General features: G+C 48.1%; 3 protein-coding genes and 1 long non-coding RNA gene across 4 annotated transcripts in view; 3 read left to right on the plus strand and 1 right to left on the minus strand.

The window, feature by feature from the left end:
- The first annotated feature begins 23,529 nt into the window (after positions 1–23,529).
- LOC146428708 (uncharacterized) lies at positions 23,530–24,644 on the plus strand. The gene is made up of 3 exons (XR_014856025.1): positions 23,530–23,686; positions 23,816–23,899; positions 23,976–24,644. It is a non-coding gene; the product is annotated as an uncharacterized LOC146428708 (long non-coding RNA).
- A 4,621-nt stretch (positions 24,645–29,265) lies between these two features.
- Positions 29,266–40,321, plus strand: LOC146428709 (BPI fold-containing family B member 4-like). Its single transcript, XM_085079141.1, has 16 exons — positions 29,266–29,283; positions 29,850–29,979; positions 30,729–30,843; positions 31,299–31,403; positions 31,648–31,803; positions 33,381–33,444; positions 33,841–33,904; positions 34,321–34,412; positions 35,431–35,604; positions 36,209–36,262; positions 36,860–37,027; positions 37,138–37,205; positions 38,293–38,335; positions 38,829–38,892; positions 39,225–39,301; positions 39,831–40,321. Exons 2-16 carry the CDS (start codon positions 29,871–29,873, stop codon positions 39,852–39,854), a joined length of 1,377 nt encoding a protein of 458 aa, XP_084935267.1. The 5' UTR covers positions 29,266–29,283; positions 29,850–29,870; the 3' UTR covers positions 39,855–40,321.
- Positions 40,322–43,325: 3,004 nt separating this feature from the next.
- On the minus strand, positions 43,326–48,908 carry BPIFB2 (BPI fold containing family B member 2). The gene is made up of 16 exons (XM_085079696.1): positions 48,887–48,908; positions 48,158–48,274; positions 47,832–47,925; positions 47,438–47,542; positions 47,147–47,284; positions 46,657–46,702; positions 46,351–46,411; positions 46,005–46,096; positions 45,713–45,889; positions 45,310–45,351; positions 45,032–45,196; positions 44,675–44,742; positions 44,340–44,385; positions 44,009–44,072; positions 43,843–43,919; positions 43,326–43,560 (listed from the first exon to the last, which is right to left on the minus strand). The coding sequence occupies exons 1-16, from the start codon at positions 48,906–48,908 to the stop codon at positions 43,489–43,491; spliced, it is 1,386 nt and encodes a 461-aa protein (XP_084935822.1). The 3' UTR covers positions 43,326–43,488.
- A 10,921-nt stretch (positions 48,909–59,829) lies between these two features.
- Positions 59,830–60,942, plus strand: part of LOC146428711 (BPI fold-containing family B member 3-like) — a 7,352-nt gene continuing 6,239 nt past the window's right edge. The window contains exons 1-2 of the mRNA XM_085079098.1: positions 59,830–59,925; positions 60,634–60,745. Of these exons, the coding sequence (XP_084935224.1) occupies positions 60,649–60,745 (97 nt within the window). The 5' untranslated portion in view covers positions 59,830–59,925; positions 60,634–60,648. The remainder of the gene's footprint in view (positions 59,926–60,633; positions 60,746–60,942) is intronic.

Below are 60,942 nucleotides of genomic sequence, written 5' to 3' on the forward strand. Positions count from 1 at the left end.
GACTCTTCCCTTTTTCAACACAGCTGGCTGGCTTTGTGAGCTGTGGCCTTTAAATAATATATTTAACTTTGATATATATTATTATATGTATAAATAATTATTTTAAACATATATAAATATTGAAACAGTATGACAACATACAATATTAAATATTATACATAGCTATGTTATATACATTTGTGTTATTTATATAGAGTCTTATATATACATTTATATATAAAAAATGGTTTTGTCTGACCTGTCAGAACTGTAGGACACAGGAACTGGAGTAATTTTTGTTTTCAAGTCCAACAGATGTTTTGCAGACATTTTCCCCTTGAAAATATTTCATAAAATGGTTGCCTGTCAATCTTCTCTGACTCTGATTTTGTCCCCAGGGGATGCATAAGGATGAATGGACATTCAGGAGGAATTAAATCTCAGAGGACAGGATGGATATAAATCTCAACATGTCCAAAGCTCTGCAGGTTGATATTTATGGAGTGATGAGCAGATGAGGTTAAAATGAGGGATGGTGGAGGTGGGTCCGTTTTCAAGACCTGAATATAAACCTGTGTTTAATCTTGGCTCTTCTCTCAAGGAAGGGCTTTCTGGGAGAGAGGGGAGGGAAACAGCCAGAGAGGCTTGTGACAGTGGCTGTCAGGGTGAGGGAGAAGCCCCCCAGCACAGGTGGGAGGTGGAGCAGCCACCCTGGAACTGTGTCCCTGTGTGCTGTGGGTGCACAGGGAGCTGGGAACAGATGGAATGTGCTGCTGCCAGGGTGAGTGGCACCACAGCAAGTGACAGCCATCTCCCTCTGACACAGTGCTGCAAGGTGGGACATGAAGAGCTGGTGGTAACTGGTTTCCTTCTGATTCAGGTAAGGCTGATATGTGTAAAGCATCTTCACTGATGTTTCACAGCTGGCAGGAGCTGTGAGGGGCTGCCTGGGGTAGGAAAGCTTTGCAAGAAGAGGCTGTTCCTTAAAGAGAGTGTCAGAAAGAAAGACCTTGTAAAAACCACTGAATTGTTTGAATTTGAAAAGCCCTCAGACACCATTGAGTCCAATCCTCCCCCCAGCACTGCCAAGGCCACCACTAAACCATGTCCCCAAGTGCCACATCTGCATGCCATTTAAGTCCTTCCAGGGATGGGGACTCCACCACTGCCCTGGGCTGCCTGTGCCAGTGTCTGACCACCCCATCAGGGAAGAAATTTCCCCTAATATCCAACCTAAATCTCCCCTGGCACAACTAGAAACTGTTTCTAGCACATTTACTATACTGCCTCTGTTCCTGCCTTTCTGCAGGATACACTGATGAGATTCCCTGTGCTGTCAGAGCTCCCTGTGATCCATTCAGGAATCAGCATGTTTTTCAGCCAAGGAAACTCTCAGAGAGAGGTCAGTAACTGCTTTTCACAGATACCTCTCGTGTTCAACGAGAGGAAGGTACTATTTCTGATCACTTACAGTAAACAATAAACTGGCTGGGAAACATCTCTGGAAATACTTGATGAAATGAATATCCTCTCCTCCTAATTTATGATATACTTCTTCTGAAAAATGTTCTTTCACTTCCTCCTTCAAACATTCAATATTTAAAAGCAATAGCATTAATGCTCGAGGCTGCCAGTACTAAGGCAAGAGAACAGCTGCAACCTGTGATTTCCTTTTGACCAATTTAGGAAAGTTTTGATTAGTGAGTGGTAGTCAAAATGCAATTTTAATACTTCGGAGTTTCACAGTCGTTTGTTCTATGTGCAAAATCACTGCAGATATGTCTGCAAACTGGAAAGCAGCATGTCTGAATAGCCAATTTAAAAATAACTGTTTGTCATACCTGTCTAGATGTGTAATGGCCATGAACTGCTCCATTCAGGCTTCTAATAAATGGTTTGGAAACTCTGGAAGTGTGCTGCAGGGTTCTTTGGGGGTTCCCTTTTGCAACATCTATTACAGTCTGCCATGTTTATGATCTTTTTTTCTCAGTTATGAATTACCTGGTTAAGTCTAGGTCTGAATTTGCAATGCTTGTTTTCACAGGTTTGAACGAGTTCTGCAGGCAATGAAAGAAATTATAGATAATATTAACAATAGAGATGTCGATGACACTTTCTGAAGGCTGACATTGACTGTGATGCTTCACAGCCTGGCTAATGACACTGTCCTCTGGGATAAAAGATGAAGCTGAAGGAGTAGCAGTTGCAAAAGTAATTTCCTGATGTATTAAAAAAAAGAAAAAAAGAAGAAAGTAAGAAAAGGAGCACCATTTGTTAGCAGTGGTAGGCAGTGTTTATTTTCATAGCCATCTTCCATAGTTCCTCCTGTCAGCACCACAGAACCTCAGTAATGAATTCTGCTCGCTTTGGTACTGAGCACATGACATCACTGTCTGTCCTGCAGGAAAGGTCTGGACTATGCATAACCCAAACTGGGAAGCAGGGATCCCATGCTGGAAAGCCAATCTGACTCCAGGGTATTTCTGAGGCTCAACTCTGTGTCCAGAGCTGCTTGGATTTGTCTTCCACTTTAACTGGTTCTCTTGTGCTGCCAAGAAACATGTCTGCTCTTTGAGCACTCATTTTTCCATCAAATGGAAAACATCAAATGGGAGCATCCTCCCTGATGAAATTGTCTTAATAAACCAGTTCCTCATTTAAGAATGTCTCTTATAAAGTAATAGATTTGGTGATAAATGACTCCTTAAAATGAGTTCTCTTGTGGGTTTAACCAGTCTGGTTTGGCTATTGTATGTTAGACCATGAATGTAGAAGATTGTGCCTGTTACAAAGGCAAATCAGGATATAAGTTATGACAGCTATTCTCCTTCATGGGGTCTGGATTTAGAGGTAAAATGGCCTATTCAGGAAGATTGAAAGAACGGAGGTTAATCCAGCCTGGAGAGAGACTGCACTGAGGCTGGAGGAGGAGACTGAAGTTGTCATAAGAGCCTCTTGCAAAAAAAGTCTGGCTTTGTCCATGGTGAAACGAACTCAGGGAATTAAATTCCACATTAAACAATTTTTTCCCCTTTCTAATCCTAAATGCAGGGCAGGAGTTGAGTACGAATTTCTAAGGAAAGTGCAAAAGTTTGGAGTTTTCCTTGAAGTTTTAGTTTGTCTCTAAAGGTTATTGTGGCTGAAAAACGTTTGACTTGTAGCTCTTTTGGGACAGAGCTCATCCAAGAGCAGAGGCATGAGGAAGCCTGTTTGTCACTTCAGGTGACAGTGAAGTCTAGAGAGGCAGATGGTGGCAGCTTCTGCCTGAATTCTGAAAACAACTTGTTTGTTCTCTGCAGCCTAGGGACATTAGTCAAAAGCTACATCAAAAAATGTGGGTCTGAGCAATGTCAGTTTGCTGGGTGGAACTATTGCCCAGAGAAGCTGTGGCTGCCCCATTCCTGGAAGTGCTCAAGGCCAGGTTGGATGGGGCTTGGAGCAACCTGGGATAGTGGAAGGTGTCTCTGCCCATGGCAGGGGGGTTGAAACTAGGTGAGGTTTAAGATCCCTTCCAACCCAAACCAGTCTGTGATTCTGTGATATTTACAAAAATTTCTGCCTGTTCTGGGGCTCTGCACAGCATCCTTTTCTTGGAAGTCAAAGGAATTTTGCCTTTGTCAGTTGTTTTGTGATTTGGGGATGTTACCAGAATATCTAATATGCTTCATGCTTGGTGAAATGGCTGTGGGTGCCTGAGGTTAAAAGCGTGCAAAGCCACTGTGGCATTACTCCTGTGTCACAGGATCTCCTGCTGCAGACCTGGCACCAAATTCTTTGATATCAGTGACAACAAATGTCTCAGGATCTCTTCCCTCCCTGCAGGGACAGCTGTGCCATGGCCTTGGATTAGGGGTGGGATGTTGCTCCAGAGGGATAAATGCCTCCTTTACACCAGGACTTGGGGAGACTGTGCCTCCCTCCTGGGAAAGGGATCTCTCAGGGGGGTAAACCAGTGCTCTGAGCATTCCCTGGTGTTAAGTGATGCTGGCAGCTCCTGGGAGCTCTGCTCCCAGCACTCAGAGAAGATTCTGCTCTGTGCTGTGGGTGGGTTCTGCTTGTGGGACTGAGCTCTCCACTGAGCATGTCGCCATGTCCGTGTGCAGCTTGGCCACAATGGCAAATTCCAGGTAATCACTCTTTTCTTACTCATGGATTATTTTAGGTCCCCTAAATTATTTTAATTTTTTTGCAGGTTATAAGTTTATTTAATTTTTTACTGTTTGCTGCTAAATGATATGTGGAGACAATGAAATATGTCTAAAATGGCAGAAATTATGTTTATCAACCATTTGTAGCTTTCCCCCAGGCTTCCAGCTATGCATTTGTGCCAGGAGGTAATCGCTCCAAGATTCTCTCCAAGAGCTCTGGACTTTGAAGGCCTCATGTAAGACAGTGTAGCAAACTGTAATTTTGGCTGTGTCTCGGGGTGTGAATCTAGTCTGTAAAATCGTCCTTGGATATTTTTATTGCTCATAAGCTACTGGCATAATATAAATGTGGGTAACAGTGGATCAATGGCACTCCTACAGCTCTCTTTGCCCTGTACCTTCCCATATCAAATAGTAATTGTACTTTACTGCTGATGCTCCTTCACCTTCCATATCCCTGGGAGATGGTGGCTACACCCCAGGCTAGTTCTCCAGAGAGCAGGGACTTGGCTGTGATCCTTCTGTAGCTCTGGTCTCTACCCAGTCCTGGCACTGCCCTGGGAGGCTCCTGGATCCTCACACCATCTTTGCTCTCTGGGGTGAGGACTCCTGGCAGAATGTTGCTGCTCTCATGGCCTTTCCTTGGTATCAGGGATGAACCTTCAGCCTCCTGTCTGCCCCAAACCTCTGCATGCACAGAAAGGCTGTAGCTCCTCTGTTACCATTTGTCTCTTTATTCTGCTTTTCCTTACTCCACCTTCAGTGGTCAGTCCCCTCCATTGCCTGCTGTTTTCCACTTCCCCTCAGACTCACCCTGCACTGTCCATGTCCCACTGAGGAAGCAGAAGCCATGGACTAAACCAAATGCCCTCCCCTCCCATATTCTCCCCCCAAAGTGAGGCATTCACAGTGACACACATTGAGTCTCTCCATTCAATATCATTCAGTGAGATACTTCCTCTTTTGCGGGCATTCCTTGGGAACTGGTGCCACCAGATAAAGTTCATTCCTCAGCTCTGCCTTGTTGCCTCCTGCTCAGCCACTGATAAGATCCATGGTGCTTCCTTTGCTCCCATTAAAATCACACAGGCAGGCTCTGGCAGGACAGGTCTCTGCCTCAGATCTGGGATTTCTCCATTGCTCAGTGGAATCAGGCCATGCTGATGGGATTTTAACATTATCTTCCTTTCAAGTAGAATGTTCTTGTACCAAACATTCCCACCCATTTGAATTTCCCTTTTCCTTTCCTTCCCACCTTTTTTTTTTTTTTTTTTTTTTTTTTTTTTAGTTCACACTCCTTGATTGTGTCTCTCTTTATTTGCATCTCATTCCTGTTTCTCACTTTTCCCCTCCCTGGCTGTGCATTCACCCATCCCCCTTCTGTGCTGTTTTCAGCCATCCACCAGCTCCCAAATGCTGATGAGATCCAGCAAAGAGTCCCGTGGTTGCTGTTCAGGATGCTGGGAACTGCCCAAACAGGGTTCTGTATCTGGGCTGCCATAAAGCTTGGAGATATCTGCCCTTTTTTAATCTACAGCTGTATTGTTTGTGCTGTTTTCCTCACTGTTTCCTCCCTGTTTTCTCTCTTTGGGCTGGGTTTTTCACAGGCTGAACCATGTGTGCCTGGGAATTGGGGGTCTCTGCAACAAGGGGTTCACCTGTCCAAACAATTTGGCAAGAACAGAAGATGTGAATGACAAATCACTGCTTCCAAGAGTGCAAAATCCTGACTGCTGGAGCCTGGGCTCCTAAATGGCTGGGTTTGATGCTGGTGGATAGGGTAATGTTGAGTCTTCTGTGGCTGTCGTGGTTTATCTATCTGCAAATTTTGTCTTTGACTAAAAAATTCCTTCTTGTGCATCTTCTCTGGCATCTGTATAGATGGACTCAAGGGAAATGATGTGGGCTTACAGAGCTCTGCACGTGGGCTCCTTGCCTTTCTCTCTGAAAAAGTAATGTTTTTGTGCTGCCAAACGTGTGGTTTTCAAACGCACAGCCCCTGGTGGTCCCTTGGTGTGCAGGACTGAGCTCGATGTTTGTCTAACACTCTGTCACTGCCTAAACTCGGTTTCTTTTACTCTGCTGAGTGAATTTAATGATTTTTCTGCTTCTGGCTGTAGCAGAAGAGGATTTCCACCAGGTGGTAATGTTGGGCTTTGGTTTGTGCTGTGACCAGCCTAGGGTTTGTGTAAGGCTTTCAGGGAAGGAGCTGGGAAATGGGATTATATGGTGGGATTAACCTGGGTCATCTCTGCGGAATTTTTGGGGATCGTTTCGTTATTTGCGCATAAGCTTTGCATATGGAGGAATTTCAGCCCATGAGCAGCTTGCAAATTCTTGACTACTCACAAATCTTCAGAATTTGGTTGTTTAAATTGTTTCTTTGGGGGCCCCATTGCTGCTGTTAATCTGCACTCCTGGATCCTTTCAAATCACGGTTGGTTTGGGGTTTTTTTTAAAGGAACTAAGCAAACCTGGGAGGGTGCTGCAGGGCCAGAGCTGCTCCTCAGCCATCCCTCCTTTGTGGTCTATGGCAAGGGAATGGAGAAAAGGTCAAAAGAGGTTCTTTTTAGAAATGCCTTTTCTGTTTGCAAAGTAGTTTTCTCTAGTACAGGGAGATAGTAATTTCCAGGCATTTTGGTACACAGCCAAGGTGTGAGTTTCTTGTCTGAGCCCCTTTTCAAGCAAAAATTTGGTCTTGGTTTTTAATCAGTTGGCCCCATGCTTCCTTCTCCACCTGTGCTTTCAGCATTCACCTCATTTTTCACTGATATTATAATTTTTAGCAGAAACTGTGTTTCTTCCATTAGAGTACCAGGTGCTGCTGATCTCAAGAGCACTGCTGGGTGTCCGAGCCTCCTGCTCAGGGTGTTGTCCAGCACCTGTAAACCAGAGAAATCCCCCATCCCTCCTGGCAGAACAGCCTGTTTTCCCCTGGTCATTCCCATTCCTTGGCAGGTCGTGGTGAGCAGCTGCTCCAGGAGGCTGGCAGGTTTCTGCAAGCACAATCACTTATACTGACAGGCTGTTATTTTTCTATTAGGACTCTCTGATTTTAGGTTGTAAATCACTGACTTGCCAGAGCCCAGTCCTGCCTGCTGTGCTGTCCAAGGGATTGTATGAGAGCAGTTGCATTTGATTCTGCTTCCCAGTTTTTCCTGCTTGCAGCAAGAGCACATGGAACATCCTTCTCCTGAGCTGCCCTTTCCAAATCTTGTTTCTCTGCTGCCTTTTCTGTATGTATGATGATATCATGCATCTTTATTTTTCCTTCTCCTTGCAGTTTTTAACAGCTCCCAAAATTCTGCTGCCTCCCACTGCAAAAGGAGATTTCCTCTCCCTCCCTTATTCCTCAGAAAGGAGCAAAGGGACCAGCTCTGTGCCAGCTTTCTCTGGTTTTCCTTCTGGAAGCACAGAGAAGGATTTGCACAGGACTTGCATGGAAAGAAGGCCAGGAATGGCCCTTACTCTTCTGAAATCTTGTTTTACCTGGATGTGGATCTAATCAATTGAGCTTCACTGTCTAAATCTCTTTAGGTCAGGAATTTGTCTGTGGCGACTTTAGAGGATCAAAGTTTGGATATTTTTATAAATTCCTCTCCTCCTTTCCTTCATTGTCACGCCTTCTTTTTTTATCCAATCTCTCCCCTTTAATATTCTCTGATTTTCTATAACTTTCCCTTCTGTGCCCTCTCTAGTTGCCCTGGAATTCCTCTCCTCCATGCAGCCTGTCCCATAGGCTTGGCTGAGGATCTGCTCCATGGCTCATGCCCTGCAGTCATTGTCATGCAGAGCTGGATATTTTCTCTGCTCATAGGCCATCAGTGATTGCTTTACAAAAAGGCATCCTCTGTTTTGATGGCTCCCCAGAGATGAATTTATTGGCAAGACACCATAAAAGTTCTTTTTTCTCCATTCTGCAGCTGATACTGTACATGCTCATAGTGCCTATTATTTCTGGCACTTGCTGTTTATTAGTAATATTGAGATTTGTGTCTTAATCAGCCAGTTGATGCTGGTCAGCATTCAAAGCTGTACTGCTCTAGTAGGAGGGCAGAATTGTGATAAGATTGATAGAAATTTCTGCAACATCTGCTATATTGAGCCTATATTCTATCAGGCTTCTCTTGTAACCTTAAAAATAATTAAGCAGCCTTCATGCAATTAGAGGTTCTCTGCCTCCTGATTCCTTGTCTTTTTGGCCTCATGATGTTTGTTGCATGTTAATGAGCTTTCTCCTGGGCTGTACTTGATGGATCACTTTTGTCTGGTCATCATAATTCCTGGCAGGAATATGTTGGTGGATCACTGTCCTGTTGTTGATGCTGTTTCCAGTACAGTGACCAACTTCACATGCCCCACCTTCCTGGTGGGAGAGGGACATGGGTGAGAGGAGGAATGCTTCTCAGTGTTCCTGCAAGCAGATAATGATTCAGACTCTGCCTGCCCAGTGTTTCAGTATGTGCTGAGCCTTGATAGCCTCTCCCTCCTCGCAGAGACCACAGATGGCCTTGAGGCATTGTTTCCTTTCTCCTTTAAAATGGTTATAGGGCTCCAATCCCAACAAGCTGCATTTATGGAGCTCCTAATCCAGTTATCATGCCCCTGCACCTGTCTGATGGCTATCACAGCCTGTCTCCAGCAAGAGCCTGTAATAGCTTTGCTCTTTTTGCACATTTGTGGATTTGTCTAATGAATAGTTCTGAAGCTGTGCAATTTAAAGAGTTGGTGTGTAGCTGATGGGATCTGGATTCCCCTGGGGACAGCTCACCTGAGCCCTAGCCACATGATCAGTCAGGGATGCCAAAGACATCCTTTGTTAACACTGGATGAGCTGTGCAAGGTGCAGTTTTCCAGCACTGGAAGCATGAGCTGATCTCCTGATGGGATCAGGTCTGTGGTGACACCACACCAGTGGCACAGCTACCTGCTCCCTCCCTCACTGGCCTGTGATAGCACCAGTTCTGATGGAAGCTTTGGTTGGTTCAGACACTCCAGCTGCACATTGTCCAGCTCATCAAATTACACTTACAGTCAAGGGATTTGAAAAAAGTTAAACTTGTTTTTCATTAATGCTAATTAACACATGGAAATGATCTTTGCTATGTTATGCTTTATCTCTGTTTCGCAGTCCAGGATGTCTCTGGGCTGGGACCACAGAGAATATTTGTAGAGGTATTACAGAATCAGAGAATCACAGAATATTTGGACCCACAAGGATCATAGAGCCCAACTCTTAAAAGAATTGCCCGTATGGGGGATTATGGTTTTGGAGAAGTTCCCACTAGAAATGAGTTAAAGAGTGATAGGAAGGTATCCAAATAAAAGCAGCATGCATAGTAATAGTGTTCCAGCAGCAAAGTAGAAGCAGAATTAAATGGGCCGTGTTTCTAAGAAATATTTTGACTTCTAGAAGGCTGAAACATGAGCTAAATCTACTCACTTGCACATCGAAACGTAAACAGCTTGGTGTGGAACAAATCTCCTGCCACATCAATGGAACAAATTTAGATTAAAGCTCTGATCATGACTCAATGCTCTGATGTACATGTTCAGAATCTCTTCCAGCTTCCAGAGGCACTGCCAGCACCTGAGTGGGGCTGTTGTTTGCAAATGCATCGTGCTGTTTGCCATACATTTCCCCAAACAGTTGATTTTGAGGGAAGTAGGGGGGGATTTAATCTTCTTGGTATTTTAATGAATATTGCTTGGATGTGGAGCTTATCCTGTGCTGAGCTGATGGCTCTGTTCTGTTCCCTGTGGAGCCATTAGAAGTTGACTCCAAAGGAAATGCTGCAGCCATCCTAAACAAGTGATTTGACTTTTCCAAGTGCTTCTAGTAGTGGATGCTGTTTCTCTTAGTGCTCTTGGAGCCAATGGGTGGTATTAAATGCAGCATGCTGAAAGAGAGTAGAAAAAAAACAATAGAGGCTTTCATGATGAAACATGACTTATTTCCAGCAGTCAGACAGTTACTGAGAATCCAGAGGAATCCATGAGAAGTATGCAAAAGAAACAGAAAGTTTTTGTGTGAGTTGCAAGTGTTCAGGGAGGAACAGTGCAGGGTGGGCTCTCACAGCCAGACTCCCATTTCCTGTTTTCCTTCTGCAGAGACTTGGCATCCTTGCCATGAAACAGCCCAGAGGAGAAGACACTGCCCAGGCCAAAAGACATTGCCCAGTGTGGTTCTGGGCTTTGGGTAAGAGCTGGAGCAAAGTCAGGCTCAATCCAAACTCTGCTCACTGTCCCAGCACTATTACTGCTTCTCCATGAATCCTGCTCCAAAGCAAGATTCTTTCAGAAGTGAGGAAGCATCACCTCCTGATGTCCTTGCTTCTCTCTCTGCCTTGTCTTGGACAGCAGTTTAAGTTTCTAATTCTGGTTATTCTATATCTCAGTAAAGTTGCTGCAGAATCTGTCTTTGCATGACATTCTCTTATGCTTAATCTTGAAAAGAAGTAATGCCCCTCAAGAAGTGCTGTCAGACTTCAAACATGTTGAATGCACTTCAGATAAAAGCAGGACTGTGATGGTCCGTGGGGTGTGATTTGAAGTGTAGGAGCTTTAGGAATGTGATGATGCTTCTGACATTTGCAGACAACCTCACCAGCAGAAGGTGAAAATGTCAAGATAAGAACTGATTCTCTCAAGACCCAGAGAGCTGCTCCAAAAATTTGAAGTTGTAACAAAAACAAAACGAGCCAAACTGGCAGAAAAGGCCGAGGAGTGAAGCAGCAGCTGTACAAAAGGTGGGAAGTGTTGGTCCTGTGCTTCAGCCCACCTGCTGGGCACAGAGGAAGGAGAGCAGACAGTACATGAGTCACTGTGTCCTCCCTTCCAGGTGATTTTACAAAGGACATGTGAGCAAAATCCTGGCATGACCATCCTCATCATCAGCACTGAGGAAGGCTGTGGTCATGCTCCATCAGTGGAGGAGGAAGGAGGAGATCTAACATTTTTGGTCTAATACTTGCTGTGAACTAAAATAATTTGATGTTGCTGTCCACTGGTGAAGTGATCGAAGTCCCCTTTTTCATATTTTTAAATTTTTTTCCCCCTCAGATCACTTTGTTCCTATTTCTTAAATTCACAATGGGTGAACTGACAAGAACCCCCATAAATTATTGAGCTTGTCCTTAGAGAAAAACTTAATGAATTAATTTTATTTTATCTGTTTAGCAGATTGCCAGCGGTTGGATTTCAGAACTCTTGGAGGGTCATTTGAAGAACATATTTCGCATTTTATATATAAAAACTCTCAGGCTTATCATTACTTCAGCAGCAGCTGTGATGTCAGGGGGTGGAAGCTCCTGGGAAGAGAGGCAGGTACAACCCCATGGAATACTCAGCTGTTAATATGAGCTGACTTCATGTGGAGTAGGGCATTAGTCCTGTGGCAGAATTATCTCACCTGAGCAGATATTTACCTTCCAGTGTTTTCTTAGCTGCTATGACCAGGTTTATAATTAACTTGTGACTTGTTTGTACTCTGTATATTCTTATTTGAAAGGGTGGGAGGATGCCTGGCTCCTACCAAAATGGTTTAAATCTTAAATTAAGTAGTCTTTGGGCAGTTGTGGGAGTTGATGAGCAGGACTGGAATCCAGCTGAGGCTTCCCCAAGCACAGGACTGGTGCAGACACTGAAAGGGCTGAAGCAAGGCAGGGGTAGGAGATGCCCATGACTCTTCAGGGTCCCTGACAGACCTTAGAGTAGGTTTTAAAAATAAAAGAAACACATAAATATTTACCACATTTATTTTTAATTGCCTTGTCCCCAAAGAGTTAGTTATTTTGGCCTCTAGCTTTTGATCTCCTCAGATGTTGCAAGATCTGTGCTCACAAGCAAACAAATCTGGATTCAGCATCCATTTAGGGGCAGACACATTCTGGAGTTACAGCAAATAAAAATTAACTTCAGCCTGGCCAAAACACAATTAAAATCAGTGTGAAAATGCTGCAATTCTTGTCATCTCACAGTATAATTTTTGACCAGGAATATTTACAGCTAATTTCATGTTTACAATAATTGCAGCTGTTGCTGAATGTACCCTGGCCTGGCTCCTGAGCCCCCATCACACCATTCCCAGATGTACCTCCTGCAGGATGCCAGCACCATTGTGCAGAGCCACTGCAGCCTTGCCCTCTCTTGGCACGGTTTTCAGGTGCCTGGTGTGGGTGTTCCATCCTCCCAGTGAAAGCAGAGACATTTCTCAAAATAGATGATTTAAAAACAGAACTCACGGAGAGCTGGCTGAGCAGGTTGCTCAGAGCTGACAAACTGTGCAGACATGGCACTGCCTCTTGTCCAAGAAGGAAATCTGTTGAGCACAGCTCCAGGATTGCTGGAAGGAGCAGGGATGTGAGAGCAATAAAAGGATGCATGAGCTTTGTTATTTTTATCAGTGGCTAAAATATCTCCTGTGCAGTCCTCTCTGGCTTTGTGCCCTTCTTCATTTTGGTTCTGTGGCACTGTGGGTGTTGAAGGTGGTTGTCTGCCACAGCTCCATCTCGTGTCACTGGCTCTGGAGCAGGATGGGGCCACAGGATCTGAGGCATGAGACCCACAGGTGAAACTCAGGGCAGTGGGGAACAGACCTGGCCAGCTGCATTTGTACAGGGGAGCAGCTGGTGTGAAGTGCAAGTAAGCCATTTGTACAGGCTCATCATCCTTCCTCTGAGCACTTGATCCTTAGAATGCTGGCAGTTTGTTATTTTTATTGCCTAAAATCCTGAGGATCTGCTCTGGATAGAGGAAGGTGGAGTGTTGGGTGCTGTTCTGCTAATGCCTGTGGGATGCTGAGGCTTTGGGGTGAGGTGGCTGGCCAGGCACCTGCAGCAGGAGATGCTGGGAGGGCTGGTGGCCCTTCTGTGCCATCACCCTAATTGCCAAGGATGCAGTCATGTTCACAGGCATTATTTGGTAATTATACTTAGTAGACCGTAGGGGACAATTAGGAAAGCTTAAACATGTGTCAGCTTCCACTTCATCATTTCTGTGAGCACCAGCAAGGCTTGGATTGCAGCTTAAAAAGGGCAGTGCAAGGGAAGGGGGAGCATCTCCCTCAGCAAGGCACAGAGGGGCAGTTTTTGGGGGGCAGGTGTCATGCTGGGAGCCCAAGTTATCTGCATGGTTGTAAGGAAATAAAGGGATGCCTGCAAATGCTTTTAACAAGAAATTCATGTTGCTTTTTCTAATCTAAGCCTGAGCTTTACAGATCTTTACTTGTGTTGAACACAAAGGTAAACACCAGTGGTGGAACAATAGTGTGTACTGTGCCTTGGTGTTTTATTAATTTGTGTTTATTGGCTCATTCTAGTGGGAGAAGGCAGGACTTTGGCTAGGTGGTGCAGCTGGAGAGGTCTGCAGGTGACCTTGGCCTTTTCCTGGAGGAAGAGAGGCCCAAGAGAAGGTGCATTAATTCATGGGCTTTGCAGTCTACTTTTCCTATCATTTTAAGGCATTTTTATGTTCCTCAGGTTTTGTGCAGTGGGGCTGTTTCTATCTAGATCTCATCACTCATCTTCCCAGCACTTAACACATTTTCCTCATCATTAATGGCAAGAGAAAAGCAACAGGGTGAGGTCTGCAATATCCTATAATGGTAACTATATGATTTTGATTGTTTTGTACATCTTGATCTTTCTTTCCCGACTTGGGGAGTTGGGAATCACAACAGCACATGATGGGACACCTGCACAGAGGCACATGGTGGGTTGGGTTTTACGAGGCACACCCAGAAAGTCTCTTGGGTGGCTGCTCTGTGAGCAGCTCCTGCCAGGGCTGGATTTTGGAGTAGGAGTCTCAGGGAAGGACCTCTGGCTTCCACCCTCCATCAGGGAGTGTTCCCTGTACAGATTGGAGTGTGCTAAGTAAAAATACAGACTCGTGTTACTTAAACGTGTACTTCAAACCTTGTAAACTATTTCAGTCCCTGAAATCATGGATGTTGGGTGGGTTATTCAGAGGAAAGCTGGGGTTCAGCTGTGGTGCAGGGCCTTAGGGAACACACACTGGGTGCTGGTGGTGAGGCTGGCAGCAGGCTCTGGGCAAGGATTGGGACCAGCCTTTTGGCTGTGACCTTGGCTGGCCAGGAGGACCCTAAAACTGAGCCTGGTGAGCTTTGTGTGCTCCCTGCTCAGGGGAGAGGAGCAGGGTCCATCTGCCTGCTGAGGCTGCCCTCTCCCGAGGCAGCACTTAAAAACACTGAGTTGGGTTCCAATTGTCTCCTGATGATCAGCTCTCTCATTTCTCTAATTGCTCTTGTCTGCTAATGGTTTGTTTTGTTCCACGGAAGTTTCGTTTTGTCTGCAGCAGTGTTGATGCCAGTGTGGCAGCATGTTAAGCATCAACATCCTGTTCGAGCTACAAACCAAGGCACAGCTCGTTTCTGATGACATTCCCCGGAGCCATGAGGAGGAGAAGAGGGATTTTTCTCACTCAGCTCCGTGATGCAGACATGGAATGTGTGCTCCTGAGACACCTTGTACAAAGCCTCCACTGAAAGAGGGCAGGACCCTGGTTTGTCACCCTGGCTGTGAGAATGTCACCTGCCCGGGGCTGCATCGGGAGGCTCCCTGTGGGAGCTGCAGGTGTGTCACACCCTGAACCCTGCCTGTGTTTGAGCAGCGTGTTATCCTCTGTGCCCCAGCTCTGCAGCAGGAGGAGATCTCTGCTCTGTCTGCACTGCTAATGAATAACAGCCTCTCTGAAACCATGTGTGACAGCACGGGTGAGACCCTGCCACCTCTAAAAGGAAAACAATTAGGCCTGGGTTTTTCTCTGACTCAAGCTTAAATCTCTGAGCCTGGAATGCAAAAACATCCTCATGTTTCCAGCTGCTTCTCCACTGGACATAGGAGCTGCTGTACCACAGAAATTGTAAATTGTGCTTCTTTTCAGGGTCCTTTTGCCCCTGATGATGCTGGTGGGGAGTTGCCCTGATTCTTTCCTGCTCTGTCAGGGTGTTTGTTGCAGGCTGTAACTGTGGGCACCTCGTTTGCAATGTGCCTGTTCCAGCTGCAGGCACATCTGTCACCAGCTGCAGGACAGAGCATACCTGCTGGGAGTGTTCACTAGGAGCTCAGAGAAGTTACTGTGTTTTGAAATGCTGCCCTAAACCTATGGGAAGTGAAACACTTATGGAAAAGGGAAAGGAGGAAGGAGGGAATGGACTAAGTTCTTTATATACACATAAATAGATATAAATATATTAATATATAAATAAAATATCTTTTTCAGTGGCTGTCACCCTCCAGATTTATGAACAGCTAATTGTGACAGTACTGAAACTTAGCCATGTAAAGGTCATCTTTCATCCTAAACTACATCCTTTTCTCTTGAATCAGTTGTTGGCTGATATTTCTGATTTGATTTTGTCTGTAAATTGCTGAATCCGTTATCTAAATATAACTTTGAGATGAGCTATAAAACGTCTGTGTCTCATGGTACATGCAGTCTTTAAAAGCTGATCAGAGGGGCTATGTTGATTGAGAGCCAAGCCTGCTTTTTTAAACCGGACTGAGAGGTTTTTTTTAAACAAATATCTCTTATATATCAAGTAAACTTGTTTTGACACCTAATTAAGTTAATTTAGATGGTTTAGTGTGGTTCAGCAGCAGCTCAAAATCATGGTCTTCCACCTGGGCTGATATATTGATTCTTCTGGTGTTCCCTCCATAAATCTCCTTCAGTTTCTCTGCAGCTGTAATTGCATTTCAGAAAGGGGAAAGCATGTGTGTGCCCAAGCCACCCGTAATTACTGCTCTGAGATGCCTGGGGAGGTAAGTGTGAGCTCAGTGTCTGTCGTGAGGTTGAAGTTTCACAACAGTTTCCTGACATTTTCTGCGAGCAGCTGTGCGAGAGACACTCCCAGCGGCTGGGGGACAAAGCTGTGACAATGCCAGAACAGCTTTCACACCAGCTCCTGCTAACGTGGCAATGATGTGCAAAGCCTTTCTCGCACAAGTCCCCTTCCTGCTGGATGACTTCCTGCTGGATGACTTCCTGCTGGATGACTGGGGTAGGATTGCAGCGATGTGTTCTTGTGACTGGCCTAGAAGGTCATCTTTTGTTTTTCAGATGAACCTCCTTCAAGATCCCTTGGGAGCTTTTGTTCTGGAAATCAATTGCAAGTCCACAGGGATGTTTTCTTCCCCGCTTGCTCCTTATACAAAATTGAAATTATACAAGCCAAGAGGGGTTTCTTTCTTTGTTTGCTTTTGTTTGGGTTTTTTTTTTCCTCCTTCTTCTTTTTTTCCCCCTCCCCTTTTGGAGCAGTCCCAGTGCCTGTTCTTTGCTATAGCAATTGCATATTGTATTTGTCTCAATTCCTAAAAGTCAAGCTGGGCATTGGGAACCTTGCATATACACAACCATCAGTTTGGCTCTTAGGCTGTGCTGTTCATGTGCCAAAGCAATGTTTATGTATATTGTATGAAAATGTGGTTGTCTGGGGGAGTGAGCAGTAAAATTCCAAAGCTCTGATGTGTGTTTCTGCCTACACCTGACCCGGGTCTGTTTATCTCCAGATGATGCACCAAATCCATCTGCTTCTTCACATTGGAATAAGATAATTTTACTAAGAACTGACTAAAGGCATTATGTTGTCACTGGGGTAACAGTTCTGTGTTGTAACTGTGCATCTGCTTTAGCAAATACAAAAGAGTTTTGTGAAATATCTTCAGTTAACCTTTCTGGCTTTCCCCTTCACCCTGTGCACTTGTTCTCGTGAAACCTTAATGTGAGACTGGGGAGGCCAAATGTCTGAGGTCTTTGTGTTTGTTAATTCACAGAATCCCAAAGGTGGAAAGATCCCAGCACTCAGCATCTAAGGATATTTGCTGTCCCCAAGTACAGGTAATCCTCTGGGATAGAAGGTGAGTCTTGTCTCATTCTCCATCCCAGAGGAAATGGTGTTCTGGGAAAGCTCATTTCCTACAGACTTTGAATCAAGTGGTGGGTGTTGGAGCTCCAGGATTCAAGTGCTCTCCACCTCTGGAGTGTCTGGCAAGCCCAGCTGATGTGCTTCCAACATCTGTGTGCCCTGCCACTGCAGGACCAGCCAGACTTGGGAGAGTTTACTTGCATTTATGTGGGCCTTGAAAGGCTCCTTAAATTGTGTGAAGTTAACACAATGCGAAATGGATTTTTCCTGCCCACCTAAGCAAGCCTTTAGTGATTAATGCTGTAAAATAAAAACAACAGCAACAAATTCAGTTTTATAATGCGCTGTGGATTTCAGGTCTGTGAAAAACGCGTTTCATAAAAGAAATTTTTCCTCCTCATAGTACTGTTTCAAAAACACCTTATCTCCAGAAAAACCCCTTGCCTCCACAGCTGCATTTGGATGCTAATGGGATACATGGCTTCATAATTCTTTGTCTCCTTTCTTGCGTTGGTACAAAGCTAAACTCTACTGCAGCGTAGAAATATTCTACCAGAGAAAAGCTGAGCAGAGAAGAGGCTGTGCTCTGTGGTTGTGAAACGAGCTGAGTTTTCTCATTTGTTTTTCTCAGAGAGATGCACTGTGTGCCACAATTACAGCCAGAAAAAGGGAATCCTGAGGTGCAAGGTGAGTTGCCACAACCTGCAAGATGGAGCTCTGTGTCATTTGCTGTAGGCACAGCAAGATGGAGGAGCTCTCCAACCCCAGGAGCCATCAATGACCTCAGTGCTACTGAAGTGACAAATGTCTAGCCCAGCCAGGTGGGGCCCTGCCCTTCCCTGCCCTGCTCAATCCTGTCTGAGATGGGGGCTTGGCCCGGCCTTCCAGGGGTTTATCCCTAATCCACTGGGCTGGATGTTAGCCAGGGCTTTGTCTGAGAGGTTTCAGAAGCTCTGTTCTGAGCTGTAGCCAAGCACACCCCTGCTTGGAAATAATGGCACACTGCGAGTCAGGATATTCTTCCTGCTTATGGAGCGATCCAGGAACGGCAGGCACGGATTATATGACATGAATGCTGCACTATTTATGATGTGTGTTCAGCCACCTAAATCACGTTGGCAGTGTTCGAGCTTCGCCTGGATAATTGATTCAAATGTAAATTGAATGAATAAATCCTGTACAGCTAAAATATGCCCTCTCTTTATCTTGATTCTTTTTTTCTTCTTTGTGCTGAATGGCATAGAAAATAGGGAGTTAGAATCTCATAAATAGATATTTGACTTCCTTTGTTGGAGGCAGGTAGAGTGAGGTTTGTATGGTCTGTTTGGAAATGCTTTACAGTTCTGTTTATTGAATTACGAACCTGTTTATAACTTGGCTTCTGCATTTCTGGTCAATAATCTGCTTGTGGCAATGTTTGTGCTGCTCTTCAATGGCAAGACCAGGTGGTTATTTATTTCAGTAAGTGCACATTAGTCAAGGGCAAAGTATCAGAGAAATTCTTTTTGTTGTTGTTTTTATAGCCTTGGAGTGAAATATTGTGGGGAATGTGTGCCCAGCTGGCATCAAAGGCTGCTTTGGTTTGGGAATCTGCTGACAGGGACTTGAACTGGCACCAGGACAAGCCTTTGTGAGCTTTTTGTGAAGGTTTTAAGCTGTTTTCCCTTAAGGCTTCCCTGTTTCATCAGACAGGGCTGACGTGCTGACTAACACCAACAAAGCAGCGCTCTGGAGCTTTCCCCCAGCCTGGGTGTGTTTAATCAGCAGTTCCACAGATGGGAACTCCTGGGACTGGTGTCTTCCCAATATGGTCTGGAGGCCCTTCACTCCCTCATCCCCGGAGACCCCTGCTCCTGGTTCTGCTCCCAGAGCAAACATTCAGCCAGTGTGTGGAATGAAGTGCCTGGCATTCCTCGGGCTATAAATATTGGGGCATTTTTCCTGTCTCAGGGCAGGAATCCCAGTGCTGCCCACACGGGGCACTTGCTGCCTGGTCAGGACTTTGCTCTGCCCTCACCAGCTTTTTCCTTTGCTTTGGTATTAAAAGAATTAAAACACCCCAAATGGATCATCTCCATCCATCGGGACTGTCACTCCTTGCTGGCAGCTCTTGCTGTCAGACCCTTCAGAGGCACCAGCCCTTCACAGCCCTTAAAGCATCCACCTGCCTCCCCTCGTTGCTCTGGTGTGGGAGTCTCTGGGAGTCAGAGCCCACTGAAGTGTGATATCTGTGGTGTGATATCCATGAAATGTGTTGCTGCTCCTGTGAGGCTTCCCTGTGTCCTTAATGTCCATGTGAATGTCCAGACCTGTTTTGCATCTCATCAGCTTCTTGGCTTAGGAGATGTCCTTTGGCAGAATGTCCCACATTTTAATCGCTGATGTGAACATCCATTTCCTCCTGCCAGTTTTCCAGAAGCCCCAAATTGCCCTTTAGCTGTGTTTGCTGCAGTTCTGCCTGCTGGAGAGCTGGTGCCTCTGTGATTTCTTTATTTCCTTCTCTCCCTGGTCATCCCACCATGGTGCTGGAGCTGCTGCTCTGGGGTGATGGGTGCAGGGACTGTACCCTGGGGTGTCTGCAGTGCTGGGATGTGCTGCCTGTACCACTCCCAAAGACATTCCAAGTTCCATCTTTCCTTCTGCAGCTGTACAAGAAGGGGTTTGTCTGTACCCTGTGTCTGCTGACAGTTGTTGAGCATCAATATTTATAGATTTTTTTAAAAATAAAACTTCTTGTTTGTGCATTTTGCTTATAGGGGGAAAGATTGCAAATGAAATAGTTCATGTCCAAACTTGCCACTATCCAGAACCTGAATGTCACTCTCCTATCTCTGCTGGGCTATTAGGAATGGGAGATTTTGTGGCTGGCTTCAGAGACCAGCTTTGGCTATTTAGAAAACATCCATTCAATAAATCATAAGGGGAGCAGCTGCCATTCTCTGCTGAGCCAAGGCACATCAGATAAAATATTGCTCATTTATTTGGTTTGGTAGAAATAAAGTTGCTGTAGTGGAACATCATTACTGCCTGTTCTTAATTCACCTCAGGGCTATTTCTAATAGCAGCACACAACTCTCCTGTGACAGCCTGAGTGAATGAGATGGGTGTTTTGATGTCAAGCTGAATGTAAGAAAGGTTTTAGGAATCAAAGCTTTGAGAGAGAAATAACTACTGTTTGTGCTGTGATACTGGAAGAGGTCCCTGTTTTATTATTAGCACTATAGCTATTGAAAGCCCTGACACTTGTTCCTGGGGGATTTGAAGCAATTCAAGCCGTGAAATACTGTTTCAGCTCAGCCTTTTACAAGTCACTGCGTGCCGGTGAAGCCGAAGGTGGCTTTGATCGCTGGTGGAGGCACCCAGGGCTGGCATTAACTTAATAATATTAGTTTGATTTCCTCAGCTGTGTGGCAGCCAGGAGCCTTGAGACTGCCCAGCCACAGTGCACAGCAGATATCTGCTGCTGGCCAAGCAGGAGGGGTGGGGAGAGGCTGTCCAAAGCCTCTGAATTCAGACCTGCTGCTTTGCACAAATGCAATCAGTGCCATGCTCAATAATGGGGCCATGACATAGGTAGGGACAGTGCCTGCTGGTCTGGAAAGATGCTGGAGACTGTTACTTTAAAATTTAAAAAAATTAAGTCTCAGGATATCTTATCTCCTCCTTGCATGAGGGCTTGATGAAAATGAGTGAGAATCCTGTGGCTCTGACATTGTCACAGTATTGCAGCAGGACAGACAGCCACTGCCATGGTGTTTGCAGTGTTGTGTCCTTAATGCCCACTCACCTGGGTGAGGCAGCAGGTGTTTCACCTTTGTTTGGTGTGGAATGTTCCAGAGGGGAGCCTTGGATCCTGCTCTGCCACAGGGCATTGCTTTGCCCTTGCTTGTCTTACTCATTTCTCTAAAAAATAGAGGTAACTGGTGGAAAATGTGTATTTGCTAAAGCTCCCAGGGAAACAGCTTGTGTTTCTGAGAGTGTTCCAGCTCGCAGTGCAGGAGCAGGGCTGGATTCCTGTGTGTGAGCTGTGTTTGGCTGCCAAGGCCGTGCTCTTCACCGGGGCAGAGGTGCAGTGCTGCCCTCGCTGTCACTCGGTCAAGGCAGCACTGTCACCCCTCAGCCTCGGTGTTTCCTCATGAGCCTCTTCACCACCAGTTCTGGGATCCTGTGTCAGAGGCAAGTGAGGAATTCTGTGTGAGTGACAGGATGCTCGTGGTTCCTGGGAAGACATGAGCAGCAGGAGGGAAGGATTTGCAGGATGCTGGTGTTAGCAGAGTTTCACAGGCAGTGTATTTCACATGCAGCAGCACTCCTGCTGCCCATGGCCATGTTGAACACGTCCCTCCCCTGACAGCCCAGCTAGCCCCTGCTTACAATAACTTCTGCTGGAAGAGAAAAACCAATTGCATCCTGAAATAGCAAAGCTGGAGGAGCAGAGCTCTCCTGCCAACTGCTGCCGATGACCTTGATTCTGTGTGTGAGGCCTGCGAAGTGTCATAATTCAATAAGAATATTTATACTGAACTGCACGGCACCAGCTCAAAGATTCTCAGCTCCTCATTTCCATCTGACTAATTTCACATGGCAAATTGGGGGGTCAGGCTTTTTTTATTCAGACTCTCTGCTCCGAGTAAACCTCCGGAGTGCTCATCTCCTGCACATAAAAGTTGCTCAAAATAGTGGTGATAAAGCTGTTTAGTTCAGCCGTATTTCTGTGCTATCGGTGACTTTGTTAACAGCAGGCCCCTGCAGACGCTGTCCCTTTGATGCTGGGTGCTGCATGGCACATTAAAAATCCTTAACTTGCTTCTAAAGACTCACTAAAAACCCTACTGGGACTTTGATGTTGAGAAGATTCCACTCAAAGCACCCACACCCTGTGAAGCTCCCCAGCCTTATCTGGGAGGCAGGCCGGCGAGCGGCTGCCTCGGGCGAGAAAATATCAGTGGCAGCAAAAACGTGTAGTGATTATTTACGGTCTGAGCATCTGCAGTCAGGAGAGGCTGCTGGAAATTACCAGATCCTGGTGATGCTGTGAAAAATCCTGTGCTTCATTTTGAAGACAGTTTGGAGGGCTGCACGCTGTGGTTCGGCGTTTGGGTATCAAGGTGATCCAGCTGAAACACCCTGGTGGAACATGTGGTGATTTCACCCAAAAATTCCAGTTGTAAGCACCCAAATGTGTCCCCAAATGTTTATAAAGGGTCTTTCTTGCTCAGTGATGGGATGCTAAAAGCAACTGTGGAAGCTTATTTAGGTTTTAATTAGTATTGCAGTGAGTTTTTAACCATGACAGTTTCCTTGTTGCTGTGCAGGTTGAGGGACACACAGTCCTTTCCCACAGAATGTGGGGTGGCCAGGACCTTTGGCATGGCTGTGCCATTGAGTGTGTCCCTTCGTGTGTATGAGGCACTCTGCTGTGGAGCTTGTTAGTGGGTGCTGTTAATGGACCAGTCTGTGCTATCCAAGATTTGCTTTTATGGTTTGAGCAAGTGAAATCGGCCTTGAACCACATTGTTTTTGTGGCTTGAAATCATAGAACAGTTTGGGTTGAAAGGGAGCTTTCAAAGCCATCTAGTCCAACCCCCCTGCCATGAGCAGGGACACCTTCCATTATCCCAGGTTGCTCCAAGCCCACTATGACCTGACCTTGAGCACTTCCAGGCATGGGGCAGCCACAGCTTCTCTGGGCAACCTGTGCCAGGGTCTTACCAACCTCATTTTAAAAGCCTTCATCCTTATCTCTAGTCTAAATATTCCCTCTTTTAGGGAACAGGCCCTACTAGAAAGTCTGTCCCCATCACTCTGAGTGTCTGTGACGATGCAGTGTGTGGTACCCAGCCCTGGCATATACTCCGAGCCACTGGGCTGGCATCTCACTCCTTGCCTGTAGTCAGGTCGGTGTCAAATTGATCTTCTTAGTGAAAGAGGAATTAAATAGTCTCTCTGTTTAGTCTTTATTGCGTTTGTTGCACAGGAATCGATCTGCCCGTACCGGGAGTCGCTTTACCCCTTTATCCCCTCCATGAACCTTTGTCTGTGGAAGCTTCCCAACCTGTGCATTTGCCGTTCCAGCTCCAAAATCCCAGCGTCTCATCGACGCCCTCCTGCCGCCCTGCCCTGCCCCGTGCGCCCCTTTCCCAGGTCACAGGGGGTCGGCTGTCCCTGTCCTGTCCTTGCCCGGGGCGGTGTCCAGGTCACCCCGGTCGCTGCCCCGCGGGGCCTCTCGCCGCCAGCAGGGGGCGGTGCAGCCCCAGGGAGCCGCCCTGAGCTCCCGGGATCCCGGGTTCGAGTCCCGCCGGGTCCAGCCCCGCGCTGGGCGTCCGCCGGCTCGCTGTCCCTGCGCCCCGCGTGTTCCCCGCGGCCCCTCCCGGGTGCTCCTCTGCGCTGTGCGGATGTATATCACCATCCCGTGGGCAGAAGCCTCCAGGCCTGTCCCCAGGCTAGCTCTGGGCCCGTGCATCCCCTGCCCTGCGCTGGGACACGCGGCTGCTCCTCACTCCTGTCTCTGCTTTCCCTCTCCAGGAGCTGAGCTCCTCGCCCGTTTATTTTCACTCGAATAGCTCTTCAGTGTGGAAGCGTGGGGACTCAGGGAGGATGTGTGAGATGTGTGGCATCTCCCCGGTGCACAGGACATGGGATGGAAGCTCACAATCCCCAGCATCAGTTGTAGGTGTGAACTGGGATGCTAAGCCCCGCGGGGTCAGAGACAGGAGAGTGTGACCCTGTTCTTTGCTCTCTAGCCTGGTCCGGATTTTAATGCCTCTTTGTCCTTTAATGCCTCTTTGTCTCCTCCTTTCAGAACCACTCCGGTGTTTTGATGCCTTTGCCCCGAGACAGGATCCACCCACCATCAGCGAGCCGATGGAAGGGAAATGGCTCGTGGGTGAGTTAGACCATGCTCGTCAGGCTAATTAACTCATCAGCAAGGTTTGTTTAACCTAAACTCACTCTGGTTTCAGCTGCAATTTCTTCAGAGCAGTTGGTGTCTTCCTGGGTATAAGCATTTATTTCCATAATGCTGACTCCAAACCCTGCCTGCCTGCCTGCAGGGCTGTAATTTATCCCCCGAGGAGCATCTGGACAAAGCAGGGCACTAATTCTGCCACCTGTGCTGATGATGTGTCCAAAGAGACCGTGTCAAGTCTCTATTAAAAGCTGTGAATAAGACAGAAAGCCTGAAATCTTTACTTCCATAAGATGTATGAATGTAATATAAAGCTGCTGCTAATTCTTCCCAGGGATTAATGGAGACTATCAAGGACAATTTCACTCAATACTGCTTCTCTTTTTGTAAAGTAAAGCTTCCCCAAACCTCAGGCAAGGCAGAAACATGACTTTGAGTCTGTGTCGCTATCCTTCAGTCAAATAGAATTAGCTGTCTTTATTTAAAAAGTCTTTGCTGGCACCACAGTGCCAACACTTTCTGAGACAACGGAATGGACAGAAATCCATTTTCCAGCCTGGGAGGAAGGCAAAAAATAAATTGGAAGAATGAAGAGTGAGGAGGAATTGAGGCGTTCACAGTACTCGCAGCGCGAGTGATTGGAAGTGATGGGAAGAAAGCAGGAGAGGGATTCATTTGCTTAAAATATAGAACTGGAACTGACTTTGAGGTGCACGTTGCATCACTGAGGAACCCAGGCTGCTGTGGCTTGGCTCAGGGGGGTGCTGGGCAGCAGCAAGGAGGGAGGGAGGGAGGGATGGAGGGATGGATGGAGAGATGCTGGTTTAGGTGAGCCGCTGCAGTTCCCAGGCATTCCTCTGGCCATGCATCCCAAACACGGGACAAACAACTGGTGTGTGCCCCATGGGCCATCACTGGAGGCTCCTGGCAGTCTTTCAGGAAGGTCACAACCTCTTCTGCTTACTTGACACTAAGTTTGAACACCAAGTGTGCCTTGTGTGGGGCCAGGTGAGAAAGGATGCCCTAGGGAAACCTGGAATGGGCCAGACCTTGCAGCACTTCGGCTGCACCTCAGTCTCTACAGTGACAGACTCAACACAATATTGCAAAACTTGTTGAAGCCAGTGTCTGGCCAAAGCAGCTGGGAAGCGATTTAGAAGGCTGCCCAGGCTTCCCTGGGTGTCCCTGTGAGCCCTCTGGCCTGTGCTGCTGTCAGTGTTGTGTTGGGGAGCTCTGAGCAAGATCTGACAGCACATCATCAGAAGTGCCTCCATTTTTGCACTGCAAAGTGCCCAGCGAGTGACACTTTTCCATGCATTTCTTTTCCATCTCACTGCACTGCATCTGACTAATGAAGTTTGTCCCTTCTTGGGGGCTGATAACATTATGCTCCTCCTGCTTCCGTTTGCGTCTCAGAAGAAGAAAATTTCCTGTCTATAAAATTCCTGGAGACATCGATTTGTGCTTATCTCATGACAGTGATGTTACTTGGCTTTGCTGTTTATGCTCGGCATTGCGGATGCCTCCAGAAATCAATGCTGCTGCTCGCCCTGCTCCTGACAGGCAGCTCCTGGGAGCTGCTGCCCGTGTGTCTGTGTCCCTCTCCCTGTTTTCCCTGCCTGGGCTCTCTGTGTGGCACTTGCCCGAGATTATGTTCCTGTTTCTCAAGTTCCCTGTGTAGGAAACTGCATGGCTGAGGGATCAGACACGGGTGCAGCTGGAAAGGAGGGTTCTGACGTCTGCCCACGCACACCCTGCCATGGGTCTGGGGTTTGTGCGTGGAGCAGCAGCCCTGGGTCAGCGTGAGCTTGGCAAGGCTGGCTGTGCTGCAGGAGTTATGGGTATTAATTAAGCTGCTCTGCCCTCCTGGGCTGCTGACAATGGGAGCTGCTAAATCAGCTGTAAATCTGGCCCTGGGGACTGTGGGTTTCTGTCAATCCTGGCTCAAGTTTAGTCCCAAAACTTGAGGAGGGTTTGAGTCCTTCAGTTCTTACTAAAACCTTCCAGGTCCTTTCTAGGAGACTCTAGTTAATGTTTTGGCAAACACTGTTGCTAGAAATTAGTTTTGGAGCCTGGCTCTGGGAGGATTAATCCATCCCAAACCAAGCAGAACACAGGTGACTCAACAGAGACAGCGTTGCGCTAACGCCGTGTTTCTGGTGCTGAATTCAGCATGTTACACTGCACTGGGGAGCTCAGAGATAGCTCCTTCCTTCCACTTCTCTGAGCAATTTCATTAACAGGAGTGGGAAAAATTCTCCCCTGAGCAAGCCAGCTCGCAGTGAGGCAGAGGGAGCAGAGCAGCCAGTGGCATTTTTCCATGTGCCTGTTTTCCAGGCTCTGGCCTGAGCTGCCACTGGCCAATGTGCCCAACCTCATCCCAGGGCAGATCTGGTGTGTTGCCATATTCCCCAGCAAAATGCCAGGTGGGGAAATAAATCATCACCTGAACTTCAGCATTTCGGGACCAGGTTGGGAGATCACAGCCCAGCTGCAGTCAGTGCTTAAAACTTACTTTGTTTCCCCCCTTCCCTTCCCAGTTTCTGTTCCAGTACAGCAGTTTGCTGTGTCATTTTCTTCTCTGAGTGCTATTTCCTTCCCCTTGAGCTGCTGCCTTCTTGTTGGCATCAGGGAGTTATTTTCTATCGATGTTTGAGCTGAGCAGTTCATTAATGTTCACAGCATCCGTTTGGAAGCAGTCGCTGACTCCTAGGAGGTGTCTCTGTGAGGGAAAAGGCTGAACATCTGTACAAAGCAACTCCATCACAGGCTGCAAGTCCTGCCACCAGACTTAAGCTTTTCACCTTGGGAGAGAGGATTCAGTTTATGTATATTCTTAATAAGATGTTACTATTTGCCCATTAAAGAATTTTAACCGTCTGAGGTTACTCTATTTATTTTTTAATTTTTATGTTTTATTTGCCACATAACAGCAAAGAGAAGTTGTGCTCCTGTAGCCTGCAAACCTCTGGAATGTCTCAAAACCACCGTTTGTCATTAAAATGTGATGCAAAAATTCTGATTTTATTTCACCTTCAGTGTTCCTCAGCATTTTAATTTGACCTGTATGGTGCAATCCTCCTAAGTTTTCCCTAGGCTTCCCTAGGTTCTGAATATTAGAGAGAAAAAAAAACAGTTAATGTAATAATATCTAATAAGTTATTATATTTATTTACTTTAATATTACGATTCTAAAGATCCTCTTGCTGTTTAACCTGCCATCTTGCAGAACTCCAAGCCTGAGGCAGTGCAGGATACCTGAGGCTGCTCTGGAGTATTTCTTCTCTGCGGGTGTTGATCTTTCCTTGAGCCCTTCTGCTTTCCAGCAGTTGGCGTTGAGACAATCTCTTCTGCAATTTCTTGCAATGCTTTATTTTAATATATCTTCCCTTGTCACTGCAGGACTGAATCCAGCCTCCTGGTAAGTGATATCTAAATCACTGCTGCAAGGAGAGGATGAAATATGGGCTTGGGAGAGGGGAGGCAAGGGATATGACTGAGGAGGAAGAAGTCACAGAGCAGGAAGAAATATGGACAGGGTGTGTAAAATGGGCTATGTTCCTCACAGCTGCTGTCACTGCTGTGGTTCAGGTGTGGCTCAGGATATGTGTGCATGGACATGGATCTCTGCCTCTTGCCATGGAACACTGAGAGGATCCAATGGAGTGTGGCTGTGCTGTTCTGTGCACGTACACAGCAGCTCGGGTGGTTATTGCACACACAGTGACACTCTGAAAGCAGCTGGAAATCCACACTTGTTCACACTCAGCAGCTGGCCTTTACAAGTACAAGGCTGGAGCAGTCTCATGAACACTTCACTGCGGATGTGCTCATGATGACCACTCAGCCTGATGTATTTGAGCCTTTGAAAGGGGACAAAAAAGGAGCAGCATGGATAGGTTGCCTGTTTAGATAATTTAGTCCAACACCTGGGTTTGGAACTAGACTGTCACCAGCACATCAAATGCAGCCCAGGTTGTGTTAAATAAAACAAGTTTCTATGACAAGCAAAAGTTTGCTCCATGGAGCCCAGGACAGGACATGCTGAGGGACTTGGGGCAAGCACTTCTCTGCTGCTGCAAGAACACACCTTGTGCAGTATTGAAGAGCATCCTGAGTACAGTTTTGCTGCCTTCTGTATTCCCAGGAGATAACTAGCCCTGAACTCACTGTGATGGTGACAGCTTTCTCCTAACTTCAACCTGAATGTATCAGCCTGTGTTTGTTCCTGTGCCAGCCTTGACCCTGAGCCCAGGCAGATCTCCTGTCACTCCTGTCTCCTTCTCCTGTCCCTCCTCTCACATGTTTATGGAGAATGATTGTATCTCTGCTGCTCCACGTTCCGTGAGGCTGAGCAGCCCCTCTGTGGCTCCCCCAGCTCTCCCAGCAGCTGGGTTTCCCCCCGAGTCTGTCCCAGCTGAACATGGGTGACCAGACCTGAACAAAGTGCCCAGATAAGATCTTCCTGGGGCCCTGCACAATGGAAACTTCCGTGAAGCCCAGCCAAGGCATCTGCTGAGGGGTGAGTCTCATTCCTGCAGGATGAAACTTTCCTTTGAAATCCATGTTGCTGCTACCAGTATTCAGCTACCATAAATGTTGCTTATTCAAAATTATGTTTATTGTTGGCTTCATACATTTCAATACAACTTCATTTTTTACAGTCGGTTCATGACACTGTACAGATCCAGCTGAAATCCATCAAAGAGCTGGCATCTATCAGATCTCTGCAACCTCTCCACTTTGCTTTTTGTCAATAAAATCTTTTCTCAGGACTGCACTTGAAACAGGAATGAGTCTTTTAGGTCCCACAGCTCCTCAGGGATTGGCAAAAGTAGACAGTTTCCTACTCCAAGCCTCCTTGAACCCAAGTTCCTGTGCTCCATGTGCTGCCTCCCTGCACAGGCAGCCCCATCAGCCTTCTGCCAGGTTTAGGTGCTTCAGTAAGTCTCAAGATTTCCTAAAATAATTGGTTTCCTCAAAGCATAGGGATCCCCAATGGATCCACCATTGCAGGGCATCCTTTTTAAGACAGACTGGGGGAAGGGGGTGAAAGCAGCATCCTAGTGATCCAGGCCACAGAGGGGAATGGCAGCTGGTCAAGTCAGCAGTGACGTTTCCTCGCATAAATCAAGAGAGGTGGCAGCTGGGTGTTGCTTGCAAGGAGCAGGAGCTGAGGGATGGCTGCTCATGGGCCAGGGAGGCTGAGTGGGAAAGGTGTGTCTGCTTAGCTGCAGCTTTTATATAAGGGCCACTTCTTTCATCTCAGCTGTGGGGGAAAAAGGGACATCACAGAGTCTCGAGGAGTCCAGAGGAGCCTGAGTGGAGCCAAGAGCCATCCCAGCTGGCTGCAGCTGAGTCAGGTAATAGCCTCAGTGCATTGGTTGTGGTGGCAGGTCTCACTCTGGAAGTGCTTGGCTGCTTTAGTTGGAGACTGTGCTGGGCACCAAGCTTCTGATCACCTGCTTATGTCTGCCATTTTGTAATTCAATTTATGTTAATAATTATTAAATTATTATTTCTAGCTGGCTTATTTTTATCACTTGTACTTTATTGCTTTTGAAAAGTAGAAGGAACAAGGATAATCCTCAGATGCTTCCCTTGGCAAAGCCCCTCACCAAAACATCTGTAATTGTGCATCACAGGGATACAGAAGTAACTTAAACATCAAATTTGGCTTCTTTCGTGTGAACATTTTTAGCCAGTCACAAGGGATCAGGAAAGGGCTTTTTTTGACTCATACATGGAGTCTGTCCATATGTGTGGACGTGAAGAAGGTCCTGTTGCTCTGGGCTTGAGCAGAGTCTGCCTTGAGCTGGATAAAGAGTAAATGAGGGATTCCTTCCTTGACTTCTTTCCTCATAAGGACACTGGGGTCACTTCTGAGAGGCTTTTTCCTCACTGTCCCTTCTGATGTCTCCCTTGCCAGCAGGGGAATCTTCTGGAGACAATGGTTTTGAAGCTTTTTGGAATCCTCTTTTTCTGTGGCCTCCTCTCACCCTCGCAGGAAGTCTTGTCGGGTCTGTCCTGTGCTGTCAGCCCACGGGCAATGCAGAATGGTAACTACAAAAAGGCATGGGTTGTGTTTGCTTTGAAAACTCTGTGGGACTGTGGTGGGAAGTAGAAATTCCTGAGCGTCTTCATCTTTATTTCATAGTTTGTCAGGGCTGCAGACTTTGCTCAGAGCCCCTGATAGCCATCACCAGGCTCATGGGTCAGAGAAATCTCTGCTCCAGAGCTGGGGCATGTTTAAGCACCAAGCAGCCACACAGAATTTCAGGGAGAGATCTGGGTTATTTCCTCTTTTTGTCTCTGTTTCTCATTTCCATGTTGGAGCAGCTGATATTTGACAAACAGCTGCTGTGAAGTAGCAGACATGATAATATTTGCAATGCTCAGGCTTGTTTCAAGTTGCTTCCACCAAAAAACCCCAAAAGCCAAAAGCAAAAACAAACAGGCAAAAATCAACAAACCTCTTGACAGAGGGGAAATGAGTTCTGAGTGAAAGCCCAGCCTCTGAGTGAGGTCACTGGTGTTCCTGGCAGTGCACAGCCAAACTGTGACCTCCACATTGGGAGTCTGGGGTGATTTTCACTGTCACCTTTCCTTGTTAGTTCACCAAGGGCAGCTTTGGTTTAGTTCATGTTGTAAAATATCATCCCCCTGTGATTTAACTGCATGGAGACAGCTGATGCCTCCATGAGGGGTTTTGGGGAGTGGAGTGGCTTTGCTGTGCCAGGATGGATCTGCCTGCATGGGGAGAGGTCACTGCTGCCCGTGCTGGCCCTCACACCCAGATGTTTTCCAGTTCTCTCAGATGCCATAATTCATAATGGGCTCATCCAGCAGCACCTGCAGGGTCTCGTGGTTCCCAACATCATGGGTGAAGGGGGTCAGCTGAACTCTCCCACCAGCATCACCGAGTAAGTTCTTCGCTGTGAGTGTGCCTTCAGCATTAGTTCTGAACAAGTCAGGCTGAGCTGCCCCTGGCATGGCTGGCCCAGGGGCAAATAAATCTTTGTTTTATTGTGATACTGAAATTCTGATCTGGTTAATGTTGTCTGAGTGGTAGCGGTGTGGGTGGCGAGGGGCACTGCAGATTATGGGTGCAGGTGCAGAATGACAGCTCTGGTGCTGCTGTTGGTGCCTGACAGCACTGAGAGAGGGAAAAGGGACCACAGAGGGAAAAGCAGACGGATTCCAAAGTCAGCTTCCAGCCCAGTTTGGTTCCAGGCTGCCTTCTTCTGGCTGTCAGCAGTCCCTTATCCTCAGTGAGGTGGCTGTGGTGCTCTGGGTGCCATGGATTCCTCTCTGGGAGCAGCTGCTCAGCTGCTGGAAGGTGTTTTTAATTTGTGCCAGCCTTTTCTGTTGTTCACAGCCTGCACCTCATCAAGGTCCGGGTGCCCAGGCTGTCGGTGGTGCTGCTGCCAGGGATTGGGGTCCAGCTGACCATCGGGGCAAAGCTGCAGCTCAGTGGCAACTGGTGAGTGGGGCATTCAGGATGGATGTTGAGGGAAACCCCTACCCTGCCATATTTTGCATCTTTTAAGGATTTTGAGGTACTTTTTACCTCTAATTAAGTCACAGAGCCAAACAGGATCACCAGATGGCTTGTGGCGTTGGTAATGGTCTGCAGGAGATGGAGGTGCAGCCTGTTTCTCCTGGCTCTGCTGAGTTTCTCTGGGTAGAGGCTGAGAGATGGAATCATCCCATTTGCTTTTTTGCAGCTTGGTTGGCCTGCTCTCAGAACTCATTGATATCTTAGTGGAGGTGAACATTACTGCAAACATTAAATGCACGAATTTTGAGTCTGGCACGTTCCAGGTTGTCACCGAAGACTGCCTCTGCATTCTTGGGGCCATAAAGATCAAGGTCCTTTCTGGGTGAGTTCCTGCAGGTTTATGTTTTCTGTTGTGTACAATCCTGTCCTCTTTATCCAGCAATATGGACAGTCTGCCAGGACACAGACGGTGCTCAGCTGATACAGAGCCAGGCCTCAGGGATGGAATTTCTTTCCTACTGCCAGTGCCAATTGCTTCAGTGGAATGAGGGTTAATTTGCCCTGTTTGTCTGTGGAAATTTTAAGATCTGAAGCATGAGGTTTGGTACCTTTCCCAACACAATTTCTCTAGACATAGCTAGAGAATTGATATCCAAAGGGTAGGAATAATAAGGCTGGGAGAATTCCAGGAAAACAGGACCATTACTTCCCCTGGTTTTGTACTCTGCCTTTGGCTGCTGTCCCAGGAGAATGCCAGGCATGTGGAGTTTCCCCTCTGACTGCAGTGGTTGTGTGTAATTCCATTCAAATGTCCCATTTCTTGCTCAGTCTTATTAAATTCTTGACAGCAAGACTTTGCTGACTTCATGTATTGATGAACACAGCAGTAAATTGATCATGGGAAATATTTTCTTTTATTGCTTTTGAATTACTCACTTTTCAGGTTCATCAAAATTCTCCTAATTAATTTTTGCATTATGCATTATATTTCAATCAGTGCAGCAGCTGCTTTGAAAAATGCTGTGTGAGTGAACAGAGGAACATGATTCACCTGCTCTGGGGGTCATGTTTTAATTTTTGGCAGGATTAAAGTGATGGTTTGCTGGAATTGAGCTCCTGGGGGGGGCAAGGGGAGCGTAGATATACACAATTGACTTAATGGCAGCTCCTCAGATGCATTTGTAGGCAGAATTTGGGCATAAATAACAAAGTGCTCTATGAATTCCTGCTGTCTGTGTCTTGCCAACTCAACAGTCCAGAAATATATTGATTATCAGATGAAACTGCCTCTGTGCTGCTGCAGGCATGGCACGTCCTGAGCGAGCTGTTCAGCAGCAGCATGGAAATGTCACACAGCAGATTTCTCCTCTTGTTATTCCAGATGCAAATTGTTTGTTCCCAGTAACTAACATGAAGATATTTCCTAACAGCTCCCTCTTCCCTTAACTACAGTGCTGATTTAAATACCAGAGGGAGACACCAAACACAGGTCACGCTGTGAGAGGCTCACTCCTTTCATGCAGTGATGTCTGTGCTCCCCAAGGGCTGAAAGAAACATTTCCTCACAGAAAGGGTTGTCAAGCATTGGAACAGGCTGCCCAGAGAAGTGGTAGAGACACCATCCCTGGAAGTGCTAGAAAAAAAAGTGGTTATGGCACTTGAGGACATGGTTTAGTGGTGGACACGGTGGTGATGCTGGGTTGACACTTGGAAGTGATAATCTTAGAGGTCCTTTCCAACATTAATGATTCTCTGATTCTCACCAATGAGCCAAATTCTCCCCTTAGTTGGGGCCTTTTGTCCCTCCAGCCCCTGCTCTGGCTAGCACCAGCTGCTGCAGTGACCCTGAAGGGATGACTAAGGGTGCTGGAGAATGTAAAACAGAGGATGGAGATCCTTTTTTCTCCTGTCCTGGAGCTTTGTTTGTGCTGATTTGGAGTTTTTTTCTTTCCTTTCCAGTTTACTCAGCCTGTCAGTGAATGAGCTGGTGCTTCGCCAGCTGACAGCGACTCTGCCCGCTCTGGTATGGCTCAGGATTGTCCTCCTGTCACAGCTGAAACACTGAGATATTGGGAAAAACTTGTTATGAGGTCACAGCAAGCTGCACAATGTCTCTGTGCTGCTGTCCCACATGACTGGTGTGTGCCATGGGGCTGGGGTGTCTGTGGGCAGCCTGGCAACTCCCGAGGGTGATGCCTGTAGGCTGATGCCTCAGGCATTCCCCAGATCAAAGTGTTTCCCTTCAGTGTGGTCCCACAGCTCCAGGGATGCTCCACTGCCCTCAAGTCGTTCACAGCATCCCAGCTGTGCCTAGTGCCATGCCAGTTTTCCCTGGTTTAGATGGAAAGGGGGCAGTCTGGGCAGGCTCTGGGTGATGGTGGTGAGGGTTGAGCAGTCACATTTCTGCTTTATGTTGCAGCTCTGTCCTGTAGTCGATATAGTGATGAACCTTGTGAACATCCATCTCCTGAGCACCCTCAATGGTGAGCTTCTTGTGGAGGGTGAGGTGCTGCTTCCCTGCATCCCCCACAGTGGGAACATGCCCCATTTCCCATGTTGAGTCCATCAGTGCATCAAAAGAAGTCCAACACTTCTGCAGGGCTTTTGTTGAGCCTCGAATTCACACCCCAGCATTCCATGTGAGCTGCTCCCACCCTGGCCCTCTTTATACCATTTTTATGCATCACCCTTGGATTTGTCTTATTATCTTTGATGCTCCTTTTGTGCTATATCCTAAAGGTAGATCCCACTGAGCCGAATTTGGGGATGTTTTGGCCATCTGGAGTAGCAGCAAGCACCCTGCAGCAGTGAATGCTTGGACCTGGTGGCCTTTGGGATCAGGGGAGGTTGTGTTGCTGCTGATTTCTTGGAGCTGTAACAATCCTTTTCCCATGTGCAGCAGTGATCCCAGTTGGCACGGCAGGAACGATCCACTATCAGCTGGCCAGCATCCCCTACACCTCTGGCAAGTTCCTTGGGCTGGATTTAGATGTAAGTTAATGCTGCAGAACCCTGGGAGGGTTGCTGTGTGTTGCCTTCCAGTGTGCTCACCTCATCCCATGGGAGCTGTAGAATCCCAGGTGGAGCAGGGCTAATGACTTACCCTGGAAATGCAAGCTCCTAAGTGCTTAGACCTTTGTCCAAAATGACCACTAAGCAACCGTGTGTACTTTTCCTCTTTATATGCCAACTTACCCTGAGTCTGCCCAAGACTGTCTGTCTGTTGGATGTAGCTGCTGGGATGAGCAGTTCTCCTTCTCATGGGACGAGCAATTTTCCTCCTCTCCCTTGCCCTGGAGGCCTGGTGTTAGTGCTTGTTGCCTTTGCAGTTCAGTCTCTGTGATAGGTGAATGCTAAACCAGGCTAATGGATGTATTTTTTATGCCTGTCTCACTGTGGGGAAAAAAAGACCTCAGCAAAAAGCAAACTACTTGCAAACAGGAGAGCTTAAATCAAAACAGGCAGCGGGAGAGAAACAACTGGGACACGAGCACTAAAGAGGAGCAGGGGCTGATAGTGAACACTGCAGCCTGTGAAACCCACACTGCTGTCCTGGCTTTGGTGCAGAGACTTCACCGGGAGGAGCCTTTGCCCTCCAAGCCCCCAGGATGGTCAGAGTTGGTCTTCTTAGCAAGTGGTCAGTGTCAGAGTGGGTTTCTGTGGAGCTGGAGGGTGGCTGATGCCTGGCTGGGTGTGGGAGGTCTGGGATCATCAGGAGTAGCACCATCACCCCTCAGTGCTTGGAGTAAGAGCTCAAGGATGAACTGAAGCACTGATTCGTGATTTGGACAAAGCGTGTTATTAGCTAAGAGCCCCTCAGTTATACACTCTCACCTTTATCATCTCCTATCATCTATGAAACAGTGAACTGCTCCGAGTGTGGTGCTTTCCCGAAACTCTGACGAGAGGAGAGAAGGCTGTTCAGCTGGCACCAGCCTGGCACTCCTGTGAGGATCCGAACATGCCTCATGGCTTTGAGGATTGATGTCTGTGTCACCTCTCTTTGCAGGGTGTGGTGAAGCAGGTGGGAGGCAGCACCATCCCCCACGACTCGTCCCCCTCCGCTTTGCCTCCTCTGATGGACAGGCTGCTGCTCATGGTGATGCGCCAGAGCTTCCTCAATGCAGTCCTGAGCCTCCTGCTCCAGTTGCCACCACAGACCTTCCCCTGCACCCCAGATGTTGTGAGTACAGCAGGGCCTGTATTTCCTGCTGGAGTGAGTGACAAGGGACAGGCATCAGCCCACCTCGGTTCTGCTTGGGAAAGGCTGTTTGTGTGTCCTTGGGTGTGTGCATGTGTGTGCTTGATGGCAGAGGCTTGACCCCAGGATTGCCTCCTTCCTGCTCTCCTCAGAAAGCTGTAGTAGCACCTGCACTGCCCAGCCCTAAGGACACCTGCTGACACCAGTTGGGTACTGGTTGTGCCATGGACTCCCTGCAGGCTGTGATCCATTTCAAGGAGTGTGCAAAATGCCACTGAGAAAAGACCCTGTGTGTGTGCAGTGCCATTCCCTGGGTGTTGGCATCTCCTGTGCCTCTGATCTGTGCTTCCCACGGGAAATGTTAGGAGTCCACACACTGGCAGATGTTGAAAGTCTCTGCAGGACATCACCTTCCACGGCTGGGTGCTATCACCTTTACAACCACCAGGAATCACCCAGAGGGCTGGGGCACAATGGAGAGGGTGGGAGGCTCAGGATGCTGTGTAATGGGGTGGCCCTGGCAGGGTGGGTGTTGCTGAAATCAGCTGGAGAGCTCACTGGGCTGCTGATGCTTCTGTTCCCACAGTTCTCCGGTGCCCACCGTTTGCACGAAGCCGTGTGGACCATCGCTCCCACTGGGGTGAGGAACTTGTTCTGGCGCCAGGCTTTGTGCAAACCACTCCAGGATACACCTGGATGTGCTGTCATGCCCCTTCCAAAGGTCTTCTGCTCCCCTCCTCTTGCACCAGCATGGCCTGAGCCTGCCCTGCTGCCTGACCAGCTGATGGCGGTGGGTGAAGGGACTGGGGTTTGCACAGCCCCTGCCCAGTGCCCTTTCTCCTGTGTGCCATCAGCTGTTCCAAACTTCTCCTGTTCACTGAAAAGGGGAAAGTCATCTCCTGCAGCTTGCAGGCATTGATATAGAGAGCTGATAAATATCTGGCATCTTCTGTTTCCTTGTCTGGTATCTCCCATTTCTTGGGCACCCTCTGGCACTCACAGCCCCCTCTGTGTCCACCTTTCCTTCCTCAGCCCTTTATGCCCTCAGTATGTAGAGCTGATCTGTGCTGCTGGACCTATTTGCTCTGTAAATTTGGCTTGTCCAAGGTGTGTATGACCTTGGGGAGGCTGTATAGAGCTCTGGGGCTGTGAGAGTCTGCCTGGGGATTGCCAGTCCCCTGCCTGGCCACTGTGTGGGGTGACAGCAGCCACCTCCATGTGTCCCCAATTCCCACAGTGCTCTGTCTGCCGTGGAACCAGTCCTCTGAGCATCAGATTGATGTTGAGGGGGAACCCTCTCATCCTCTTGGAAGAAAACAAAGCCAGTGTCAAGCTTTCAGTCCTGATTCAGCTGTTCAGTAACCGCTTAGATGGATCTATCCTCAACTTCCTGCTGCTGAAAGCTGTAAGTGTGGATGGAGTTACCTCTGAGGGTGCAGCCTGCAGCCAGCTGGGTGAGTGGTGGCTGGGATAGGGATGTTTCCATGTGCTGATCCTCTCCCTCTCTGCTTGCAGGACCTTGCTCTAAATGTCCGCGTGTCGATTGTCGGGGGCAGGCTGGTGCTACAGCTGGCCCTGGACAGGTGAGCTGTCCCCTCCTACAGCTGGGGACATTCTCTGCATTGCAATGTTGGCTCTGGGGCCCCTGACTTGAAATATTTTCTGTAAACCAGATATTTCATATCCTGAATCTGAGAATTTCATACATGACTGATGGCATGAGGTAGATGGGGTTGTTCAGGAAGGATTGCAGCAGCTGGAAAGTTTTAAGAGGCTGGAGGAAAAGTGTGTCAGTTTTATAACAAGGAGGAATGAGGTAACCTGAATAATTGTAAGACTGTCAGCTTGACTTTGATCCTGGGCAGTGGTTCGAAATACCTGATATTGGACATGAATGATAAAGCAGTAAAGGAAAGTGCTGTCATTAATGCCAGTCAAGGTATGATTAAAGATTGGAGAGCATTCCTTATAGCAGGAGGTTTGAGGATTTCGGGCCATTTAGCTTGTCAAAGAGCTGGATTTAGAAGCAAAATTGGCATAGCTTGTATGCAGCGATATAGGGAATAGAAATGCGTCAAAAGGCTTTTAATTCAATAGACAAGGGTATAACAAGATTCAACAGAAGTAGAAAAGAGAAATTGAAAGTGGCAATAAAGCATCCATTTTAGGTAGGGATAGTCGTGTGATTGCAGTGATAGATGAGGAGATGTAGCAAATTCACCAGGTCCTGAAATCCAGACTGGGTGCTTTTACATAGAATCACAGAATGGTTTGGGTTGGAAGGGATCTTAAAGATCTAGTTCCAGTCCCCCTGCCACTGGGTTCCAGAAGCTGTGCTCTCAGCTGGCCAAGAGCCGCCTCCTTCCAGAAAGTGAATAATCTGGACAGGGAGAGGGAAGGCACAACCAGGAACTGTGTGTGCCCTGCTGCAGTGCTGCATCATTGACAAGCAAACTAAAATTAGGTTAAGCTCTTATTTTCCCATTTTCTTTTCTCTCGTGCAAGTGTGCCATTCCCTGGTTTTTGTGTTACAATGGAGCTGTCCCTCTGTGGGTGATGCCTCACAGGGGTCTCTGCACATGGGCTGACTAACCTTGTGCTTGGGGTCTGGCTGTGAGCTCTGGCCAGTGCCTTGTGTCTGACCTGCTGTTTGCTCTCCTTTTCCTGCAGCACTTCCCTCTCCTTGGAGTCTTCTGATGTTGGCATCAGTAATGTAAGTCTCTAGCACCATTCTGGGCTTTACTGGGCAGGAAGAGCAGCCAAGCATGACACCCTGTGGCTTTTGGGGAGGGAGGGAGCCAGGCAGTGGCTGTGGGATGCTGTGATGGATTACCCCTGCCGATGGTCAGAGCTGTTAGCTGCTCTGTGGTATAGGTTGTAGCAATTCTTCTATTGCTGGGGTTTTTTTTTTCACTTCTGTCTTTTCTAATAAAGCAAATGTAAAGATGAAATCTGTTTTTTTATTCACCTCTGTCTGGGCAAAGCTCACATCGAGCTCCAGCAGTAGTGTCACGAGGCAGAAGTTTTCCTAAAGGAGGGACTGAATACAAATTGAGAAAGAAAAGTAGATTTGCTTTAAAGAGCAGAAGAACTGTTTGTTCTTTTGCTGTGTCAGTGGGCAGTGGTTAGCAGTCCCAAGGGTCCTCCTTGCTGCTGTCATGGGCCAGGCAGTGCTGCTCACATGTTTTTTTCCTTCTCTGATTCAGATTTCCATCCTGAAGCCCCACTGCAGCACTTTGCTTGTGGAAACATTACTGCCTGTCATCAATGGTAAGGTGACCAGGATAGCTGTAATGTTGGGAGCACTTCAAGTTCTGGGCAAGGAGGGAAGAGTGGGTCCTGTGTGTGTTTGAAAGATGTAAATAGGAGTGCTGGAGCTGTTAAAACCCTGAAATCCCCATTTTGAGAATGTAGTTTAAAGTACAGCTTTATATTTTATATATCCCTGCATCAGCCTTGGCAGCAGCCAGTGATGGAGACCATGAGGAAAGCCAAGCACACAGTGCTGGCCCTGAGCAGCTCTGCTCCCTGTGTGCTGCCTGGAGCAGCTCTGCATGCGGTGTGAGCTGGCTCAGCACTAAGGACCTGTCTGTCCCCTGCAGGTGCCCTGAGCATTGGGATCCCTCTGCCCAAGGTGCTGCGCATTCCCTTAGTGAACGTGGATTTCCAGATAAAAGCGGTGAGTGTCGGATGGGCTGTTCCCTCCTGTGAGGCACCAGAGCTGTTCACAGGACCCTGCCAGTGGTGGCTGTGTGTGCCAGAGCTGTAGATTTCAATCCCTGAAAGACCAAAAGGGCTGCTCTGTCTGAGGAATGCTGCCTGAGGATGTGATGCCTACATATGGTATGGATCCAGGTGCAGCATGAGCAGTGCTCAGGCTCCAGGGCAGGTTCCAATTCCCTGTCCAGGCACTCTTTTCTTTCTGGAGAGCTCAGTGGGAGCAGCTCTGATGTGGATCTGGGGATTCAGGCAAGCCCTCTCCAGTGGCACCAATCAGAGTGTCTTGAATTGCCCCAGGTTCCAACCCCGTTCACCCTGGAGGTGTCCTGCAGGAGCTGGGATATTCCCCAACACTTCCCAAAGGGTTCTGTGCCCTCCCTATTACAAACTGGACACGAGGACTTTTCAGGAGGGTTCTCTCTTTGCCGTGCATTGTGAACCAACATCTCTCCATCTCCATGTTTATGTTTCTCCCTGCTCTCCTTCAGGGCCTGATGGTGTTTCTGGTGTGACCTGTGGAGCCTGAGACATGGAGAGGGCTGTAGGGCAGACAGAGGAAGAGAGCAGCAAGTATGGAATGCCAGGACCAGCCTTATCTGCTTTTCTTTCCTAAACTTATTCAAAATTCTTGATAATATTTAAGACACTTTGAAGTGAATTGGCTCGTGTGAGTACAGTTTGACACTTGCGTAAGCCAAACCTGACTGGCAGCTCTGTGTACAAATATTTATTTAGGGAAGTTGGTGTGATTTTGGGGTCACAGTCACAGCAGTTGCAGGTGGTGCTGCAGTGGAATTGGGAAATTTGTTCTGGGGTACAACTCTTCCTGATAGGTTGAAAAAGTGAATTTGTTGCATGTGGCTTCTGAAGTGAATCTCCCCATCCTTGTCCAGGAGGGTGTGAAGTGCTGAGCAGGAGCTCAGAATACATTTGTCATGTAACTCTTTAATAAATGTTCCTAATTTTTTAGTGCTTGGAATGAGGTTTTGGTTTCTGATACTTCTCAGGGAGAGCTTCTGTTGTGTCTCCACTCTGGGATCTTGTTTCTTTGTGACAATCAATATTGTGGGTTTGGGTTTGAAAACTCTTCCCAATTGAACTTCCTGAGAAAAAAAAATTGAATTTTCAGTGGCTCCTTGTGGTCTGGTAACCTGCTGACCAAATGCTAATCCACAAGCAGAAACCAGAATTAAATCGAATTTCCAAAGGTCATGAAGCATTTCCTAACAGAACTTGAAGGGAAAACTTGCTTACCAGAGAACTGAAATGCTCCCCAGAGACTGTTCAGCTGCTGGTGACACAAGCCTTGTCGTGTCCCCGGGCAGAAGTGATGCTCCTGTGTGGTGCTGGGGCTCTGCACTGCAGCAGCAGGCTGGGTACAGCCCCAACACCAGCTGAACCCCTGTGGAGTGAGGTGCCAACAAGAGTGATTGCTGTGGAGCATTGAAAGCTGTTCAGGAGCCAGGGACAGGGGGCTCAGATCCTATTGCTCTTGCTCTCTGGCACCAGCATGCCCACAGGGCTGGCAGAGCAGGGTTTGGGGTCTGTGTGACCCTGAAAGGTGAGATGAGCAGCCCCAGCAACCTGTGCTGGCAGCTGCTTTGTGTCACCTCAGGGCTCTGGCACTGCTGGGGCTTGGTGTCTCCATCCATCCTTTCTGCTCACAGGCTGTGTTTACGCAAGGTTTTGTTCTGGTTCCTGAGCAAACACCTTCTAGACAGTAAGTAAAGTTTAGCCCCTCTTTTCATTCCCGTTTGGCCATCAGTTCTGTGTGTATTCTGCTCTGCTGGGAGGGATTCATTTCTCTGGCACATTATAGAGGACTCTGTGATCTGGCAATGTCCCAGGCCTCTGCCTGGCTTGAGAAAGAAAACAGTGTGATGAGAGCACGTGATGAGAGATTGATGCTGTACCGAGCTGTGGCACAGGTGCAAGCCCAGGGTCACAGAAGAGTGAAAAAGTCATCTTGAGCCCCTGGAAAAGGCTTTTCCTCTTGGGGTCTGACCTCCATCATGCTGCTCATCACACGGGACTGAGTGGGAAGGAGCAGAGGAGCCTTTTCCAAAGGAAAGGGTAACATCTTCTCAGTGTTACTCATCACCTCTTCAACTTGTACATCTAATGCTATGAATTTCTAGGGGTTTCAGGAGTATATTGAGATCAGGAAACTGTAGTCCAGAACCCATAAGAGCTGGGACAATCCTGTCCAAGAAAGTTTCTTTAACACTGGCACTGTGACAAGCTGGAAAATCTTTTTCTGGATGAGCAGCAGGAAGGGTTGCCAGGGGCTGGCTGTGCTGCCGACTGCACGTGGAACTTGGGGATCTCTGGCTCCTGCTCCAGCAATGCCCCTGGCAATAGCTTCATCCCTCTGCTGTTTTGTGGGGGCTGGAGAAGGGGTTTGTTCCCCCTTCCCCATCTGGCTGATGCATTGTGCCCCATGTGCCACTGGCGAAGGAAGCTGAGTGTCACCCAGCAGCTGTTCCTGCAGGACTGCCCAGGAAAGAGATGGATTTTCTGTATGCCAAAGGTGCTAATGCAAACGATTTTTTCAGCATTCCTTTTCCCTGGCTGTGCTGGGGGTCTCAGTAAATGGGGTTACTGGAGGGAGAAGCAGAAGACCCTCATTTTGCAGCATGAACCAGCTGTGCTCTAAGCCTGTGGCTATTCCCAGGTGGGGCTGGCAGTTGGGGTGCAGCTCCTGAGACTCCAGCCCTGTGCTGGAGAGGCAGAGTCAGGCAGTGAAGCTTAAAGCCAGAATATTCCCTGTCAAAGAAATGCACCTTTTTACTGCTGTAGCTTATTCCTTTTGGGAAACTGGTTTAACATATATTAGTCAAAGAATAATGGTTGCAGCTCTACCAGGAAACTTTTATTAGGAGCTGTTCCTGCTATGCCCAACCTCGGGCATTAACATCATTAGTCAGGTCCCCACTCTGGGCATATAAACCTTCAGGGTTCTTTACTCCTTGCAGTAAATCAACCTGGCTTGTTTTGTTTGCTTTCCCATTTCTCAGCCTTTGAAATACAAGGTTTTGAAGTGTTTTTCAGCAGCTTCAGAGGCTAGAAATGATGGGTATAGCTGTGGCAAGCGAAAGCAGATGTAGATGTAATTAATAAGGTTTCATGGCTGGGGTGTTATGTGAAGCATCACCATGGGAGAGCTGAGGTGGGAGCTGCATCATCAGGGATGAGGATGCTCTTCCTGGGCTGCACAGTCAGGGATGAGGATGCTCCTCCTGGGATGCATGGTCAGGGATAAGAATTCTCCTGTTGGGCATCAGCATAGCCACATGTTCACCTTGGCTGGGGCAGATGCCAGTGATCGAGTGAATTGGATGAATTTTGGAGCTCTGTTACCCCCCACCCTTCCCTTTTGGATGCCTGTGTCTGTTGTGGGTGTTTTTTCCCCCTTTACATTCTTGAACAACCGGGAGATGCATTTGGTCAGTGGGAAAGAGCATCCCAATGCCAACGACTGCAGTGCCAGCACAGCCTGATGCCTGCAGTCACCCCTCATTCAGCATTTTCTCTGTGATGAGCTTTCCCAGAAGCAAAGTGTTGAAAACAAAACTGCCTTCAAGTCTAAAATTAGAAACCATTCTGCAGACTGATTTCCTCCCCCTCCTCTTCTTTCTGACCCAGGAAACCCACCAGCTGTAATGTTCCCATAGTAACACAAGACATGGAGGAAAAGCAGATGAAGGATCTCTCATTGCAGGGGCTATGTTGTTCTGCAGCTGAGAGGCACGATCTGTTTTGCATCCTTTTAAATGAGTAGAATTAATTAAATTAATTAAATGTAGGGTCTGGACACAGTGGGCAAAATTCATCTGTTTATAGGTACAAATTGTTGAGGGGGGAAAAATGTCAATAGTCACACCAATAAATGCAGAATTAAAGAGAAATGTTTAATTAAAGCACAGAACGTTTTTGCAATCCATCCTCTGTGCAATAAAAATACCTGGAGCAGGGCCGAAGAGAAAGGTGCTAGTGCAACATGGTTACTATCCAGAATATAAACCCATGATGTTTTAGTAAGGCAAGAAAGAAGATTTTCAACATTTCAAGCAGTGACAAACCACGGAGTGTGATGTGAGACTCAGCTAAATGATTTTGCCACTGTTTTACTCCAGACGCTGGACTTCAGTGCTTGGTGCTCACCTCTCTCTTGATCCTCGCCTCCAGCTGGAGGTTGCAGGGGATCAAGACATAGTCCTGAGCAGGGAAGGAAGGAGGACTGAGCATGGTGCCTTTGTGGCTCCATCAGCCCACACAGAGCTTCACCACCACCCACAGCGCCTGGGACACAACCCCTGCCTCTGTGTATGGGGCTAAGGAGGGGCTGGGCTTATTTAAAGCAATGGAACTTGATTCTGAAGGTTACCAGGGCTGGAGGATCAGGCTCTGATTTATTCTGAAGCTGGGAGGTTAGCATTGCTCCCAGGCTTCCTTTAAATCAAGCACAGCAGGGAGCAATTTAAATGTCTTATTTCTTACCTTGTGAATTGTGATGTTGACATCAGTGTAAGTGAAGCTGGCGATGTGGGGCAGGAAAACACCTTGTCTCAGGACCACTAGGGAAAGAAAGGGGGAAAGTTGCCAGCTGGGTGCTGCCTGGGTCTGTGTTGAGCATCCCACACCTGCAGAGCTCCTATCTCCTCACCATTTATCTGGGCTGGCACCTCCTCACGGATTGTGGGCAGGAACAGCTCCTCCAGCAAGGCAGCCTGTGGGGGAAAGTCAGGGTCAGCTCATGGTGTGGGGCTAAAAGAGGAGGAGAGGGGCAGACACCCATCAGAGGGTCCTGATGCTCACTGCACCTCTTCCCATCCCACAAGGACCCAGCTGTCACTGCTGCTGGGTGTGGTGAGCACCCAAAGTCAGTATTTCTGTATTTCCCTGCTGGCACCTGCTGCCCAGGATGGCTGGGGCAGCTGAGGGGGCCAGGCTTGTAGACAGTGGTGCAAGGAGTGGCCACAGCTGGAGGTACCTACCAGCACAGGACCCACGTCAGAGGCAGCCAGGCTGAGCTCGATATCCCTGAAAAACAAAGGAGCTGCTGGTGCTGAGCTGTAATAAGCAGTTTCCCCTGTTTCCCCAAACTCCCCGTCTGGGCTCAGGGCTTTTGTGGGGGTGTGGAAGGTGCAATACCCACTTTTGTCCCTAGCCACATTTCTGGAATTTCATAGTTTCCCTGGGGAAGGAGCTGCCGCTGCAATGCCCAAACTCTAAAAGCTAAAAGCCTCCCCAGACCACTTTGCCTGTCCTTTCCCTGCTGTGACTGGGATGAGTCCCCCTGGGGCTCCCGCAGCGCAGATGGGGTCATTACTCTACGGCTGCCACAGAGATGATCATCCTCGTGTCGGCGACGCTGAGGTGGAGCCTGGCAGTCACATCCTGTGAGGGGAACAGAGGGCAGGAGCAGTGAGGAAACAGCCCCACTTTGGCTTTAAGTGGTGGGGTGTGATGAACCCATCCATGTGCTGCCTCCTGCAATGTGCTCCCTGCACCCTGCATGATGCCACACAGGCAAATGCTGCTGGGGACAGGGAGCACTGTGATGGGAAAAGGCTGAAAAAACCCCTGTGGTGGCTGCAGTGGGCTCAGAGCAAAGGGCAGTGCCCATGGGCAGCACAGGCACACTCGAAGGACACACTTCCCAAGCTCGATGTGCTTCCACACTCACCACATTCACACTCAGGAAGCTCTGGAAAAGGGATGATCCTGCTCCGATCTGGGCAGTAAGGAAAAGCTTCAAGATTGCTTTGTCTTCCTCCAGCACCACATGAGGTGAACTCCGGGTCACAGCTTGAAGCACCACAGGTAGGTCCTCTTGGAAGAGGGAGCCCATCTGCTGAGGGAACGGGGTTGTTTCTGGGCATGGCAGCCATCCCTGTGCCCTCGGGGTGGGGGACACTGCCTGAGCTGGGGCTGTGTCATTGCGTGACAGTGACAGCAACGCACCTGAGTGATCCTCTCAGCCAAGGTGGCAGTGGTCAGCGAGCTCTGAAACACAAAGCTCATGATCAGACCAGTGGCTGCATGGGGCTGCTGCTCCAGGGCTCATGTCCAGCATGGCCACACAGCCCCTCCAGTGAGCACCATCCCACCCCTGGCAATGTGCAGGAGCCCTCCTCACACCAGCCCATGCCAGGAGCAGGTTACTCCTCATGACAAACTCTCCCTGCTCAATTAGATCAATAATATTTTTGGGAGCATGGCCCTGAAGGGCTGTGACTCCTGCAGGTGCTCAGACACATTCTCATTCCTGTGCAGGGCATGTGGCTCCTCCAAGTCATTCCCAGGGCAGGGCTGTCCCTCCAAGTGGGTATCTCCCACTCTTTCCTTCCTCTCTTGTTCCACTCACCAAGAGGCTCACGTTGAGTGCTCCAGACTCTTCCAAGGCAGAGAATAAGCTGGTGTAGAAGTGCTCAGAGAAAGCCAGGATGAGGTGGGAACGGCTGGAGCTTGCTGGCTCGGGCATGCTGAAAGGCACAGGGCTGACTGGCAGGGGGATCACTGTCCCTGCCACTTGGAAAGTTGTCTGTGGGGACACAGGCAAGGAGAAAAGGAATCTCAGGTGTTTCAAGGCTATAGCACTGGGAGAAAGTAGCTCACCCAAGGACTGGAGTTGTGAAAGCTGGAAAGTGAGGACTTACTTGCAAGGAGATGATGATTCCCTGTTCAGAGTACATGGGGGCAGCCAGGGGCAGGTACTGGACCTGGCAGCTTGGTGTGATGGGGAATGGAGCTGAAAATGGAGCAGAGGGATGCTCAGGAAGAGGAGGGATACAGTGACAGAAGATTGGCTCTAGGAAGCATCTGGGTTTCTTGAGTAAAAAAGACAGGGAAAGAGCTGGGCAGAGGGAGCAGGTCCCCGGGGAGATGATGGCAGCAGAGCCTCTGCTGCTGCAGGGTAGGGGTCTCTGCTCCCACCTCCCAAACAACTCCAAAATGACCCTTGAAGCCCTCAGTCCATAGTGGGACTAAAAGCCAAGTACACACCTGCCAGAGACAGCAGCCGTTCGTTTGGAAAAAGCAGCAATTTGGAGACTTCCAGACAAATCTATGGAATAAAGAACAAAAAGAGAGGTGATAGATGAACATGGGGGTCTGTTGGCATTGGGTGTCCCCGGAATGCTCTGAGGTGGGCATTGCCATCAGCTGGTAGCAGGAGCCAGGGGACGATGGCAGTGTCCAGTGAGCAGGGAGCTGTGGGGAGATCTGGAAAAGCACCAGGTACACATAAAGTGCTTTAACCCTTACAGACCTGTACAATGCCGTCTCATGCCTTTACAAACTTTATCTTACTTTTTCTACGTTGATCTGCTTCTCCACATCAGATCCTGAGGGCTTGCTGGGTGAAAACAATAGAACAGAAGTTAGTCAAGAACCTGATCAGCCGAAGGTGGGTGAGTATCTCATCTGACCCAAAAGGCATCCAGAAACAGAATTACCATTGTTTTCTATCATCTATTAAGATATGAGTACAATTCAGAATCCCAAACCACTGGAGCATTGCCACTGGACTTGCATTAAAAGCATTCCAGCTGCACAACTCTGCAAGTACCACTCCCTTGTGAGAGACTGAAACTCTCTTGAAATGGGGAAAATGAAACCACTCCAATAGTAGAGGAAAGCTCCTCCCATGAAGATACAGTTTTTGTGTTGGCTTTTGTCAGCTTTGAGGGCAGTAAGCAAGTCTCAATCCAATCACCTTCATGCCTTGAAATGCTTGTGCCTCAGTTTCTTCTTTCACCCATTACCCAAATCCCACAAGGAGGAAAACTGCTAGGCTGACCTGTCCATCTCCTCGGTGCTCTGCACCTCCTCCAGGGTGGGTTTGCAGTCAGAGGTCACCAGCTCCAGGTTCTCTTCAGGGTTCATCTCCACATGGAGGTCTGCCAGGATGGACAGTCTCATCTCCTTTGTGGTTGTGCTGTGATGGGGAGGAGAGGAAGAGGTTGGAGCTGGTGGGTGCTCCTGGCCACTCTCCCCCCAGGCTGCCCTTGCTCCTGCAGGTGCCAGATATGGCCTTGTCACTCTGGCCAGGAGCTTGGGCTGGTTCCAGCCCTGCAGCCCCAGCACTCACGGGGCAGATGTGATGCCAAGGTCCACCTCAATGCTCAGCCGCATCCCAGTGTCAGGGATCAGTGTCAGGGAAAACTTGTCAACTTTGACAGAGATAATTTGGTTCCTGGTGGAGCAGAAAGGAAGGTGTTGGGAGACCAGCACAGACTGATATGCAGTCCCCAAGAAACCCTGAAAGTTCATGAGATCTGCACAGATAAATCCATGCCCCAAGGGCAGCATGGGTTCTGCTAACCCTGGACCCCAATGAAGGAGCCAGGAGCTCATTTCTAAACCTCCTGGTCTCCAACAGGATTTTTGCCCTCCCTGGCAAAATGCCTTTTGTGACAATATTCAAACAGCAGCATGAACCATGGGGTATGGCAGCAAAGCCTGGACAAGAGAGGACAACTCACCTACTTGGAGAGGCAGGAGATGGGTCTGGGGCTGGTGGGGCCATGAGGTCATGCCTGAGAACCGACTCTGCATGTGGCTTTGAAACTTCAGCAACTGTGAAACAGGGCAGATGTTTTATGAAAGCCTGTGGGGCTTGTGTCCTGATGGACAGACTGAAACCCACCCAGGTGACATAATTCCATCCCTTACTAACCCCCTGCTGCTAGCAACAGGCAGGGGGTGATGCAGGGGAGCTGAGTAGTGGCACAAGATTCCGGTGCCAGTGACATTCTGGAAGATGTCACTGCGTCCCCTCCCTGCTGCTGGCATGGGGGATGTGACTTACGGTATCTCAGTCCAGAGGGGGTGAGGATGCCACCACAGTCGGGTGACCTGGTGGTGTGAGCTGGGACCAGGAGGCTCAGGAGGATGCTGAGGGTGCGGAACATCGCCATGCCAGCACCTGGAGGAGGAGGAGGAGGAAGAAGAGGAAGAGATCACCCACAGCAGCCTGGTCAGAACAGCATGGCCCTTGCCTGCCACTGAGACACAGAGCCACAGCTCTGCTCCTTGATCAAGTTTGTGGTGTGGAGAATGTCAGCTTTGGTGCAGTAAAAACCCACAGCTCTCGTGTGGTATTTTAAAAGCACTGACAGAAGGCTCAGCCTTGAAGACTCTCTGCAATCCTGTAAGCTAGAACAGTGCCTGCAGCGATATCTCACCTGCTAAGGAGCACAGAATGGCCACAACAGGCATAAAACCAGCAAATAAACAGGTGCTAAAATTAATAGAGGAAGGAATGGAAGTTATGGAGGAGTTATAAAGTCAAATGAAAAGGTGAAAGTGTTATCTGTCTCTGAAAAACATTTGGGAATCATTTATAATGTCTGTAATGCTGCTATAATGTTACAAAAATGAGTAATTTAGAAAGTTTAACCTGCAGAAAACATACGTATTTATCTCAGTCCTAGCAGAAAGAATCACTTCTGGTGAGTGCTGACCCTCATGGAGACACACAAAAGTAAGTAGGAGTAATGCCCATATCAAAATATTCAGTCTGCAAATGTATCTTTACCTCTCCTGGCCAGTCTTCCCATTCTCCTGACTCAGTCTGTGTATTGCCGTGGCCACACTGAGGAATTCTGCTGGTTTTATATATCCTCCCAACCAAAGCTGATGGGGCAAGAATTGGCAAATAGGGCTGGGAACCAGGACACTGGGGGGATGCTTTGTTTTCTGTACCATTTTTATTGTTTCCCCATAGACTTGATTACTTTGGCCATTCACCTGGTGAGGTGAAGTATTGAACAGCAGGTGCTGGGGCAGCTTGTCTTTGCTCTGGTGTTCCTGAGGAGCACAAAGAAAGGTCTCTGGGTGGAGAGAGCCAAGAAATCAAACATTGTTAGAAAGCAAATGTGGGTTTCTTTGCTGTGCAGCCACCCTTTCTTCCAAACACCACAGGGACAGCCACCTCCATGTCCACCTCTGCTATGGACACAGGCTGAGGGACCTGGGGTTGTTCAGCCTGGAGAAAAGAAAGCTCCAGGGAGACTTTAGAGCTCCTGGCAGTGCCTAAAGGGGCTCCAAGAGAGCTGGAGAGGGATTTATGACAAAGGCATAGATAAGGGGGAATGGCTTTAAACTGACCGAGAACAGGGTTAAAGATTAGGGAGAAATTCTTCCCTGTGAGAGTGCTGAGGCCCTGGCACAGGGTGCCCAGAGAAGCTGTGGCTGTCCCATCCCTGGAAGTGTTCAAGGCCAGGCTGGATGGGGCTTGGGATAGTGGAAGGTGTCCGTGCCCATGGCAGGGAGTTGAAACAAGATGAGCTTGAAGGTTCCTCACAACCCAGACTATTCCAGGGTTCTACAAGAGGCTGCTGTGGTTTGTGTGACTTTTCCAGCTGGACAGATCAGATCAGAAGGGATGAGACCAGAACATGACCTGAAGGAGGTCCTGGAAATTCATCAAGGATGTTCTCCATTTCCATCAGGCCTGGGTACGTCTGTTGAAGGTAACAGAAGTGTTTCTATTGGGTTCAGCAAGTTTTAGACCAGACAGAAGATCTGAAATAGCCCAGGTGCAGTAATCCTTTCTTGTCTTTAACCCATTCCCAACCAAAAGCCACTGGCAATATTTATTACAATTGGCTGAAAATGCTGTGGGTGACATCCACTCTCTTTGATAATGTCTCTGCAAGCAATGAAAACAAACATTCATGAGAGGGAATCAGAGCTCCTCTTCTTCCTGTGCTTGATGTCCATTGTGTTCTTCTGGCTTCTTTTTGGCCTGGAGGACAGAGTGTGGATGACCTGCAAGCACCACATACACACACCCTCCATGGCCTCACCAACCAGCTCTCCTTGGTGTTCTGACTTCTCCCATCCCTCCCCAATATTTATGACCTCAGCTTTGAGGCATGACCAGTCTCCCAGGGAGGGTTGAGTTGCCCATTTTGGTCTGAGTGCTTTGGCAGTGGGCTGAGGTGTTCAGGGCTTGTTGAAACACCTGCATGGGCAGCAGCCTTTGTCCTTTGTGCATCGGTGACAGGAGGTACTGGGCGCTGGTTCCAGGTGCATCTTGACATGTTCAAAGCCCTTGGCTCTCCCCAGCACTGTGTTACTTTCCTGCTCAGCATGACAGGGAAATGCCAAGAAAAGCAGCATTCCAGCCACGCTGTGCATTTCCATCGAAGGCATCCTGGGAGCAGTGTCAAGAGAAAATATGAAGATTGAGCAGCCTGCCAAGGGAGAGCAGGATTTACACTTCCACGCTGATGTAGGCAGCCCATTGAGAGGCAAGAAATGTGTTCAGAAAAGTAAATCCATTGAGAAGGTTGTAACCCTCAGACGAATCCCCTGCAGCCATGAGAGGTGTTTTGTGGGATCTGGCTTTGGTAGGGACATGGACACAACCTAGAAAAGTGTCTGAGAAATGAGTCTTGGCTGTGTTTTCAAGCAGCAGCTGGGAATTTGCCCCTGTGATTCCTTCTTCCAGTGCAGGTGATACTGGTAGCTCTCCCTGAGATTGGGGATTTTCTGGGGAGCGTTATTATCTCTTCCAGCAGTGCAAGGGTTGGGGATAAGCTGCCACCACGGTGCTTAGAGGTGGATTTGCTCCTCCTGAAAAGCTGTTCTGGACCTGATGATGCCTGTGGAGGCTTAATTAGATGTCAACTCACAGCATAATGACTGATCAAGCTACTAGCACAAAGGTGTCTTTCTGGCATGATGTGCTCCTTGTCGGGAGTTATCCATAAATCTTACACTCCTGTTAGATAAGATGTAAATCTCCTTGTCTGGGCTTAGCAGCGGGCCATGGAGCACAGCTCTGGGAGGGAGGTAATGACGGATTAAACCTCATGACAAGTTTTATACAGAAATGAAGAGAGGAAATAAATTACTTTGTGCTGCATTACCTCAACAGGCTGAGCTCCCAGAGCTGGGTCCTGCTGGGTGGGGTGCCCAGGAGGGGGTGGGTGAGGACACAGTGGTGGACACAAGTCTTGGGGGCAGCCACAGTGACAGCAGCAGCCTGGAGGAGAGTTCTGTACAGTTTGATTGCAGTCTGGTGGGATGTGTGGATCTTGCACAGTGGAATTAGGATGGCTTTGCAGCTGAGGAGCTCATTCTCTGGGCAGGTGAAGCTGCTTCTCTGCCTCACTCCGACCCTGCCTGAAATCAGCAAGAATGTTATTGAGGTTATCACAATTCCCACTGGGTTATCCCCCAGCTGTGCCCATGTCCTCCCCCAGTATTTGCTCTACTCCATGAACCTTTGGGAAACTGCTCATCCAAGAGTCACAGTTACACTTGTGTCCAAGAGCAGAATTTACCACTGCCCTTCTTAGGTTCCTTCTTGCTCCCACTTGTGTCTGAACCATGTAATTAAGGCAGATCAGGTTTGTCCTTTGGACTTGGTGCACAAGTCTCTGTTGGCTGGGAGCTCTCATTTGGGACCTGAGACTGAGAGCTTACTCAGACTCCCAGATTTATCAGCAAAATGATTTGTATTGGCAGATGTTGGAAACCCCCAGGGATTAGCTCACACAACAGTATCACCCAGCCCTTTAATTCTTTCAGTTCTCCTCTTTCTCAGTCTGGTTTAACTGTTCCTTACCTCTCTCCAGAAGATCAGCAGGGTTCTGGGGTGTGTTGGGATGGGAATATGTTAATAGTGATGTTTTATGCAGTACAGTGCAACCCCTCAGTCTCTGGCATAGGCTCCTACCTGGGGGGATTGTGCCAAATTCCTCATATTCTGCAAATTCCCCAGCAGCTTCAGGTGCTCTACATGAGAGTGATGTTCTGCAGAAAATGGCAGAGGATGCTGTGAAAAGAAAAAGCCCAACACCAAACCCATGAAAGGCATCTCGGGGTGAGTGATGAGCTGCAGCCTCACACTGCAAGACCAGAACCAGGGACAAGCAAATAAAAGTGGGAGGTTGGGAAGTGTCAGCCCAGAGGCAGCCACGAATCACTCCCTGCTAACAAGTGGGATATTAAAGCTGGTGATTTTCTGCATGGTTGTGTCTACAAACACACGGAGAAACTGTAACTTAAAGGCAGCAAAGCACATCAGCTCCTGTCTCAGCACTGTCCAGGGTGTTGTGGCTCTGCAGTGCAGGGAGTTGCCCTCCAAATCAGGGTGCCCAGCCTTTGTCTATGATGTCCTGAGAAAAACCCACAATTTCTGGGGGATCAGAGCTGGCCCTGCATCCCCCAGATCCATGCTGGGTCAGGGCATGGAGATGTTTTGAATGCCAAAACAGTTATTTTCCTGTTTTTTCCAAATCAGACTGTGATTTTTCATTAGGAAGAAACATGTTTCTAAATTTAAAAGTAGTTCTAAATGGAAAGTTTGAGCAAGAAGGGGAAGGAAAAGGTAATCAGTGAGAGGTGACTTTGCTGTAAGCATGAAATCCCAGGCATCAGGCTCTGACTTTTCCCCTTTACCCAGCTCTTGTCCTCTGTCTTTCCCAAAAGCTGAAGGTGAAAACTTTCCTGGGTGTTCTCTCTGGTGCTCTCCCCTGGCTTGGGGTTCTTCATGGCTGTCTTAGTCCCAGTGACCACCACTGGGAAAAGGTGAGCAGGAGCCACTGGGAACACTGAGTGACTCGCCCATCCCTGGGGTTCATCCTGTGCTCACCAAACTTTGCTCTGAGCAGCTTTATAGAAGGGAACATGGAAATCACTCTGGCTGCAAACCTGACAGGCAGAGGGTGGCTGTAGCAGGACACCATGGGCACCCCCAGGTTCAGCCCCAGGAGCTGCCACATCACCCTCATCAGAGCCAGAACCAATCCCCTCCAGCAGGTAAATCCCAAAGGACACATTGCTGGTGTACTGGGATTGACAATTCCCAAGGGACAGGCAGCAGCACTGTTAAGTGTTTCTGTCTTCAGGTTTGGATTTCTACAGCATACAAATACTTTTTACAGTTCTTTTTTTCTACTGAACAAATGTTTTAGGGACAAATTCAGAATGGCTCTAGTTGTGCTGTTCCATGCAATGTGCATCTTTGTCTGTTTTGTACTCCCAGACTGCCAGAGCTTCTTTTAGGGATGAAAACCGTCAGCTTTGTTTAAAACCAGAAGATGGCATTCTTGAGAAAAGGTTTGCAGAGAGAGAAAACACATTTTATTAGACATGAGGCATATTTTGCCCTAATCTGTACCGGATCCATTTCTTTAATGCGTGACTTTCCCACCTTTTGATCTTCAGTAAATAATTATTGCTGTGTGCATGAGGGCTTTGAGGGTGACGTGCTCTCCCTGCCCAGTGTGCAGCCCAAGGCAGGAGCAAGGTCGTTCACAGCACCCTTCAGAAAGTGCTGCCAGCTCTGCTAAGTCCCATCCTCCTCCCATCCTTGTTTCCCACAGATCATCTCCTCCCTCTCCTCCCTCTCCTCCCTCTCCTCCTTCTCCTCCTCCACCTCCTCCTCCTCCTCCTTCTTCTCAGTGCACTGTAACAGGTTTCACAGCTTTGCCACACAAAGGAGCTTTCAGAGTGGTGAAAAGGAGCATTTCCAGCCATTCCTGGGTTTATGCAGCAAATTCACTGGCACTGCTGGAAGTGTTCCTGTCCCAGCCCAGTGGATGGGGATGTGATATTAGGACAGAGCTGCCTGCTGAGCACCTGGTTCCCAAAGGCTTGTCAAAAGGCAGACTTGCAGCCCCCTAACATGTCATAAAGTCTGTCCTTTCTAGTCAGATACCCCTCTCTTTGCTCAGGTTTACTCCAGAATAACCCAATTCAGCCAGGGACAGAGAAAACTGAGGCAAACCCTGGTCTGTGTAACTAACAGTGGAGGTTGCTGGTATTTGTGGGTGGGAACTGTGCTGGCCTGGCAGCCTCAAAGCTCTCTTCCCACCAGAAGCCTTTGTGCAAGGTTTTCTCACACCTTTTTTCTCCCCCTACAGCTGTGGATGCAGCGCTCAACCTTGTGAATGCAAAATTTTCCACCATGACTTGTAAATTGCCTGCCATCCATCCATCCATCCATCCATCCATCCATCCATCCATCCACCCATGCATTCCACAAATCTCCTTCCCTTCCCCTGTAAAAGGGTAGATCCAACCCCACACAATTTGTGGTCAAGTATCCATCTTTGTTTCCATGTATCTGAGATCCCTCTAGGAATTGCTGAGACCCTCCAGTACACTTTGCTGAGCCCTGCAGCTGACCAGTGAAATGTTCACAGAGCTGGATTTGATGGTGAGTGCTGCTGGCTGGCACTGGGTCTTGGAGAGGTGATATTCCTGAAATCCATTTTTTCAGAGGTGTTGATTTACCCTCAGCTCAGTGTTTTCTGTAGAGTTTGTTGCTCTATTTCATTGCAGAGCACAGCACCCAGCACACTGAGCCTGCTCCAAATGCAAACCCTGGAAAATCTAAGAAAAATGGGAGATGTGGGGCAGCAGACAAGGATGTTAGGAATATGCCTGTCTGGGGAGTCCTGTGAGGATGCAGCAGTCGGGGACACCAGGATCCCGGTGGGGACTCCCTTTCCCTTTTCCTTTCCCTTTGCAGCACAGCAATCTGGAGGCAGAGTCTGATGTTTTGGAAGAAAAGCTGTGTCTCTCCCTCACTCTGTGAAGGCAACGTGGCTGCCAGTCCCCAGTGCCAGCACAGCAGAGGGACAATCCCTCTGTGTGGGAGAAAGCACATGCTGCATCTCATTCCTGCATTTTCACAAAGAACCTTGTTTGCCTCTGCCTGAGTTTGTTACAGCTTATTCTGACAGCAGCTTAAAAATAGACTAGGGTCACCATGACATTATCCAGCTGACCTAAAACCTGGAGAGATGAAGTTGTCATGGTTTGGGGTAGATAAAATTCTCTGTGTGGGAAGCAGCCCCTCTCTGGAAGGTGACTGGTGGAGCCCCAGCACCACCGTGCAAGGGGGATTCTGGAGGCCAAGACTGGGGTGAGGAATTTGTTGAGGGTGATCAGGATGCAGGAATGATGCTGAGCTTTTCCTTCCCTGCAGTCTGCCTCAGGTGGCCTTGGCTTCCTCCTCCCTGGGGATGTCTGACGTGAATCAGGGGTCTGTGCTGAGCTAGGATTGCTGCTGGGAATCTCAGTTTGTGTAATGCTGTACCAGGAATTCACTCCCACAGCCTCTCTGGCTGCTTTCATTATCAATACCAGATTCATTAAAAAAAACCCCGCAGGAAAACCAGAATGAATCCTGAAAGTGAAAATGTTATTTCAAGGAACAACATTTCAAGGAATAACATTTCAAGGAATAGCAAATGACAAATCAGCCTCCTAAACCATTTTCCCACAGGCACAAATGCTCAGAAGTGATCCCTGCTCCTAACATACCATGTGCATTTGTGGAAGTGTTTTGGCCACCAGGTAACTGAGGAGTAACTCTCCCTGGTGTGCCACCTGTGGGGTGGGAGACCTGGCACATTCCTCCTGTCCCCAGGACTGTCAGGGGCTCTGCTAGGGCAGCCACTTGCCAACCATTCCATTGCAGTGGAGCTGGCAGTGGGAAGCATTGGGCAGTACCTCCAGTCAGGTTCTGCCTGCCCACTCTTTTGGAGGCAAGAGAGATCTGCCTGCATGGACAGAGCCACTGCAAAGGATGCAGACAGCTTCTCTGAAGCCTCTTTGAACATTGTGCCTGTCCTCAGAATGAAACCTCCTTGCTATCACAGTTCTTTGCCTTTCTGAACTCTCCAAAAATCAACACATCCCCCTTAACCACACCCAAAATCAGCTGAAATGGCAGTAAAATTCCCCACCTTGCAGCATCCATTTATCTACTTAATGCATGTGGGAAGTATGCCAAAAGTGGAGACTAAACTAAAATACACAAACCCAAGAATTCCCACCCTGGTAATTTTCCCTCTGAGTATTCCCAAAATCTTTTGCTAGGCAGGGAAATTCTGGAGATGCTGGCAGTGCTCACCATGCCTGAGGTGCCTCTGACAGTGTCTCCTACTCGTTTCAGGGGTGCTGCATGCAGGGATCCTGTCCAGCCTGGTGGGCAGCATCTACAACATTGGTGGCAGTGAGGTAAGGACACTGCTGTGGTGGCTTTGCCACACCCTGGGTCACCCCTGGACTTTGTGCCATTAGTGCACCACACACGAGCACAGATCAACTGTTAAATCCCACCCAGGTTCTTTTTATTGTGAAATCCACAGAACATGCTGGCACTGGACATGTCTGTCACTGAGACCTGAGGGATGGGGACTGTGAGGCTGTAATCCCCAATCCCCACTGCTGCCAGGACTCAGTGGGAATGGGTAGGGGAGGGAGCAGCAGGGTGCTGAGCTTCCTGGGGTGTTTCTTCCTTTGGCTTTCCGAAAGTTTGGCTCCACAAGCAGAAATAAAAAGACCTCCTGACCCCATAGAGAGACTGTCCTGCCATGTGCTGATGGAGCCAGCTGGGCATGGCTGGGCAGAGGCTGTGTGTCCTGAAAGAGCTGATCCCTAAATAAATCACGTTAGCATTATCAGGATGCATCATCCACACCCCCACAAGTCAGGGTGCAAGGAGGAGATGCTCTGCTCCCAGGGTGTATGTGCTGCAAGGGGTGGGGAGTTTGCCCAAGGATTAGGACTCCAGAAGGAGTTAGGTTTGGGCTGGTGTTGGAATTTATCAGCTGCTTTGCTCGTATTGATCCTGAGTGTGTAACTCACTGACTCCTGGATAATTTCTTGTCATTAGTAAGTCAATAAACAGCTTTGATCCTGATTTCATTGAGCTGACATGATTTGAACATCTTTTCCTGGTGACAAGGAGGTGGCACAGAATCAAGAGTATCTTTGGAAAGACTGTTGTGTTTTTAAGAAATTGCCCCCAGAAAAACCTGCTGGGGAGGTGGGCTCTGAGAGCCCCGTCTGTTCTCCACAGGGATTTGTTCTGCATCACATGTAAGGAATCATTCTCCTTGGGAGCTCTCAACAGTGAGGAAGGAGCTGTAAAACCAGCTCCCCATGAAAACTGGGGTTTGTGATGCCTCTCTTCACGTCACTGCAAATATGGGCCAGATTTCCCTTATTGTTCTTACGTTAGCTAACAAACAAATTAAACAGTTTGAGTCTCAGTTTTCTGAGCAGAGAAAAAAAAAAAGAATCCAAGTATCTGTTCACAGCTTTCCTAAAGAATTTGAGGCTGGGAATCTCAGGGAGCACCTAGTTAATTTTGCATGAAGCAGCCCTGCTGCTGAGCCACACTATCATGGCACTGGTACTGGTGACACGGGGTGGCTGTGCAGCCTTGTCCAGGGCTGTCCCTGGAGCCCTACAAGAACCCAGTAGCCCTGATCCCTCAGCAGCAGGGTGTACCAGGCTCTCAGTGGTCCCAGAGGGATAGCAGGGCAAACCTCAATCTCCTCAGGCAGACAGGCCAAGTCTGAATGATGCCACCAATGGGACAGCAGAGCAGATCCACCTCATTTTCCAGCCATGGCTAGGATGTTTCCCCCAGCCTGCTCTGATGGGAGCCTGCTGCCCTCCTGCTACCATCAAGGTCTCAGATTCTTCTCAGGGATACGTGCCCATTACTGTTTGCCTGACAGCTCCATTTCAGGTGATCCAAGCACGGAGAACTGAGGTGAATGTATCTGTTCACTTCAGTCTTATTCTTCTCCCTTTGACCAAATCCGTTCTGGTTTTCTCCACGTTTCTGTCCTCACTCAGTGGTTTGGCTTTGTGTTCTCGGGGCTTTGAAAGTCACTCAAGCGAGACCTGGACATCACTGTGTCATTCTCTTCATGGGTTTTTCCAAAATATTCAGTGGTCAGAGACCTCTGCATTCAGCAGCTGCTGGGGAGAGGCCAAGTTACTGTCATGCCTGAAAGGTCACTGTGCAGGAACTATTCCCAGAGGTGCCACCCTGCCCCTTCCCTGTGCACTGACCAGTATCAGGGCTGTCTTCATGGTAATTCAGGTTTTGGACAGTGGCTCCCAGAGCATAAAGCGATTCAGGATGGATGATAACATAATACCAGCTTGTTAACACTCTCGTCCATCTTATCAAAGGTCATGATCTCACCATGACAGCCAGGCTTTGTCCTCCAGAAGTCCTGGCTGATCAGGTTGCAAGAAGAGTGACAACTCCTTCAGTGCTTTGACATCTTTGCCACCCCTTCCTTGGCCTTTCACTAAGGTATTTTTTTCAAAGCTGGAAATAATGTGTGTCCAAAGCTGGCTAATCTGCTGGAAATATTTATTTCCAAGTTTACAGAAAGTATTAACACTGAGCAAGCAATTTTTTTGGATTATTTTTCGGCAGAGCTGGGGTGCAGCCATCCCCATCCACTCCTTTTGTGAGTGAGGACATCAGGGAGCGAAGAGTTCACCCCAGTTCCCTCAGCTGGTGCACTCTCCCTCCAGCACACACAGCTTTTGCTGTGCAGATTGGGATGTGCTCCACACACAGGTACCATGTTTGCTCTGGGACCCACGGAGAAAGGTTTCCTTTCCCTGACCCAAAGAGCAGCTGCTCTTGTGCAGTGGCTCTGTGTCTCCTGGGCAGCAATCAGGGCAGGGACCTGGACAGAGCTGCAGGGAGGAGGTAGAAGATCCTGGGCAGCTGTGGGATCTCTGTTCCGTGGGGTGGTATGTCAGGGAGGTGCCCCTCTTGGTGTGCCCACAATGTGATCAGCAGTCCTTCCAGGACTTCAAAAATACCCCAAATCAACAAACTCTGGCCTGGGAGCTTCCTGGGTTTGTGGTCAATGGCTTCAGCCTCTCAACATTATGTCCCTGTGAAAGTGCATCCCAACTCCAGTCCTCTGGAGCACTCTGAGCAGAGGAGCTGGACTGGAAGCAATGCCATGCCAGTTAGATGAGGGCAGCATTTTCCAATGAGGTGGCATCTCTCCAAAGAATCTGTCAGCTCAGGATATCCATTAGGCTGTGACCTCTGATCAATGTGCCTTATCCTAGTGTCACTATTGCTCCCCAGTTCAATGGAACAAATGAGATATTCCAGTCCCTGGACAGGGGCTGTTGGCTTGGATAAAGTCTGAGTAGAGCCACAGGCTGTAGGCACATTGAACGGGAATTTTGGATATGTCCTGGTGGCCTGGACAGGGAATACTTAGCTCTATTGGCCCCACAGCCTGTCTTTACATGGCTAAAGGTGCTGCCTGGTCCTTCATTCATCACCCATAACACGTGGCACATCCCCTCACATGGGCTTACTGCTCAGTACTGCAGCCCTGAGAGCTGCAGAAGTTTGAACAGCCAGGGGTGGCCTGTGTTTTGACACATTCTTTAGTCAGAACCTCAATTTTATTTGGAAAAAATAGAAAAGGTATTTTATCAGGGCATGACATCTCAGCCACGTCCACATCTTGACAGGCTGAAAGGGTGATGTACCAAAACAGACACCCAGAGCTGGCTGAGTCTGTGCCTACAGGTCGTTGCTCAATGATTTACCTAACTCCTAATATCTCCAAGGAAATATTTGCAGTGGAAGTCACCAGAAACCAGACCTTGTTTGTTTTGCTCCCCTCCAATTATTCTGGATGTCCTAAATGACATCACCTACCTTTTTTCCTGCTATGAAGCCCTATATATGAAGATCCTGGATGCTGGTGATCTTCAGAAGATAGGGACATCGCCTGGAGAGAGAGAGAGCTAAGTCAGGTAAGAGCAAACTTATTCTTCAAAAAGCGTGCTCCTTGCTTCTGCCTCTGCAAACCTCAGTGTTCCTTTGGGAGTGTTGGCCTTTTAACAAAAATTGTTATTCTTGCCTGCTGCCTGCCTGAATTATGCTCCGGGAAGTAAAACGTCTGGTGCCTTTCAGTGCGAGTTTCTCCAGAAAAGAAGTGTGTGTTCATTGGATTTGCAGTCCTTGCACAAGAAGGGGTATTTCAGGGTTTTCATAAACAATTATAATTTAAATTATCTTTGGTATAATTCTATTATCTGCAATAGATTTCTAGCTAAGGTGAATTAGACCTCTCACACTTGTTTTGATCCCTTTTTAATGAGTTATTTACATTTAGATAGATTTGGAGCAATGAAGTTCATTTTGGTTCTTTAAAAAAAGAAAAAGAAGGTACTTCAAGTTGTAGGTCCCACAGAAATATTTCAAAGACATTGAAATGTTAAAGTTTACTTTTTCTTACAATTCCAGCAGGTGTCTTCATGCAGAGGGAAGCCTCAGTTTTTGATGTTTGTGCAGAAATCATGACATTCACACTGGTGGTGCTCTCCTTGTTAGATATGTTGGTGTATTCACTCTGTGTAGATGTTTCCATCCTTTTCCCTTCCTCCCTCCTCCTCTTTCCACCCTCCATGGGCTGGTGCTCAGTCTCCCAGCACTGCACTCAAGGCAATCCCTTCCCACAGTTATCAGGACTGAAGATGTCGGTGTTTTGGACTGTTGTCCTCCTCAACAGCCTGCTGATCCCTTCAGAAGGACTTGAAATCAGGGCCTTGCTTGCCAGACCAGATATGTATGGTAAGTATATGTAGGAGACAGGATTTATCCTACTTTTGAGATGAGTTCTGCTCTTTTTGTCCCTTAACCATACTCAGAAAATCAGAAGCTGGTCCAGATCTGCCCAGCAGTAGTGGCAATGCAGGTTATTTGCATTTTTAAAGCAATTTGGAGATGGCACTTCAGACACTTAAGAGTGGCTGGTACCACCACCTCAT

The sequence above is a fragment of the Lichenostomus cassidix genome, chromosome 20 (assembly GCF_008360975.1).
Source record: "Lichenostomus cassidix isolate B80296 chromosome 20, HeHo_3.0, whole genome shotgun sequence".
NCBI classification, from domain to species: Eukaryota; Metazoa; Chordata; class Aves; order Passeriformes; family Meliphagidae; genus Lichenostomus; species Lichenostomus cassidix.

Coding starts and splice junctions, on each gene's coding strand:
- LOC146428709 (XM_085079141.1), top strand. CDS start 29,871: ATGGTTTTGAAGCTTTTTGGAATCCTCTTTTTCTGTGGCCTCCTCTCA. Junction 36,263..36,859: donor GGACCATCGCTCCCACTGGG/GTGAGGAACTTG, acceptor CAATTCCCACAG/TGCTCTGTCTGCCGTGGAAC. Junction 39,302..39,830: donor TGGATTTCCAGATAAAAGCG/GTGAGTGTCGGA, acceptor GCTCTCCTTCAG/GGCCTGATGGTGTTTCTGGT.
- BPIFB2 (XM_085079696.1), bottom strand. CDS start 48,908: ATGGGAAGACTGGCCAGGAGAG. Junction 47,285..47,437: donor CTTGGCATCACATCTGCCCC/GTGAGTGCTGGG, acceptor TCCCCATCACAG/CACAACCACAAAGGAGATGA. Junction 46,703..47,146: donor AGCACCGAGGAGATGGACAG/GTCAGCCTAGCA, acceptor GTTTTCACCCAG/CAAGCCCTCAGGATCTGATG.